This window comes from Lonchura striata, chromosome 5 (assembly GCF_050655825.1).
Source record: "Lonchura striata isolate lonStrDom1 chromosome 5, ASM5065582v1, whole genome shotgun sequence".
In the NCBI taxonomy this organism is placed as follows: Eukaryota; Metazoa; Chordata; class Aves; order Passeriformes; family Estrildidae; genus Lonchura; species Lonchura striata.
Window position 1 is genome coordinate 10,318,564 of NC_140707.1, and position 69,318 is coordinate 10,387,881.

Genomic DNA, 69,318 nt, shown 5'->3' on the forward strand with positions numbered 1-69,318 from the left:
AGGGTAGAGCCCTCATTCACTCACTAAGTAGATGGAGTCTTGAATATAGTGAAAATCAAAAATAAGGCAGTTGTTTTAACAGAGAGATGGAAAGCAGAAAGTACTACAGAGCAAGCCACCAAGACGGCACATTTCACGACTTGCACGAACTCCCAAACCAGGTGTTTTGTGCGCGCAGCACCGCGCCGCCCAACGCAGCAGCCGCTCTCGCGGGGCAGCTGTGAGAGCCCAAGGGATGGAAACCCTCCCCAGAGCACTGCACACTGCCAGCCCCAGCTCCCTGCACCCAGGCACCAGCCTGGAAGCCTCCGGGGCGAGGGCACAGCCTGGCCTTTGTGCAGAGGACACCGGAGCTCCTTTGGCAGGAAAAGCCGGGAGGCCGAAGCCCCTGCGTGTCAGGAGAGACGTGCAAGGGACTCCCCAATTCCCAGAGGCTCTGAATGCCTCCCCACTTGTGACCTGACTTCCAAGAGAAGTTTCCAGCTCTGCTCTTCACTGCCTTGGCAACCTCATTTCCTTACTATGATTCAGTTTTGTTTGCCAAAGGGAGGCTGATCATTTGTTCTCTCATTATACTGAGCTGCCTCAATATGATTAACTTCTATTTTTTTAAGCCTCATTTCTCCCTCCATAATGTTTTTGGTAAATTGTTATTTATCATCCTCTAAAGCCAAAATGAAAAATGTATTAAATTATTTAAATATTTTGTTTCCCAAAATAAAATTAGAATAGCTTTTTAAACACTGCAATGAAAAGGGGAAGAGGAAAACTTTCTATTTGATAGAAAATTCTGATTGTGACAGATGACTTTTCTTTTGGGAGGGGTAGGATCCTTATGGAGAGGAATTTATATTTTTTTTTTTGTTTTATTAATGTCTCCCTGAAAACTATCAACAAACTGACACTAAGGGTTTACTTGTTAAAAAAAAAAAGGTTTCAGACATCAGACCTTTCAGATGTCTGAAAAGGAAATTAATTTTAATGCAATGTAAATATCAATATTCTTTAAATCAGAATCATGCAGTTACATCCAGGACAAACAGATTTCTTGATCCAAATTTTGCCTACTTTTGTAGCAGTGCTAATTTTCACAACTCACCCCATACTCATAATGGCACATGAGTTAATCAGACTACATCTACCTAAATTCATTTTCACATTCTCAATGATATGTTATTAATTGAAAGACTAATTCTTCTGACAGCCATAAAAGACACACAATAACATTATTCATATTCCCCTGTGAAGTTATATGCATGTAAAATATTGAAGTAAGCACAGAAAACAATCACCTAAATAACAGGTATACTCTAAACCCACATGAGCTGTTTATAAGACATTAAGACATAAATCTCTTTAACAGATTTATATGTGACCTTAGGATTTTTCTCCAAGAAAAATTCAACATGCTATTATATTCAGGAGTGCACAGTCCTTTCAAAATTGTTTTGCTTTGCGAATCCCAAAACAGTAAAGTGACAAGAAAAGTAGGGTTACTATTAGAAAGATGGAGCAAATGCTGAAAAATTGAACAAAGCGAAGTTAATTTGATTCTTCTATATAAAGCAAGCATGCAAGCCTAAAGCCTATCAGATAACTTACACCAACATGCACTGCATTTTCCCTGTGAATATTTGCCTTACACAAGCTATACAGACTAACAAGGAGGTGTTATCCCCTTGGATTGCAATACAAAAGCGAAAAGTTATTTCTAAAAGTAAATGGATAGCACTCAACTTCCCCTGCACCTTTTCCCAAATCAATTGCAAGTTGAATTAATAATGCAGCTTCCAGGACAGTGAGAAAAGTTCTTTTACTTCACTATACCCATGATGTTATAGTTTTTATGTTTTGTTGTTTAGTTGGGCTTTGTGTTTGTGTCTGTTGTATTTTCAAGTATTTTTCTTTATTTTTACAATTTTCAAGTCAACAGAGGGTTTCAAGTTAACTGCAATGCCATTTATCTGTTACTAAAACCGTACCCAAGTTTAATAATAAATTTCAGCCAAATAAAGAAATGCTATCACTGCTCATCACTTATTGTATTAGAATCACACTATTCCCTGTGTCTGATTCAAAAGCCAACAAGAAAAATCCTAAGAGGAGCAACTGCAAAGGATTTGGGTCATTATGCAGTTAAATAAAGACAGGCAGAAATCTATGGGGAAAGGAAATCTATAACCCAGCAGCCTTTTCTTCTCCTTTGAGCAGATCACCTGGAGGGGGGGTAAGAGCTGCCTCTCCTCAGTCACCTGATGCTACACCCTGCTAGAGGAAGAGGGGGTCCCTTCATTAACATCACTGAGTGCATCTTTTATTTAGCTACTATTTTGGACAGCACTGCTAATCCCAGGTCAATCACCAGCTCAAACAAAAGAGCTAATGGAAGAATTTGCCAAGAAAAGGGAGCTCTGTCTGTCTTCAGGGCAAGGAGGTACCACCAGCATGAAAGGTTAGTAAAATATGAGTTCAAAAAAGCAAATGAAGCTCCAAGCTGATCTCTCATCACACTATCAAAGATGGAGAATTAATTTCTTTACTTAAAAAAAAAAGGACAACTTTTAATACCCAGGCACTGCAATTACAATATGAGAACTGACAAACACCATGGGCATGGTTTGACAAGATGACAATTACATATTGATTGATATTTAAAATATCAGCAAGAAATTCTTTATCTTCCAGTAACAAATCGACTTTTCAGAGATCAGAAATCATGGTAAAAAGGATTAATTCCTTCATGTGGGGTTCTGGAGTCCAGCCACTTAATTCTACCATAATCAAATGAAAACTAGCTAAAATTAAAAGCTTTAAAAGGCTGAAGAAGGTCCTTTGAGGATGTACTCAAGCAACAAGGCATCAAAGGCTGACTGGAACTCTGTCACTTGAAGATCTGCTAAGCAGCAATGGACAATTAATTACATGTTCAGAAGGGAATATATTACCTGAACTGCCTCAGTCACATAACAAGTGTGAGGAAAGAAGCCAGTAAAAGCAATATTACTTCTCCTAGATGTTGTTGACCCCAGTTTTTTTTAGACTCAGTTTCACTCCAGGTTAGACTTACCAATAAAAGGAGAAAGAAGACGTGGGAAAGAGAAGAAAAATCAATCCCATGTTCCAAAAGCTCCACACAGAGGCTGTAACTAGAAGTGAATAACCTGGAGCTCCTGCAATAGTCATTGACAGTTAATTTCTAGAAGAGATGTCAAGGGAAACTTCTACTGAGGTCCAGTGAGTGGGCATTACACCACCTGGGAGATAAAGCAACATTTGTAGAACTAAAGTGCACCTAATAAGGATGAGCTCATTCTAATAATGCAATCTGACAGGCTGACATTCCCTATTACTGACTTTCAAGGTCACTTAGTGAATTTTTACGTAACTGTGTTTTCTCTTCCATGGTCTATTCATATATTAATAAATAGTTAAATATATAATAGTTAAATAAACAATTAATTATTTAATATAATAGTATATTAATTAGTAGATTAATTAATAGACCATTATTCCATGGTCTATATGATATTGAGTGCTAAACCTCTACGACAGACTGATTTCTATTGGTGTACCTGAATTACACAAATGGTGCTAAGTGATCACAAACTGTAGAAGCTTCAGAAGGCACATGCTTCAAGAAACTACTGTGTAGGAAAGCAGCATAACTTAGGACTTTTATGAAGACAAGGTAGTATCAAAGTGCCTAAATAGAATATTAGATTTCCAAATTTTGTTGTGTCACAACCAGAAAAAGAATCCATGCAATACTGTTGATAGGCAAATATGATTCTTTGGTATTATTTTAATGCATCCTCCTATATGCAGATTATTTAAGCAGTTAATGCTTCCAGAAGGCCTTCAGTTAAACCTATAAACTATGAAAAAGCTGTCATCATGGTGCCAGGAAAATAATGCCCCACATTTTGGGCCTGAACATGACATCTGAATCTAACTCCAACACTAAAGCACCTCAAACACTTGGGAATCCAGCTGCTCTTCAGCTAAGCCTAAATTTCACTGAAGTATCTAAAAGAAGTTCAGAAATTTGAGGTATAATTAACTGCAGCTTATTGTTGCATGCCACTGATGCTGAAAGAAAAAAAGAAACATCTACACCTTGGTGAGTCAATGGAAGGAGGAAACATCCTTCATACATGTAGGGGATGTATATTATACATGTGTATAATAGGAGAGAATGTAGACAGAGGGTCTAAAGACCACCAGAGAAAAGTTTTTTTGCAATTCTGTTTAGTAAATTACTCCCCACAATGCTTGGTGTGAATTAACACTATTCAAAATATCTGAAGCTAGTGCATAAGAATTTCAGTCTGGATCATTTCAGATTCCTATTGATCTTGTACAGGATTTGAAGTCAGTGAAATTCATAATATTCCACATATACTTAAGAACTCAGAAAGCACCATCACAAAGCCACTACTGGTAAAAAAATCAGTAATTTTATGTAAAGACACTGATGCTTAAAATGGGTTTATTACAAACATTTCTTTATAGGACAAGGTTTCTTTGTTACAGTTCATGTTTACCAGGGCTCCTTCATCAGTTATTTAAGACTACTGCTGAAACAAGAAATACTGCAAAAGTAGCAGAACTGCCAATGGATTTTTAGGTTGCCAACCAGGTGGTTATTACAGACTGCAAATCAACTTAATCTCTGCTGCAGTGAGATGTGTCCAACTCTGCACTCAACCACACTCCACTCTCCCTACTTACTTCTTCTTAAGAAGGAAATTTTGTTTTTTCCCCATCAAGTCCAGACTGAGTGCTTAGTGGATGTTCTTATGATTCAGAAACATCCTTCTGCTTAGAAGGAATTGAGACATCCATGGCATTTTGTGTAAACCTCCAAAATATGAACATCTGGTAGTGTTCAGTCACACAAGGAACTGAAATTAATATTTTCTCCTGGAGGAAGACCCACCAGGAACCTCTTCAGCAAAACCTGCTTTTCTGAGCTCAGTTTCTTTTCTTTTGGACAATGATTTTGTGAAGACTGGAGGCTTGAAGGATTCCAAAGCTTTCCAATGGATTTCTGGCCAAACAGAAACCTGAAACTCAACAAAAGTATTCTTGCTTTAAAATACTAATATGGGAGGGAGGAGAGGGAGTGTGTGTAGAAACTAAAACCAAAAGAGGAATAGAATAAGCCTTTCTGCAACAAGGCAAATATCATCAATTTTTTATTATTTATAAGTGATACAGCATCAAATAAACAATCAGGTAAAAAGCATCAGTGTTCTACACAACTCAAAATTAATTTTACACTGAATAACCTGACTGTATGTCAAAACCTAATGTTTGTAAAAGGTACTATGTGATCCACACCACTTTACTCAAACTCACAATAAAACAATTTCACCATTCCATGAAATGTAAGTTTTCATTTAAAATATTTACTGGTGATGGTAATGATATTAAATTAAATCATTTATTTTGCAAGAACAAAGTCATTTGATACCTTCTAAATGTTAGATGAAAACAAAAAAGTGGATTCCACTAATTTGACCGGTGACTGGGACAGATGAGTAAAGTTAGCTTAAAAAAAAAAAGCCACTCTTAGTTCTCCAGATTTATTGCTTGGCACTCACCATCACCATCACCTATATACCATCTATCTCCCCACCTCCAGCTCAAAACATCTTCATTCCAGAGAAAAAAGCTATTGTTTCATGCAGCAAAGCTATAAAAATCTTAAATATATTTGATAATATCCTGGCATTACCAGGCAGTAACTCCTAAACCTGGACTACCACAAACAGACCAGGAAAAAGTAACAACTGACCTTCACAAATTCAGCCTCATTTTCTACAGTCTAAGCACTAAGCTTTTCTATTTGCCACAAACAATGAAGTGCACTTACTATTTACTCTAAGTTTTTCCTTTCCTTTCAAACCAGAGCATTTTCCTGATTTTAGCTGGTGAATGTATCCACTTGGATTCAACTGCTGACTCCTTCCTCGAGGTCCCACCTTCCTGACCACACCAGGACACTGAATTTCATTGCACAGGTCCTGCTGTGCTGCATAAGATAAACCAATGAAAAAATACCACAATGTACATCCCCAACAGGCAAAAAAAATCAATCAAAGAAATGCTGAGGTCCCTAAAAAAAAGTATAGGGATAGGCTGATATTTTCCCTTCACAGACATTACATCTCCATTCTTGACATTACATGTCTTTTAATGCATTTGCAATGTTTTTCTCCCTGGAACCATCCTTCTCTTAGATTTAGGATAGAAGAATTTAAGAGTAACTTGAAAGAATCCTAGTAATTTAGGAGTCAAACTTCACTTAAAGGATAAGAAGCCTTCACTTTATTCTTAAGCCCTTTTAAAATACAAAAAAAAAAAGTCCCCATGTTTTCTTCAGCTTCCTCAGAAAACAGTATTTTAAAATTAAAGCTTTTCTGGCAGGCTCACATAGCTTTATCTAAGCACAGGGTAAGATTTTCACTTTTAAAATAAACGGCTTACAGGCTGACTCCTGCTTTAACTAGAATTTTCAACTTCATAAACACTGTGAATATGTGACAAATGTGCTAGAATGTGCACGAGTCACTTACTGGGAGAACTTAATATATTAATTATAAATATCTATCAACTTAATTGAAGGAAAGTGTTTACTCCTTGTGTCTGACTACCACTTCTACACTTAGTGGAGTGTGTTTAAGAGATTCGTCCTTAAGAGCTGGGCATCCCAAATATGCCTGGGACTCTGGTCATTTCAGACCAAGAGGTTATAAGAGAGTATGAAAGTTGTAAGAAGCAGAAAGCCTTTAAAGTCACCCAGTTTGATAGGTTTCAAGTACCATTTGAGATCCAATCAGCTTCTGCAGATTGACTGCTGATAAATTACCACCTCTCTGAATAGCAAAGACTTCTGGCTTGTGAAGTTTATTTTTAACTGATAGTTAACTTTAACTTGCAGTTATATTTTAATTTATAGTTATTTAAAATTTAATTACCATCATGTCACTCAAAGCCTTGTACAGGCTTTCTTTTTTAAATGGTAGACATAAATCAGTAAAATAAATTAAATGCCACTGACTGCTACATAGTTATACAGCAAATTAATGAAATCACTCAGGAGTACACAGGTAATATAGGCATAAATAATACTGAATCCAACAAGTGGGGCAAATGTGCTATCAAACCTGTCATGCAGCCATGGGGTACACCATGAAAGACAGCTCTCTCTTCATTTTAAGTAGCAGCATTTACACCAGCCTTAGTCATTAATCCACACCTTAGCAACTCTGCTGCTTTCTCCTGTTTTTCAAGCAGGTCTTTGGATAGCATGCCAGGCTTGTTCTGTGTCATCTCTCTTTATGGCCTCTTCCAATAAATTAAAAATGACCTTTGTACCTCTTGGACAGATGCAGCTTCTGTGCTGGAGGCAAAAGCTCCATACTAAAGTAAGCAGATGTTAAAGTAATTGTGATCCTATAAGAAGTTTAAACAGAAAAAGAGAAAATAGCAATCCTTTCACCCCCAAGAGGAGGAAAATAAGACCTCAGTTCCCAGAGAAGAAAATAATTTTAGAAATAGATAATGAGAACTTTTACCTTTGAACAACTCACCTTTAAAACAGTACCCTATAAGTTAACATAACCCATACACACAACTATGAGAAAAACCTGTAGAAAATAAAAAACTTCACAATTACAGATTTCCCTGGGCAGCTGCTATTTGTAAGAAAACTACAAGAAAACTGGTTGGTTTTTTTTCTTGTGGAGAAGTCTCCATAATATTAACAAGAGACATTAATTTTAATTAACATTAAATTAAACATAAACACTCATTAATATTAACCCACCACAGCAGTCATGAAGATTACCACAACTTCAAGGTTGAGTTTTGGAAAGTCTACATTACTTCCTGAGGAATTCTGGAGGATTTTTGCTGGAGCTGTTTCACCTTTGTGGCTGCCATTCCCAGCCCAAAGTTGTATAAAATAACCTTTCTTTACAGGCATTCTATCACTTAACTCCCCAGTGCCACTATTTAAATGCCAAGGTAGTAAATGTTCCCTAATTGAGAAGTCTGAGTAACTCCAAAAGCCACAACACCGAGATTGTGATCTCCTAAAGAAAAAGCCTTTCCTCTAAATCTCTGCTGATCCAATTCACAAGCTATGGTAAAATATACTGAATTCCAAGAGTAATAAATTCCCAGAGGTGCTGGAATAAAATGAAATGCAGCCATTCTGTCCTCTCCCTGTGACCAGGGGGCTTCTTTTCTGAATCCGAGGAATATGAACCCTGGCATCCTAACACAGTCCTGAAATGGATAGTGCAGCTAATTCCTGACTATGTAAATAACCTGTCCATTTTCAGCTTGATGGGTTGATTTTTTTCCCCTCCTAAAAATGTTATTCAGTCCTACTGCTCACTGTTAAACAGCTTCGGAGTTTCACTAGCGAGGTGCTACATGTCAGGGGTGGATGGAGTGATCCTTTTATATCAATTAGCAATTACTGTAAAGTGCTTTGGGGTGAAATGCCACAAAGGATTAGAACTTCAAGGGAAGAATAAGCAGCAGGAGCACATGAACTCATAAATGGCATAGATCCTATTTTACGTAAATTGCCCTAGTAATAAAGAATGAGCAAAAGGTCAGATAAATACAGGAAATGACATATAAGCAGAGTGGTCTCTAAATAGAATATTTTCCCAAGCTTTCCCAAGTACTAGTGTGTCTTTAGGCCAATAGCTCCCTCATCTGAGCATCTGCAACATTCAGTACAACAATATTCTTCAGTTTTACCACCCTGTGAGTTAATTTCATTCCAGACTAACATAGTGTGAGCTCATAAAACCCATCAGAGGAGAATGAAAATCTCTCTTATATTTAGCAACAACACAAAACCAAAGCCAAATAAACCTCTCTTCTCTTCCCAAGACATGCACCTGTATTCTGTACACACATCTAATCCCTGGAATTCAGTCTTCCTGGAGCAATTTTATGTATGAGCAAGGAATCTGCACAGAATAAAGACAAAATCTAAACTGCATATGAAGGCTGGAACATATCAATACAGCAACATCATAAGAAATATTTGAGCAGCCTTGCAATTCAAGATGTTATAGTTGCTAAAGAAAATTCATGTCCTATTTCTGCATTTTCATATCATAACAATCTTTCATTAGCTGTAAGAGACATATTACAGTACTTTGTCCAAAACATGTAAAAGGAAAAGAAGAAAATTGAACATTGATAAAAAGTAATTAATTTGTTCTGCCACCAATACACCAGATCTACATTTCATTAAATAGCAGCAAAAAGATAAAGTGAGAAAATTTTATTGCCCATACCTGGAATTAGAAAGTCATGGAAATTAAGAATTATCTGATTAAAACTTCAGTAAGGAAAGCAAGAAAAAAACATACCTAGCAAAGACACAGCAAGTCACATTCTTATATTAGTAATGCATTCAATATTCCAGGTAAGAGTAATGTATCATATACAATTAGCAATATGACTTCTACAGCACCAACAGTTCATGTACCAGCTCTTCTAGTTTGTGTTTCTCCTAATAAAACTTGTCACTTAATACCAAAAAAGTATACACAGACACAAAAAATATACATGGACCTTAGTGGAACATTTTAAAGTAGTTCCCAAGCATGCAACAAAATTCTTCATTAGTAGCATGCAAAATACTTTTACTTGATTCTTTATGAATGCTTTCTAAGATACAATCACTACAGTTAACAAAATACCTCAAAATCTGTAAAATAAACTAATTTTCTTTGCATTACTATGTAAAAGCTGATCCAATGCCATTTAGCCTGATTTCCAGGCAGTGCATATATACAATTTCTACATCATTAACTCAAATTCCTATGTATCCAAATGTCTTTCAGTTCTGCTGGCTAAGCATTAGTTCCTTCATGGTGTTAAAAATGCTACCTTTTATATATCAGATATTTTACTTGTTCAGTTATGAAATGCACAGATACTGCAGCTGAAAGGAAAAAAGATAACCAGCATACAAAGTAAAGTATTAAAACTGCTACTCCTGAGGATTCAAATTTACTCTTTTTATGTGTGTAGGTTCAAATTGATACCTAAAAAATGCAATTATCTATTTTTGCCTATATTTATATTGTATAAATATTTATATTTAAATATATTTTTATATAATTTTATATATTACATTTTGTTCTTTTTAATGCCTCCTATATTTGTATATGGTATTTGGCTCAACATAACTATGAAATTGCAACAGTCTTTCAATGTCCTGTAGGCACATGAAACAGCTATGAAATAAGGCAGAAAGATAAAAAAAATCATAAATGAGAAAGAGCAACCTCTTGCTAAAGCAGAGAACTGTGAGTCAGCAGATAAAAATTTCCCAATTCTTTCAGACTGACTATATTAGCATGAATTAGAAACTAGTCCTCTTATGAGTTTTCTTAACTGTAAACCAGGTAATACTTGTCTCTGACCTCAGAGATGCTTCATTTGTTAATATTTGTAGGCATTCCTGTCTGTGTAGATGGGGCAGCCCCTGGATTTTATGATAAAAAAGCCCTGAAGTAGCTTTCTACAGACAATATTTCTCAATACAAATATTTCTCAACAAAATACTAGATTAGAAATCTCAAACACAGACCAATTTTTTTTTTTTTCTAGCTGGTTAAAGCTGACTTGAGGTGAAGCCTGTTGAATGCCAGAGCAATGTCATGAAAGCATTACTACTCCATGGAATGTTGAAAAGCATTTGTCCTGAATTGTGCAGGACATTCCTTGTCCCCAACAGTGCTGCCCTGCCCTGTCCTCTGCACCATCACGCAGCTCCTGCCTCCTGCAAACCAACCCAAATCTGCAGGCAGTGTGGTTTCCTGGGACAGAAGCCCACGGAAGCCCTTCTGGCAGATGGCCTGTGAGAGCTTCAGCCTCTGTGTCCTCTTTCTCTGTTTATTCTTGAAGTTTGAAATGTTTGCACATTTTATGGAATATCCAACAAAACAAGCAAGCCAAACCTCAGAATGAGTAATGTCTTAAGAAGCAAGATGCACCAATGAAAAGCAAATTGCATAAATACCATTTTTAATGTGGCCAGACTGCATTCTCTGCTCAGGTACAACTGAATTTTAAAAGATGGTGTTTTTTTTTTTTCAACACAAAGCTCACACAGAAGGGTTTTATCAGCTCATCAGCATCAGATGATTTCTCCCTCAACTTTTTCTATGGATCTATGCTAATGTCTTGTAAGTATTTAAATGTGTTAATCTTAGATTATATGTGAACCCGTAATTTATATTGTTAAGATATGAAGGTTTCAAATACACTTCTGAGTTTGGAAAAGCTTTTGTAGATGAAATTACTCTTGCTCAGTTCTTTAAGTTCTGCTTTTGATGAAAAGTGAAACTGCAGTAACACAAGAAAGCAAATGCCATCCAAAATATTAGAGCATTTTATGAGAAAAGACAAGAGAAACTGATTTATGATGTGGCTTCTGTTAATTCCTGCAATTCTTAATAGCCAATCCCACCTTTCAGTTGCATATTTTTCATTAAATATTTGGGAGCTCGTTAGCTGCAGCTGATACCAATAGAACACCAGTAAAAATCCTTTCCTAACTGGCTGATTAAAAGTAATATAAACAGTAAAACAAGCAAAGAGTTATACATAAAACAAACTAGGAAATTAAAGAAAAGTCAATATATCGCTATGCATGAAAATATAAAAACAAGCTAGCAATTTTATTTACAGGAATTTTGCTCCATTATATGAAGTGCAAAGACACTCTCAAGTTTTCATCACAGTTAAATAATCCACCTTCAGAACACCAAAAACCTGCACCACATACAATACAGTTGCTATGGCAATTCTTCATTTACAATGAACAAAATAAGTGAACAACCAACACAGCCTCTGTGTTAAGCAAACACACACCTGCAGGCTTGGTAATTGGGGCTAGTATATACTATATACATATATAAAAAACATATAGTGTGTGAATATATATAAAACATATTTTGTGTGTGTATATATGTAGAAACACATAGTGTGTGTGTTTATATGTAAAAAAACAATGTGTGTATAGAAATGTAAAAATCCAGTGTGTGTATATATGTAAAAAAATACATAGTGTGTGTATATAACATATAGGATATATATATATGTATATATGAAACATAACATATCAGTCCACCAAAACCAGAGATAGGAATTTCTGAAGTCTTCAGCTACAGATGCTCTTACCTCTGCTCCCAGACACTGTTAAAGGCTTGTAAATCATTCCTAATAGCTTACTCCAGCTGTGATACCACACAGCATTTTCCAGAATTAACTCAAGCACTAAGATTTGTCTTTCCAGATTAAAACTTTGTCCTCTTGTGTCCCTGCAGCCCAGTTTCTGCTCTATCCAAGGTAAGCTAAAGCCCAGCACATGGGGTTGCCAACTTGCCTTTGTTCGTGCTGGTCATCCATGCCCCAAAGCCCGGCAACGCTGCAGCTTCTGCATTTATATCAAACACTGCCCTGCAGCTCCTCAGAAATATCCCCATTCCTGGGGAGGGACACAAAATTCTGGGCATTTCACAGAGTCTTATGACAGGGAGTGGGTTATTGAGGTAGCAACTTCAGACAGTAGAATCCTGAACACATGTTTCCCACACAGAGATCATGGAAGGTTGGGTGAGGGACACATCCTTTGCCACTCAGATTTTTTGCAGGTGTTTTTCCCCCTCAGGGCCAGAGGCCCCTGAACACTAACAGCAGCCTTTTTCCCAGGGAAAGAAAGCAAGGCAAGGTGTGTATTCTATTTGCCACCTGTTGGAGGTGTGGCAGTTATCTTCTGTTAAACGGGCAGTTTTCTTTAACTCTTCAACAAACCATTCCTCCCTCTGGGGAGACATCTGCTCTTAATGGCCTATTGAATGTCCCTGCATGACTGATAAAATTCCATCATCCCACTGAGAGATGCTCTGCCCAGGAGGAGGAGCCAAGCACTCCTAACTGGATAGAATCAGAGATTTTGGGACACCAGGGCAGCCTTTTCCCCACTGGATTCTCAGAGGTGCAGCCTTCTTCTCCACTGGATTCCCACAGGAACACCAGGCCCATCTACACCACCACTGGAACTTCAGAAGAAAACTCCACCCTTGTCCAGGATCCCTGCTCCAGCAGAAGCACAGCTGGCACTGCAGGAGCACTGCAGCCACCATTTAATGGGACTGCTGCCACCACCCTGACCCACAGGGTGTCAGGTCATGTTCTGACTCTCTCAGGGGTTTATTTTTGTTGGTGTTTGTCCTATTACATTTGTATGTTTTAGTTTTCTAGTAAAGAACAGTTATTCCTATTCCCATATCTTTACCTGAGAGCCTTTTAATTTCAAAATTACAATCACTTGGAGGGTGGGGGTTTACATTTTCCATTTCAGGGGAGGCTTCTGCCTTCTTTAGCAGGCACCTGTCTTTTCAAACCAAGACATTGCTCCGAGCAGTTACTGGAAGATTTTGCTGTGCTTTCCCATTATGTTTTATTTAACCCAAATTACATAAGTACTATTTTGCACATGTTGAAACTTCTATATTTCAAGTTCCCAACATACTACAGGGATTGGGTAGGTGATTTTCAGACTCTAAAGGTGATATTGACCACAGAATATCAATTAATAGGAAATCTCAGACAAAAGGTTATCCAATACACACCCTCAAAAATCCTCAATTTCTTTTTTCTTTTCTAGTCTGGAAGAGACAAATTCACCAGCACTGCCATGCATGCAACAAAGTGACCCAGGCATGAAGATGAGCAAGCTGATGATCCTTCAGATTCCAGTTTTCAAGGGTGACATTAGTGAGACACTGCTTGGAGCACTGCTCACACAGTGCTTATCTTAGGATGAAGTTTACAGAACAGATTGAAGTGTTTTATTAATTTGCCTTGAGGGAAAAATTTCTTCCACAAAACATCCAAGCTTCCTCAGGGAACAGGAGGAATCACACCGTGCTGTCCAAGGCTTCCATGATTTAAGAGTCCGCATTATCTTGCAATATTTAAATAACCTGGTCATTAACAGCAAAGGAGCAGCGCAATTTCCAAGGCTGCAAGAGAAAAGGATGTGTGTAGATCCAGCACTGAAACAAAGCCCAGCTACAAGGTACATTTGTTTTCTAGGTTTGCAGAGAGCCTTTTTCTCCTGCCCAGACCATCCTCTCCAGGATGAATGCAACCAAACCAAAACACACGCTCACCAACGCAACTCAGCCAAACCTGCCAGGAAGATCAATGCATTCAGCTGCTTCTACAAAACATCAGTCGACACTTTTCTACTTTAAAAACTAAAGCATATTTCTATGCAGTAATTTTTAAAATGTGGTTATATCCAATATTTTTAAAAAGGCTTAAACATAATACCAAGCTTGTCACAATCTGCATAGGTCATACTATGATCCCTCTTTATTTGGTTGACCTTGGAATACAGAATTTCAAGGAGCTCTTGAAATTCAGCTCTTGAAATTCATTTTTAAGAGCGCCTTTTGTATCCTTTACTCACTCTGAAAGATAACCATGTAACAAGAAAAGAAATAGCTGAAGGAAAATAAGCAGTATTTTCTTTGTAGTGAATCTAAAAATTTAGAACTTTAAATTTTTGCAAACATGATTTTATAGAAACTATAGGGAATGAAGTTTTCCATCCCCACTAAAGGATGTGGCCTGAACCACGGCTGCAGTGCCCCCAAGGCTGTAACTGCTCTGCCAGGGGGATTCATCCATGGCCGTGGCTCTGAGGTGCTCCAGCATGACCCCATGCACAGGCACTGATGCTTCGAGGGTGACCTGCTTTTTATAAATAAAGTTAATGTCTAATCTTCTATCTGTTTTATCCATTCACAGTTTGGTCCCTGGTTAAATCCCTCTATGTATTTGCCCCTATCCCCAGAGTGTATCCCCCAGTTAACTCCCTGAGTCTCTGTACCCCTCTCCTGTTATGAATGCTTTGTTAAAATCCCCTTATGGAAGACATTCTACTTATCGGGTTTACTGTTTTTAGTAGTCTAGAGCATTTTCCGTCCCTTTTTCACTGCGTCGGGTAGTTCCAAAGCTGCTCCCAGGAAACCACTCCCAGAGGAGGCTTCCTGCTTCCCAGAGGGCCAAGCGGGCGCTGACTATTAATTACTGGACTCTGAAGTAAGACAAAATGGACTCAGACAACGAGCCAAGAGCAGGGACAACAGAACGATCTACACCTACCTGCAAGGAAACCTTCAGAAGACGGGAGAGGACTCTTAGAATCTCCGGAGTCGATCGCTGTAGGCTTAAAGGAGTAAGAATAAGGAAAACCCCCTAGACCAGCGAGCTATGAGCGAGTCTTGTGGTGTATCCCGTGAGGGCGAAGACTCCGATCCTGCCCTAACCGACAGGCTCGTCTGCCCCTCCTCTGGGACATCGACTCATCTGGGAGCAGCGGCGGCGGTGGGAACCCCGAGCCCCCACCCCCATAGGCTCTCCTCATAATAAAGGCCTATCAAGAAAGGAGCACAAGGTCTCCTGGCCCTTTTATTTACATCACTGCTGAGCATGGCCTAATCCACAGCCACGGAGGCTTCAGGTTTATCCCTGGGCCACAATCCTTTCTTGGGCATGGACATAGCCATGGCCACAGATGCTCTGAGAGATTCCTGCTCTGCCATGGGCTTCTTCCCAGCCACTGACGCCTGCGGGTGTCCTGCTCCTGTCTGGGCTCATCCACAGGTCACAACTCCCTCGACTGGAGCTCACACCGGAGTTCCAGCAGCACAGAAACAGCAGCCATGCCCTGGCCTGGTCTCATTGATGATGGGAAAGCAATGCAGGTTCTATTTCAGGATTTGAAGTGGAGTTTTGATCCTGTCACTCGCATAATACACCTGGGGCAGGAGTCCAGGTGTGAGAAAAACAGAGACAGGGTGTGTGGTGTGAAGAAGAGGCTGATGTACGGGTCTTCAATGGGATAGGATCCATTTTCTTCCCAGGGAGGTGCAAAGAGCTGGGTTTGGATTCAGGACGGGAATGTGGTAGATAGCACACGGATGGCTTGGATGTTGCTGAGCGGGGCTTGCCCTCCTCAAGGACTTTGCAGTGTCCCATTGGACAATCCATATCCCATGCTCAGCCAGCAAGGAGGTGAGACCATCAACATTCCCCTCCTCATCCCTGTGTGGCACTTAAAGAAGAATCTTCCACGCACTGTGCTCCAGAGAGCTGGCAAGTGCCCATAGGGAGCCCCCTGATCCCTGCTGGGGCACTGCGGAGGGCGGGGCCGAGGCAGGGCTGTGAGGGCACAAAGGGGCAGAGCGCTGGCGTGAGGCAGGGCTGTGATGTCCCAGGGCTGTGCTGGCCGCAGCACTGTGACATCGCTGCGACATCACCGCGCTGTCGCTGGATAAAAGGGGCCAGCGCCCGCAGCTGCCAGTGCAGCCGCGACGGGACGTGCTGGAGCCATGGGTGCCGGTGACGTGCTGATGGCTGCGCTTGTCCTGCTGCTGGCCGCCGTGGCTGTCTGGTGGGCCTTTGGCCACCGGCAGCCACGCAGCCGGCGGGCACGGACAGCCAAGAGGAGCAAGCGCCGCGGGGCCAGGCCCAGAGGCTCACGGAGGAAGCGAGGAGCCCCTGCGGCTCCCAGGCTCCCCAGGCCTCGGGCCGCTCCTGGCAAGCGGCCGCGTGCTCCCGCCAGCCCCCTGGGCAGCCCCTGCGGCTGCGGCCCCTGCCTGGCAGGGGCCCGGGAGCTGCGGGAACTGATGCTGCAGCTCTGCCATGGCAGCGGGACACGTGCGCCGCTCTACTCGGGGATGTGGCAGGCCTTGTGGGCAGAACTGCAGGAGCTGCTGAAGCGAGGCCACCTGCCCTGCTGTGCCTCGGACAGCTCCTCCAGAGGCCTCCATCCCTTCCAGAGGCTGCTCCCAGCAACATTCTCCATCCCTGGGAGAGCCTCAAGCCCTGCAAGGGTGGCTCAGCAGGGGGAAGCCACCAGCATCCATGCAGGAACCTCAGGCTGTCAGAGACCCTGCACCCTGCCAGGAGCCTCTGCTCTCTCTGACAGCCTCCATCCCTCGCAGAGGCTCAGTGAGACCTGTCAGCCTGCACAAGGTGCAGAGCCTGTGCCCAGGTCTCCCGGCTCCCTTGGACTCGTGCACTTCAGCAGCACGGGCGCAATCCTGACCCCTGACGTGGCAGGGGAGAGCCCGCAAGTCCAAATGGGAGCCCAGCCCGATGCAGGGGAGCCCGCTCAGGAGCAGCTGGCGGGGCAGCCAGTGTCCTGGAGCCAGCAGTGGTCATCCCAGAGCGGCCAGGACAGCCAGGACGCTGTGCCGGATCTGCCCGCCAGCGACAGCCCGGGCCTGGTGGTGGAGACGAGCCTCCAGACGCTACGGAGGCTCCTCCACCTGCAGGGAGCTGCCCCAAGACAGCCCTCGAGTGCCGCCAAGGGCTTTCTAGCAGCAGGTGAGATCTCCCGAGGAGCTGCCTGAGGCTCCCCCGGGCAATGCAGGGGCGCGGCCCGGCCAGGCCAGGGCCCCCGAGAGCAGCCTAGTCGCTGGCTCTTTGCAGCGCCTGCGATGCACGGCGTGAACAAGCCCTGTCTGCTTTGCAGCCGCTCCCGGGACTCCCCTGGGCCAAGGCTCGGGCTGCAGCCCCGGCCGTCGGCAGGAGCGGAGCCCAGCCCACGCCGCCGGGGACAGCGACGGTGCCGCCCCGGCCCGCTGCCCCGGGGCTGCCGCAGCCGCCTGTGCGCGCTGCCCCGGCCCGGCTCTGCCGCTCGCCAGCCCGGCGGCTGCAGGGCCGTGGCCGCTGCCCGGCGCGCAGCAGGAAGCAGGTGAGAGCGCGGCGGCCGCGGGGGCCCGGCCCGCTTCACTCGCGGGCACTTGCGGGGCGTTCTGGGCGCAAGGCTGATGGCTTCTCTCGGCCGCAGGGCAAAGGAGGCAGCGGCAGGAGCGGTACCTGCTGGGCCCGCAGCTGGGCAGCGGCGGCTTCGGCACCGTCTACTCGGGCATCCGCCTCTCGGACGGGAGCCCGGTGAGTGGCCGCCGCGGCCGGGCGGGGCAGGAGGGGCAGCGGCGGGGAGCGGCAGGGCTGGAGCTCAGCCCTCCTCTCTCCGTGGCTCGCAGGTGGCCATCAAACGCGTGGACCGGGAGAGCGTCCTGCAGTGGGACGAGCTGGTGAGCGAGCGGGGCCAGCGGGACAGAGCGGGGCGCGGCGGGCAGGGAGAATCCCGGGGCGGGCTCGGCGTGCGGAGCCGCAGCCCCGCGGGCCCGGGCACGGCCAACAGCGGTGCCGGGGCCGGGCAGGGGCCCCCCGAGCATCCCCCGGGCGGGAGGCAGCGCAGGCGGCAGGGAGGCTGCGCCAGGGGCACTGGGGCATCCCGGGCAGGGCGCAGCGCAGCCCCAGGGCTGCAGCAGCAGCAGCAGCAGCAGCAGCTGCAGGCCTGCCCGAGGCACTGATTGTCTCCCGCTGACAGCCCGACGGCACCCGCGTGCCCTTGGAGGTGGTGCTGATGGAGAAGGTGGGCTCTGGCTGCCACAACATCATCCAGCTCCTGGACTGGTTTGAGCTGCCCGACAGCTTCGTGCTGGTGCTGGAGCGCCCGGAGGCATCGCAGGATCTCCTGGAGTTCCTGCAGGAGCAGGGCTGCCTCTGCGAGGTGCAGGCGCGCTGGCTTTTCTGCCAGGTGCTGGAGGCCGTGCGGCACTGCACCGCCTGCGGCGTCCTGCACCGGGACATCAAGCCGGAGAACCTCCTCGTGGACCCGGACAGCGGCGACCTGAAGCTGATCGACTTCGGCTGCGGCGCCTTCCTCCAGGAGCGGGCCTTCACGGGCTTTGCCGGTGAGCCATGGCCTGGGCCCTGCTCCCGGTGCCTTCTTGGCCTCGCGGAATGGTTTCGTGCCTTTGGCCAGCCGGCCGGGGGATGCGGGGTGGCCTCGGGGGGAAGCTGTGGCCGTGGGTGCGGGCCCTGCCTCGGCCAGGAGGCTGGCGCCGGGCTCTGGAAGGCAGCAGCCTGCGCCCGGCCAGCGCCGCCCGTCTCCCCTAGGAACCCACGCGTACAGCCCGCCCGAGTGGATCTGGCTCGGCTGCTACCACGGCCACGCGGCCACCGTCTGGTCCCTGGGCGTGCTGCTGTACGTCATGGTGTGCGGGAGCCTCCCCTTCCAGGACGACCATGCCATCGTGCTGGGCAAGCTCTCCTTCGGGCAGCAGCTCTCTCCAGGTGGGTGTCTGGCCTCAAGACGCCGGGCTTTGGCAGCTGGCGGCGCTCAGCCCGGCGCGGCCCTCACCAGCTCGGCGGGACGTGGCTCTGCCCTCCAGGGCCGGCCGCAGGAGGGGCCCGTGCCGACGGGGGCAGCTGGCCAGGAGACTTCTGCCGCTGACCGGCGCTTTCTGGCTTCTCTCCCCAGAGCTCCAGCACCTGATCCGATGGTGTTTGGCCAAGCACCCTGCGGACAGGCCGGAGCTGGACGAGATCTCGCGCCACCCTTGGGTGCGGGGCCGGCGTTCTTGATGCCTTGCCGGAGCCTCTGCAGCACCCACTTACCGAGTCCCACGCAGGACTGAGGACCCGAGAAATAAAACAACAAACTCATTTTGGTGTGTCAAGGCTGGTCCTTGTCAGTAACTTCAGCTAAAGAGGAATATTGGTGGGGAAAAGGGAGACACAGGAGCCCTTGGGGGACCTGAAATCGCTAATGGTGGTGGAAGAGAGCCCACCACACTCCTCCTACATATCCCTATCCCTTACAGAGGGGAAGCCCTGGCTAAATTCCAGGAAAAACAGTGCTGTGGATGCAAGGATCAGAACCAGGATCTGTGTGGAGAGCGTAGCTCACAGGAGGCACATGAATGGAACCGAGTGAGGCTGGGGCAGGAGGGTCAGGCCGAGCAGAGAAGGGGGACTCTCCCTCTGTCCATGCCAAGGCCCAGGGCAGCCCTGTCCCGGGAAGTGCACAGGGAGTGGATCCTTGAGCTGCTGCACCTTCGCACTGCCCTCGCTCAGCCTGGAACCCCCTCATTGCCCGGGGCAGCTGGTGGCACTGGGGAGTGGAGAGGGAAAGAAGCAGAACACAAGGATCTGTCCTACACCCCCACATGGACTGTTGTCATGGTTTGACACTGGCACAATGCCAGTGCCCCCATGAAAATGTGATCCCTCCCTTGAATGCTGTGAAGTGGAATCTAGAATAGAGCAAAGCAGGCCCAAGCTTAATAACAGGAAAAAAACTTTATTAAACTACTACTACAAAAGAAAAGAGAAAACTAAAGAAGGGAAAAAAAAAACCACACAAAGATCAATATGAAAACCTTGCAAAACATTCCTCCCCCCACCACCCAACTCCAACAAACCACAGTGAGACACAATCTGGACCCCAATCAGGTTTCCACCCTCCAAACAATTGATACTCAGTCCATCGAGGGAACAGAGTCTCTCCTGTGCCACAGACCCCCCAAGAAACACAGCTCCACATCCTGTGTTTCCATGTCACACATGGCACCGCCCGGAGAAAAGTTTGCCATGGTGACCCTTCTCCTTTCCATGCACAGTGCTCTCACCACAATGCATGGATGGTCAGACTGCCTTTAGGATTTTTCCTTTCAAGGATGCCCTGCCAAGAGGGGAGAAAACAACAGTTCAGTTTTTCATTGTTTGGGACCACAGTCCCCCCCATTTTCCCTTGGGGTTGAGGGCTCAAGAACAGAGATCTTCTTCTCTTCTCTTTCCTTTCCAGGGCAGGGGGTGCCACCACAAACCCCCTAACCTTTTCTCTGTTCACTCCACTTTTGTCTTTTTCCCAGCTGAAGCAGGTCTCTTGACTCACTGGCATCCTCCCAAAACACAGTCCCTCTTGAAGGAGAAGATTTGGTTCAGGTTGTGGCTAACACGGAAAAGTCCAGCCAAAAGCCACTCCTTGTCCCCCTCCCATCCAGAATTCCTCCTTCCAACATCCCATCCCAGGGTCCAAGGTGTCCCTCTTCCTCTCTTTCAAACCGAGGAGGGGAAAGGAAGATTCACAAAGCTTTCATTTCTCAAGGAAGGGTTAAAAGTCCAAACTCCCAGGATGGCTCGATGCCCGGACATCCAGCAACTCCCACACAACTGGGCACCTTGCAGCTCCCCCGGCTCCTCCTTCCTTGTGGCTTTCTCTCTCCCTCTCGGGAGAGGAACTCTGGGGGGGGGAAATGGAGACATCCCAGATTTCTTCCACCCTTCCATCTGCAGGGGCCAGCCCGGTTCCAGTCCTTTCACCACCCTTGGGGCCTACCTTTCTCAGGCCATGGGGCTTCCCCTTCCCCACCCAGCTCGTTGCTGGGCAGGGGAGGTTTGCACTGCACGCTGACTGGAACCAAAGAGAGCGAGGTCCCCTGGGAATTCTGCTTTTAACTCCTCTGTGTTCTCAGAGGCGTGTCTACTTTCAATTGGTCAATAACTAAATTGACCTCTTCCTTCCGGAAAAAATTCTCTTTCCGTGTCAAACCATGACACCTGTGATGCCAGCTTCATGGGCTGCACCAAATGGCTGCCCTGTTGGGACCACCAGCAGAAACCTCCAGCAACATCCTAATTTACTGCTCCAGGAAAATGAAAATCCAAAAACTTAACTCCAAGGCAGGTCATTGAATATCTCCTTGGCATCTAGAGATCTATTATCTGAATCCAGTCATGAATGTCCTTCAGATCTCCTCCCTCGGGACCAGTTAAACATGACGTGGGATGTCGTGGTTTGACAGGAATATGAATCTTCTCAGAAGGAAGAAGTCAATTTGGATATTGACACTTGGAGCGACCAATTGAAAGTGGACACGCCTCTGAGAACACAGAGGGGTTAAAGGCAGAATTACCAGGAGAACTCTCGCTCTTTGGTTCCAGTCAGGGTTCAGTGCAGGACTCTCTCCTGCCCGGCCCATGGCTGGATGGAGGGGACCCATGCAGCCCAGCTTGAGGTAGGCCCAAGGGTGGAGGGACTGGAACCAGGCTGGCCCCCTGCAGATGGAAGGGTGGAGAAATCTGGGATGTCTGCCTTCTCCCCCAAAGTCGAGAGAGAGAGAGAGAGAAAGAGACAGCGGTGGTTTATCAGCAGTACGCCGCGGGGAAGGAGAAGAGCGGGGGGGGCCACAAGGCCACAAGGTGCCCAGCCGTGGGAGCTGGCAATCCGGGCAGTGAGCCATCCTGGGAGTCGGGACTTTTAACCCTTCCTTGAGAAATTAAAGCTTTGTGAAATTTTACTCCTCCTCAGTTTGAAAGAGAGGAAGAGAGACAGCCTGGGACCTGGAATGTTAGGAGAAGAAGACTGGGGGAGATGATGATGGAGTGGCTTTTGCCTGGACTTTTTCTTGTTAGCCACAGACTGAACCGAGTTTCTTCTCCAAGAGAGACTGTATTTTAGGAGGATGCCGGTGAGCCAAGAGACCTGCTTCAGCAGCTGAGAAAAGACAGGAGTGGAGTGAACAGAGAAAAGTCGGGGAGGTTTGTGGTGGTGCCCCCTGTCTTCAGAGAAGAAGAAGAGAAAAGATCTCTGTTCCTGAGACCCTCGGCCCCAGGGGAGGAAGAAAATGAGGGGGACTGTGGTCCCAAAAACTGAACTGTTGTTTTTTTCCCCTCTTGGCAGAGCATCCTTGAAAGGAAAAATCCTAAAAGCAGCCTTTCCATCCATGCATTGGTGGTGAGAGCACTATCCATGGAAAGGAGAGGGTCACACTGGCAGATTTTCTCCGGGCAGTGCCATGTGTGACATGGAAACACAAGAAGTGGCAGCTGTGTTTCCTGGCGGTCTGTGGTGCAAGGGAGACTCCTCCATCCCCTGATGGACTTAGTATTGACTATATTGAAGGGTGAATACTTGACTAAGGGTCCAAATGTATCTCGCTGTGGTTTGTTGGAGTTGGGTGGTGGGAGGAGGAATGTTTTGAAAGATTTTGATTTTTATTTTGTGTGTGCTTTTCTTTCTTTATTTTCTTTTATAGTAGTATCATAGTAGTAGCTTAATAAAGTTTTTTTCCTTCTTATTAAGCTTGGGCCTGCTTTGCTCTTTTCCTGATCACATTTAACAGCATTCAATTGAGAGGTTGTATTTTCATGGGGGTGCTGGAATTGTGCCAGTGTCAAAACATGACAAGGGGTTAAACCCTTCTCTGCTTCTTAATTCTAAATTTCCGATGCCAGGAAAAGCTCCTTAGGTTAATAAAGACTTAATTTGATGTGAAGCTTTAAGGATAAGATAGCCTCTTGCAGTCTTCAGTTACAATTAAAGCCGTGGCTTTATTTTTTTCTAATCATATTACAAGTAAAGCTGTGGCTGCACAATTTTGCAAACACTGGGGCCACCCCTTGCCGAGGGGTTTAACATTTTACAAAGATGGACCATCGGTCTTCAAGTACAGCCCTGTGGTGTTCTTGCACGAGAACACCTTTGGCATGCTCCTGTTCAACATCCACATAAAATTCAACTTCTTTTTCCCTGTCTGGAAGGGCTAGGGCAGGAGCCTCAGTTCATCTGCTTTTTAACACTTTAGAATTCTTTAGAATTCTTTCAGATTCTGCCAGGCTCTTACCTGACAGGGATAGCAGTGTTCTAGGGAGACACTCATGGCCCCAAAAGACCTGCCTTGAACAGGAGCTCAGTAACAGGCTGGAACCCCTTTCCTTCTCTCCTTTGAAACAGGGCATTGCTTTTTAGACACCACTTGTCCTGGTGGCTCCGAAGTGATTTGGAGAGGTTGCATATCTAATTTTCCACATTTCTGTGGGACTGCTCACACCTCTGGGTTTACTTCTCAGTAAGTAGGCCTTCTCGGACATCTGACACTAAGTTGCAATGGTGGTAGCTTCTTGTCCAAGATTTAAAAAAAAAAAACGTTTTCCAATTACCATCTGAGTAAGAATTGCCTTGGGGCAGTTTTCCTTATCTGCTGTTAATGGCCCCATCAATGCCTGGCCACATGACTCAGAGATAACACTGTCCAGGAAGAGGAGGTGATTAAGGACACACCTTGTAACTCATAATAACCCATTGTGAGATGCTCTGCCCAAGGGGAGGAGCTAGGCATTCCCACCTGGATAAAAGTGGAGATTTCTAGACAGAGGAGAGCCTTTTCGCAGGTTCTCCGAAAAGACACAGCAACTACATCTGCCATCCCAAGACGACTGCAGCTCTTCCAATTCAGACTGCTACCAGCACGCTGGCCAGGTTGTATTCTGACTTTGTCAGTAGCCTTTCCCTTTATATTATTACATATATTTTTGTCCTTTTCCCCTTTTCCCAATAAATTCTATTTCTGACTTAGAGTCTCTCACTAGTTTTACTTTCAAACCAGAACACTTCTTTATCAGCTTTCACAGTAATGATTGACATTCCCATTTTAGCCATCAAATCCCTGCCCAGTAAATTGCAATCACAAGCAGGAAGAAACAGAAATTCATGCATGTTAAACCTATCTCCACATTACCAATAGTAGTAGGGTGTTGCAGCATTTCTGAGAGAGAGGGCATGAATTATGTTCAGAATGAGATTTGAGCTACTCCAGTCTAGGCCTCAGATTTGAGCCTTGTGAGGCCCTCTAAGCCTGTGAAGAAGTTAGAAATTAAGAGTTTGTGGCGCAGATAGAAACTATATTAAGGTGTGATGGGAAGCACTGGGCTGTCTGGGTGTGAAGCAGTATAGGTTTATAGTGTGAGGTTTAGGCAAACTTAAGACAAAGATAAACAATGTTCACTTGCCAATGAGAGTGCCTTTGTAAACTGTAAACTCTATAGAAGTGTATATAAACTGCAATCTTCTCCCTAATAAGCAGAGAACGTTGGATTAACCATATTGGCTCGACGTGCGTTCTGTCCTGTCCAGCTTTCCTGTCTTATGAGGACCCTGGTTTCAGCAGAATCCTGTGGGAATTCAGCTCTCTGAGCATCCTCTCTGCTTTTAGCTGTTCCCAGTGTCCTTGTCCCACAGAGCCTGGCTCTGCCAAGTGCCACAGGCTTCTCTGGGTGCCAAAGGGTGTCCAACAGGAGAAGGACAGTGGTGTTACAGTGATTTTTCATGTGGAATTGCCTGGGACAACTTGGACCAGAACAATATCTATGATGCTGTGGCATTGGATAGGATTCATCCAGATATGTCCCAAAAGGAAGCCCCTAAATCCTCTGCCCAAGCTCCTGAATGACAAGGAGGTCCATGCTGGCTCTGTGTTCTCTGGCTGTATCTGACTTGACAGGAAGGGCTTGGAGTCTCCAGGAAACTCCAGCCCTGATAATCTGATCTTGATAGCAGCAAAGGCCATCATTGGCACAACTGGGAAGTGATGGAAGGACAGCGCCAGCATCTGGACGGGGCAGTGTGAGATAACGGAGGGAAATGTAGGAGAACAGATTATGGGAAACAGGGAATGGGGCTGCGGCCCAGCCTCATCCCTAATGGGGTGCAGCTGTAGAAGACAGGTGAACAGCACTGAAGGAAAAGAAGCACTGAATGCTGATGTTTATTGACCAACCACCAAAAGAGTAAGAGGGTACACAGATATTATGCATGTGAGGGAAAAGGGTATAGAAGTTTGTACTGGGGAATAATAAAATGCTGGCGCTTGAAACCTTTCATGGTGTCAGTCACGGGTCCGCAGCCAGGGACATTCCTGTATGATTGACTGTGCCACTACCAGCAGGTCACCCATCTCCTGGATGATGGGAAGGCAATGCAGGTTCTATTTCAGGATTTAGAATTTTGATCCTGTCCCTCACAGAATGGATCTGGAACAGGTGTCCAGGTGTAACACAAACAGAGACAGGGTGTGCTGGGCGAAGAATGGGCTGAGGTACCAGTTTTCAATGGGATAAGATCCATTTTCTTCCCAGGGAGGTGCAAAGAGCTGGGTTTGGATTCAGGACGGGAATGTGGTAGGTAGCACACGGATGGCCTGGATGTTGCTGAGCGGGGCTTGCCCTCCTCAAGGACTTTGCAGTGTCCCATTAGACAATCCATGTCCCATGCTCTGCCAGCAAGGAGGTGAGACCATCAACATTCCCCACTTCATCCCTGTGTGCCACTTAAAGAAGATTCTTCCACCCACTGTGCTCCAGAGAGCTGGCAGGTGCCCATAGGGAGCCCCCTGATCCCTGCTGGGGCCCTGCGGAGGGCGGGGCCGAGGCAGGGCTGTGAGGGCACAAAGGGGCAGAGCGCTGGCGTGAGGCAGGGCTGTGATGTCCCAGGGCTGTGCTGGCCGCAGCACTGTGACATCGCTGCGACATCACCACGCTGTCGCTGGATAAAAGGGGCCAGTGCCCACAGCTGCCAGTGCAGTCGCGACGGGACGTGCTGGAGCCATGGGTGCCGGTGACGTGCTGATGGCTGCGCTTGTCCTGCTGCTGGCCGCCGTGGCTGTCTGGTGGGCCTTTGGCCACCGGCAGCCACGGAGCCGGCGGGCACGGACAGCCAAGAGGAGCAAGCGCCGCGGGGCCCGGCCCAGAGGCTCACGGAGGAAGCGAGGAGCCCCTGCGGCTCCCAGGCTCCCCAGGCCTCGGGCCGCTCCTGGCAAGCGGCCGCGTGCTCCCGCCAGCCCCCTGGGCAGCCCCTGCGGCTGCGGCCCCTGCCTGGCAGAGGCCCGGGAGCTGCGGGAACTGATGCTGCAGCTCTGCCATGGCAGCGGGACACGTGCGCCGCTCTACTCGGGGATGTGGCAGGCCTTGTGGGCAGAACTGCAGGAGCTGCTGAAGCGAGGCCACCTGCCCTGCTGTGCCTCAGACAGCTCCTCCAGAGGCCTCCATCCCTTCCAGAGGCTGCTCCCAGCAACATTCTCCATCCCTGGGAGAGCCTCAAGCCCTGCAAGGGTGGCTCAGCAGGGGGAAGCCACCAGCATCCATGCAGGAACCTCAGGCTGTCAGAGACCCTGCACCCTGCCAGGAGCCTCTGCTCTCTCTGACAGCCTCCATCCCTCGCAGAGGCTCAGTGAGACCTGTCAGCCTGCACAAGGTGCAGAGCCTGTGCCCAGGTCTCCCGGCTCCCTTGGACTCGTGCACTTCAGCAGCACGGGCGCAATCCTGACCCCTGACGTGTCAGGGGAAAGCCCACAAGTCCAAATGGGAGCCCAGCCCGATGCAGGGGAGCCCGCTCAGGAGCAGCTGGCGGGGCAGCCAGTGTCCTGGAGCCAGCAGTGGTCATCCCAGAGCGGCCAGGACAGCCAGGACGCTGTGCCGGATCTGCCCGCCAGCGACAGCCCGGGCCTGGTGGTGGAGACGAGCCTCCAGACGCTACGGAGGCTCCTCCACCTGCAGGGAGCTGCCCCAAGACAGCCCTCGAGTGCCGCCAAGGGCTTTCTAGCAGCAGGTGAGATCTCCCGAGGAGCTGCCGGAGGCTCCCCCGGGCAATGCAGGGGCGCGGCCCGGCCAGGCCAGGGCCCCCGAGAGTAGCCTAGTCGCCGGCTCTTTGCAGCGCCTGCAAAGAACAAGCCCTGTCTGCTTTGCAGCCGCTCCCGGGACTCCCCTGGGCCAAGGCTCGGGCTGCAGCCCCGGCCGTCGGCAGGAGCGGAGCCCAGCCCACGCCGCCGGGGACAGCGACGGTGCTGCCCTGCCCCGCTGCCCCGGGGCTGCCGCAGCCGCCTGTGCGCGCTGCCCCGGCCCGGCTCTGCCGCTCGCCAGCCCGGCGGCTGCAGGGCCGTGGCCGCTGCCCGGCGCGCAGCAGGAAGCAGGTGAGAGCGCGGCGGCCGCGGGGGCCCGGCCCGCTTCACTCGCGGGCACTTGCGGGGCGTTCTGGGCGCAAGGCTGATGGCTTCTCTCGGCCGCAGGGCAAAGGAGGCAGCGGCAGGAGCGGTACCTGCTGGGCCCGCAGCTGGGCAGCGGCGGCTTCGGCACCGTCTACTCGGGCATCCGCCTCTCGGACGGGAGCCCGGTGAGTGGCCGCCGCGGCCGGGCGGGGCAGGAGGGGCAGCGGCGGGGAGCGGCAGGGCTGGAGCTCAGCCCTCCTCTCTCCGTGGCTCGCAGGTGGCCATCAAACGCGTGGCCCGGGAGAGCGTCCTGCAGTGGGACGAGCTGGTGAGCGAGCGGGGCCAGCGGGACAGAGCGGGGCGCGGCGGGCAGGGAGAATCCCGGGGCGGGCTCGGCGTGCGGAGCCGCAGCCCCGCGGGCCCGGGCACGGCCAACAGCGGTGCCGGGGCCGGGCAGGGGCCCCCCGAGCATCCCCCGGGCGGGAGGCAGCGCAGGCGGCAGGGAGGCTGCGCCAGGGGCACTGGGGCATCCCGGGCAGGGCGCAGCGCAGCCCCAGGGCTGCAGCAGCAGCAGCAGCAGCAGCAGCTGCAGGCCTGCCCGAGGCACCGATTGTCTCCCGCTGACAGCCCGACGGCACCCGCGTGCCCTTGGAGGTGGTGCTGATGGAGAAGGTGGGCTCTGGCTGCCACAACATCATCCAGCTCCTGGACTGGTTTGAGCTGCCCGACAGCTTCGTGCTGGTGCTGGAGCGCCCGGAGGCATCGCAGGATCTCCTGGAGTTCCTGCAGGAGCAGGGCTGCCTCTGCGAGGTGCAGGCACGCTGGCTTTTCTGCCAGGTGCTGGAGGCCGTGCGGCACTGCACCGCCTGCGGCGTCCTGCACCGGGACATCAAGCCGGAGAACCTGCTGGTGGACCCGGAGAGCGGCGACCTGAAGCTGATCGACTTCGGCTGCGGCGCCTTCCTCCAGGAGCGGGCCTTCACGGGCTTTGCCGGTGAGCCATGGCCTGGGCCCTGCTCCCGGTGCCTTCTTGGCCTCGCGGAATGGTTTCGTGCCTTTGGCCAGCCGGCCGGGGGATGCGGGGTGGCCTCGGGGGGAAGCTGTGGCCGTGTGTGCGGGCCCTGCCTCGGCCAGGAGGCTGGCGCCGGGCTCTGGAAGGCAGCAGCCTGCGCCCGGCCAGCGCCGCCCGTCTCCCCTAGGAACCCACGCGTACAGCCCGCCCGAGTGGATCTGGCTCGGCTGCTACCACGGCCACGCGGCCACCGTCTGGTCCCTGGGCGTGCTGCTGTACGTCATGGTGTGCGGGAGCCTCCCCTTCCAGGACGACCATGCCATCGTGCTGGGCAAGCTCTCCTTCGGGCAGCAGCTCTCTCCAGGTGGGTGTCTGGCCTCAAGACGCCGGGCTTTGGCAGCTGGCGGCGCTCAGCCCGGCGCGGCCCTCACCAGCTCCGCGGGACGTGGCTCTGCCCTCCAGGGCCGGCCGCAGGAGGGGCCCGTGCCGACGGGGGCAGCTGGCCAGGAGACTTCTGCCGCTGACCGGCGCTTTCTGGCTTCTCTCCCCAGAGCTCCAGCACCTGATCCGATGGTGTTTGGCCAAGCACCCTGCGGACAGGCCGGAGCTGGACGAGATCTCGCGCCACCCTTGGGTGCGGGGCCGGCGTTCTTGATGCCTTGCCGGAGCCTCTGCAGCACCCACTTACCGAGTCCCACGCAGGACTGAGGACCCGAGAAATAAAACAACAAACTCATTTTGGTGTGTCAAGGCTGGTCCTTGTCAGTAACTTCAGCTAAAGAGGAATATTGGTGGGGAAAAGGGAGACACAGGAGCCCTTGGGGGACCTGAAATCGCTAATGGTGGTGGAAGAGAGCCCACCACACTCCTCCTACATATCCCTATCCCTTACAGAGGGGAAGCCCTGGCTAAATTCCAGGAAAAACAGTGCTGTGGATGCAAGGATCAGAACCAGGATCTGTGTGGAGAGCGTAGCTCACAGGAGGCACATGAATGGAACCGAGTGAGGCTGGGGCAGGAGGGTCAGGCCGAGCAGAGAAGGGGGACTCTCCCTCTGTCCATGCCAAGGCCCAGGGCAGCCCTGTCCCGGGAAGTGCACAGGGAGTGGATCCTTGAGCTGCTGCACCTTCGCACTGCCCTCGCTCAGCCTGGAACCCCCTCATTGCCCGGGGCAGCTGGTGGCACTGGGGAGTGGAGAGGGAAAGAAGCAGAACACAAGGATCTGTCCTACACCCCCACATGGACTGTTGTCATGGTTTGACACTGGCACAATGCCAGTGCCCCCATGAAAATGTGATCCCTCCCTTGAATGCTGTGAAGTGGAATCTAGAATAGAGCAAAGCAGGCCCAAGCTTAATAACAGGAAAAAAACTTTATTAAACTACTACTACAAAAGAAAAGAGAAAACTAAAGAAGGGAAAAAAAAAACCACACAAAGATCAATATGAAAACCTTGCAAAACATTCCTCCCCCCACCACCCAACTCCAACAAACCACAGTGAGACACAATCTGGACCCCAATCAGGTTTCCACCCTCCAAACAATTGATACTCAGTCCATCGAGGGAACAGAGTCTCTCCTGTGCCACAGACCCCCCAAGAAACACAGCTCCACATCCTGTGTTTCCATGTCACACATGGCACCGCCCGGAGAAAAGTTTGCCATGGTGACCCTTCTCCTTTCCATGCACAGTGCTCTCACCACAATGCATGGATGGTCAGACTGCCTTTAGGATTTTTCCTTTCAAGGATGCCCTGCCAAGAGGGGAGAAAACAACAGTTCAGTTTTTCATTGTTTGGGACCACAGTCCCCCCCATTTTCCCTTGGGGTTGAGGGCTCAAGAACAGAGATCTTCTTCTCTTCTCTTTCCTTTCCAGGGCAGGGGGTGCCACCACAAACCCCCTAACCTTTTCTCTGTTCACTCCACTTTTGTCTTTTTCCCAGCTGAAGCAGGTCTCTTGACTCACTGGCATCCTCCCAAAACACAGTCCCTCTTGAAGGAGAAGATTTGGTTCAGGTTGTGGCTAACACGGAAAAGTCCAGCCAAAAGCCACTCCTTGTCCCCCTCCCATCCAGAATTCCTCCTTCCAACATCCCATCCCAGGGTCCAAGGTGTCCCTCTTCCTCTCTTTCAAACCGAGGAGGGGAAAGGAAGATTCACAAAGCTTTCATTTCTCAAGGAAGGGTTAAAAGTCCAAACTCCCAGGATGGCTCGATGCCCGGACATCCAGCAACTCCCACACAACTGGGCACCTTGCAGCTCCCCCGGCTCCTCCTTCCTTGTGGCTTTCTCTCTCCCTCTCGGGAGAGGAACTCTGGGGGGGGGAAATGGAGACATCCCAGATTTCTTCCACCCTTCCATCTGCAGGGGCCAGCCCGGTTCCAGTCCTTTCACCACCCTTGGGGCCTACCTTTCTCAGGCCATGGGGCTTCCCCTTCCCCACCCAGCTCGTTGCTGGGCAGGGGAGGTTTGCACTGCACGCTGACTGGAACCAAAGAGAGCGAGGTCCCCTGGGAATTCTGCTTTTAACTCCTCTGTGTTCTCAGAGGCGTGTCTACTTTCAATTGGTCAATAACTAAATTGACCTCTTCCTTCCGGAAAAAATTCTCTTTCCGTGTCAAACCATGACACCTGTGATGCCAGCTTCATGGGCTGCACCAAATGGCTGCCCTGTTGGGACCACCAGCAGAAACCTCCAGCAACATCCTAATTTACTGCTCCAGGAAAATGAAAATCCAAAAACTTAACTCCAAGGCAGGTCATTGAATATCTCCTTGGCATCTAGAGATCTATTATCTGAATCCAGTCATGAATGTCCTTCAGATCTCCTCCCTCGGGACCAGTTAAACATGACGTGGGATGTCGTGGTTTGACAGGAATATGAATCTTCTCAGAAGGAAGAAGTCAATTTGGATATTGACACTTGGAGCGACCAATTGAAAGTGGACACGCCTCTGAGAACACAGAGGGGTTAAAGGCAGAATTACCAGGAGAACTCTCGCTCTTTGGTTCCAGTCAGGGTTCAGTGCAGGACTCTCTCCTGCCCGGCCCATGGCTGGATGGAGGGGACCCATGCAGCCCAGCTTGAGGTAGGCCCAAGGGTGGAGGGACTGGAACCAGGCTGGCCCCCTGCAGATGGAAGGGTGGAGAAATCTGGGATGTCTGCCTTCTCCCCCAAAGTCGAGAGAGAGAGAGAGAGAAAGAGACAGCGGTGGTTTATCAGCAGTACGCCGCGGGGAAGGAGAAGAGCGGGGGGGGCCACAAGGCCACAAGGTGCCCAGCCGTGGGAGCTGGCAATCCGGGCAGTGAGCCATCCTGGGAGTCGGGACTTTTAACCCTTCCTTGAGAAATTAAAGCTTTGTGAAATTTTACTCCTCCTCAGTTTGAAAGAGAGGAAGAGAGACAGCCTGGGACCTGGAATGTTAGGAGAAGAAGACTGGGGGAGATGATGATGGAGTGGCTTTTGCCTGGACTTTTTCTTGTTAGCCACAGACTGAACCGAGTTTCTTCTCCAAGAGAGACTGTATTTTAGGAGGATGCCGGTGAGCCAAGAGACCTGCTTCAGCAGCTGAGAAAAGACAGGAGCGGAGTGAACAGAGAAAAGTCGGGGAGGTTTGTGGTGGTGCCCCCTGTCTTCAGAGAAGAAGAAGAGAAAAGATCTCTGTTCCTGAGACCCTCGGCCCCAGGGGAGGAAGAAAATGAGGGGGACTGTGGTCCCAAAAACTGAACTGTTGTTTTTTTCCCCTCTTGGCAGAGCATCCTTGAAAGGAAAAATCCTAAAAGCAGCCTTTCCATCCATGCATTGGTGGTGAGAGCACTATCCATGGAAAGGAGAGGGTCACACTGGCAGATTTTCTCCAGGCAGTGCCATGTGTGACATGGAAACACAAGAAGTGGCAGCTGTGTTTCCTGGCGGTCTGTGGTGCAAGGGAGACTCCTCCATCCCCTGATGGACTTAGTATTGACTATATTGAAGGGTGAATACTTGACTAAGGGTCCAAATGTATCTCGCTGTGGTTTGTTGGAGTTGGGTGGTGGGAGGAGGAATGTTTTGAAAGATTTTGATTTTTATTTTGTGTGTGCTTTTCTTTCTTTATTTTCTTTTATAGTAGTATCATAGTAGTAGCTTAATAAAGTTTTTTTCCTTCTTATTAAGCTTGGGCCTGCTTTGCTCTTTTCCTGATCACATTTAACAGCATTCAATTGAGAGGTTGTATTTTCATGGGGGTGCTGGAATTGTGCCAGTGTCAAAACATGACAAGGGGTTAAACCCTTCTCTGCTTCTTAATTCTAAATTTCCGATGCCAGGAAAAGCTCCTTAGGTTAATAAAGACTTAATTTGATGTGAAGCTTTAAGGATAAGATAGCCTCTTGCAGTCTTCAGTTACAATTAAAGCCGTGGCTTTATTTTTTTCTAATCATATTACAAGTAAAGCTGTGGCTGCACAATTTTGCAAACACTGGGGCCACCCCTTGCCGAGGGGTTTAACATTTTACAAAGATGGACCATCGGTCTTCAAGTACAGCCCTGTGGTGTTCTTGCACGAGAACACCTTTGGCATGCTCCTGTTCAACATCCACATAAAATTCAACTTCTTTTTCCCTGTCTGGAAGGGCTAGGGCAGGAGCCTCAGTTCATCTGCTTTTTAACACTTTAGAATTCTTTAGAATTCTTTCAGATTCTGCCAGGCTCTTACCTGACAGGGATAGCAGTGTTCTAGGGAGACACTCATGGCCCCAAAAGACCTGCCTTGAACAGGAGCTCAGTAACAGGCTGGAACCCCTTTCCTTCTCTCCTTTGAAACAGGGCATTGCTTTTTAGACACCACTTGTCCTGGTGGCTCCGAAGTGATTTGGAGAGGTTGCATATCTAATTTTCCACATTTCTGTGGGACTGCTCACACCTCTGGGTTTACTTCTCAGTAAGTAGGCCTTCTCGGACATCTGACACTAAGTTGCAATGGTGGTAGCTTCTTGTCCAAGATTTAAAAAAAAAAAACGTTTTCCAATTACCATCTGAGTAAGAATTGCCTTGGGGCAGTTTTCCTTATCTGCTGTTAATGGCCCCATCAATGCCTGGCCACATGACTCAGAGATAACACTGTCCAGGAAGAGGAGGTGATTAAGGACACACCTTGTAACTCATAATAACCCATTGTGAGATGCTCTGCCCAAGGGGAGGAGCTAGGCATTCCCACCTGGATAAAAGTGGAGATTTCTAGACAGAGGAGAGCCTTTTCGCAGGTTCTCCGAAAAGACACAGCAACTACATCTGCCATCCCAAGACGACTGCAGCTCTTCCAATTCAGACTGCTACCAGCACGCTGGCCAGGTTGTATTCTGACTTTGTCAGTAGCCTTTCCCTTTATATTATTACATATATTTTTGTCCTTTTCCCCTTTTCCCAATAAATTCTATTTCTGACTTAGAGTCTCTCACTAGTTTTACTTTCAAACCAGAACACTTCTTTATCAGCTTTCACAGTAATGATTGACATTCCCATTTTAGCCATCAAATCCCTGCCCAGTAAATTGCAATCACAAGCAGGAAGAAACAGAAATTCATGCATGTTAAACCTATCTCCACATTACCAATAGTAGTAGGGTGTTGCAGCATTTCTGAGAGAGAGGGCATGAATTATGTTCAGAATGAGATTTGAGCTACTCCAGTCTAGGCCTCAGATTTGAGCCTTGTGAGGCCCTCTAAGCCTGTGAAGAAGTTAGAAATTAAGAGTTTGTGGCGCAGATAGAAACTATATTAAGGTGTGATGGGAAGCACTGGGCTGTCTGGGTGTGAAGCAGTATAGGTTTATAGTGTGAGGTTTAGGCAAACTTAAGACAAAGATAAACAATGTTCACTTGCCAATGAGAGTGCCTTTGTAAACTGTAAACTCTATAGAAGTGTATATAAACTGCAATCTTCTCCCTAATAAGCAGAGAACGTTGGATTAACCATATTGGCTCGACGTGCGTTCTGTCCTGTCCAGCTTTCCTGTCTTATGAGGACCCTGGTTTCAGCAGAATCCTGTGGGAATTCAGCTCTCTGAGCATCCTCTCTGCTTTTAGCTGTTCCCAGTGTCCTTGTCCCACAGAGCCTGGCTCTGCCAAGTGCCACAGGCTTCTCTGGGTGCCAAAGGGTGTCCAACAGGAGAAGGACAGTGGTGTTACAGTGATTTTTCATGTGGAATTGCCTGGGACAACTTGGACCAGAACAATATCTATGATGCTGTGGCATTGGATAGGATTCATCCAGATATGTCCCAAAAGGAAGCCCCTAAATCCTCTGCCCAAGCTCCTGAATGACAAGGAGGTCCATGCTGGCTCTGTGTTCTCTGGCTGTATCTGACTTGACAGGAAGGGCTTGGAGTCTCCAGGAAACTCCAGCCCTGATAATCTGATCTTGATAGCAGCAAAGGCCATCATTGGCACAACTGGGAAGTGATGGAAGGACAGCGCCAGCATCTGGACGGGGCAGTGTGAGATAACGGAGGGAAATGTAGGAGAACAGATTATGGGAAACAGGGAATGGGGCTGCGGCCCAGCCTCATCCCTAATGGGGTGCAGCTGTAGAAGACAGGTGAACAGCACTGAAGGAAAAGAAGCACTGAATGCTGATGTTTATTGACCAACCACCAAAAGAGTAAGAGGGTACACAGATATTATGCATGTGAGGGAAAAGGGTATAGAAGTTTGTACTGGGGAATAATAAAATGCTGGCGCTTGAAACCTTTCATGGTGTCAGTCACGGGTCCGCAGCCAGGGACATTCCTGTATGATTGACTGTGCCACTACCAGCAGGTCACCCATCTCCTGGATGATGGGAAGGCAATGCAGGTTCTATTTCAGGATTTAGAATTTTGATCCTGTCCCTCACAGAATGGATCTGGAACAGGTGTCCAGGTGTAACACAAACAGAGACAGGGTGTGCTGGGCGAAGAATGGGCTGAGGTACCAGTTTTCAATGGGATAAGATCCATTTTCTTCCCAGGGAGGTGCAAAGAGCTGGGTTTGGATTCAGGACGGGAATGTGGTAGGTAGCACACGGATGGCCTGGATGTTGCTGAGCGGGGCTTGCCCTCCTCAAGGACTTTGCAGTGTCCCATTGGACAATCCATGTCCCATGCTCTGCCAGCAAGGAGGTGAGACCATCAACATTCCCCTCCTCATCCCTGTGTGCCACTTAAAGAAGATTCTTCCACCCACTGTGCTCCAGAGAGCTGGCAGGTGCCCATAGGGAGCCCCCTGATCCCTGCTGGGGCCCTGCGGAGGGCGGGGCCGAGGCAGGGCTGTGAGGGCACAAAGGGGCAGAGCGCTGGCGTGAGGCAGGGCTGTGATGTCCCAGGGCTGTGCTGGCCGCAGCACTGTGACATCGCTGCGACATCACCGCGCTGTCGCTGGATAAAAGGGGCCAGTGCCCGCAGCTGCCAGTGCAGCCGCGACGGGACGTGCTGGAGCCATGGGTGCCGGTGACGTGCTGATGGCTGCGCTTGTCCTGCTGCTGGCCGCCGTGGCTGTCTGGTGGGCCTTTGGCCACCGGCAGCCACGGAGCCGGCGGGCACGGACAGCCAAGAGGAGCAAGCGCCGCGGGGCCAGGCCCAGAGGCTCACGGAGGAAGCGAGGAGCCCCTGCGGCTCCCAGGCTCCCCAGGCCTCGGGCCGCTCCTGGCAAGCGGCCGCGTGCTCCCGCCAGCCCCCTGGGCAGCCCCTGCGGCTGCGGCCCCTGCCTGGCAGAGGCCCGGGAGCTGCGGGAACTGATGCTGCACCTCGGGGATGGCAGCGGGACACGTGCGCCGCTCTACTCGGGGATGTGGCAGGCCTTGTGGGCAGAACTGCAGGAGCTGCTGAAGCGAGGCCACCTGCCCTGCTGTGCCTCGGACAGCTCCTCCAGAGGCCTCCATCCCTTCCAGAGGCTGCTCCCAGCAACATTCTCCATCCCTGGGAGAGCCTCAAGCCCTGCAAGGGTGGCTCAGCAGGGGGAAGCCACCAGCATCCATGCAGGAACCTCAGGCTGTCAGAGACCCTGCACCCTGCCAGGAGCCTCTGCTCTCTCTGACAGCCTCCATCCCTCGCAGAGGCGCAGTGAGACCTGTCAGCCTGCACAAGGTGCAGAGCCTGTGCCCAGGTCTCCCGGCTCCCTTGGACTCGTGCACTTCAGCAGCACGGGCGCAATCCTGACCCCTGACGTGGCAGGGGAGAGCCCGCAAGTCCAAATGGGAGCCCAGCCCGATGCAGGGGAGCCCGCTCAGGAGCAGCTGGCGGGGCAGCCAGTGTCCTGGAGCCAGCAGTGGTCATCCCAGAGCGGCCAGGACAGCCAGGACGCTGTGCCGGATCTGCCCGCCAGCGACAGCCCGGGCCTGGTGGTGGAGACGAGCCTCCAGACGCTACGGAGGCTCCTCCACCTGCAGGGAGCTGCCCCAAGACAGCCCTCGAGTGCCGCCAAGGGCTTTCTAGCAGCAGGTGAGATCTCCCGAGGAGCTGCCTGAGGCTCCCCCGGGCAATGCAGGGGCGCGGCCCGGCCAGGCCAGGGCCCCCGAGAGCAGCCTAGTCGCCGGCTCTTTGCAGCGCTGCGATGCACGGCGTGAACAAGCCCTGTCTGCCTTGCAGCCGCTCCCGGTACTCCCCCGGGCCAAGGCTCGGGCTGCAGCCCCTGCCGTCGGCCGGAGCGGAGCCCAGCCCACGCCGCCGGGGACAGCGACGGTGCCGCCCCGGCCCGCTGCCCCGGGGCTGCCGCAGCCGCCTGTGCGCGCTGCCCCGGCCCGGCTCCGCCGCTCGCCAGCCCGGCGGCTGCAGGGCCGTGGCCGCTGCCCGGCGCGCAGCACGAAGCAGGTGAGAGCGCGGCGGCCGCGGGGGCCCGGCCCGCTTCACTCGCGGGCACTTGCGGGGCGTTCTGGGCGCCAGGCTGACGGCTTCTCTCGGCCGCAGGGCAAAAGAGGCAGCGGCAGGAGCGGTACCTGCTGGGCCCGCAGCTGGGCAGCGGCGGCTTCGGAACCGTCTTCTCGGGCATCCGCCTCTCGGACGGGAGCCCGGTGAGTGGCCGCCGCGGCCGGGCGGGGCAGGAGGGGCAGCGGCGGGGAGCGGCAGGGCTGGAGCTCAGCCCTCCTCTCTCCGTGGCTCGCAGGTGGCCATCAAACGCGTGGACCGGGAGAGCGTCCTGCAGTGGGACGAGCTGGTGAGCGAGCGGGGCCAGCGGGACAGAGCGGGGCGCGGCGGGCAGGGAGAATCCCGGGGCGGGCTCGGCGTGCGGAGCCGCAGCCCCGCGGGCCCGGGCACGGCCAACAGCGGTGCCGGGGCCGGGCAGGGCCCCCCGAGCATCCCCCGGGCGGGAGGCAGCGCAGGCGGCAGGGAGGCTGCGCCAGGGGCACTGGGGCATCCCGGGCAGGGCGCAGCGCAGCCCCAGGGCTGCAGCAGCAGCAGCAGCAGCAGCAGCAGCAGGCCTGCCCGAGGCACCGATTGTCTCCCGCTGACAGCCCGACGGCACCCGCGTGCCCTTGGAGGTGGTGCTGATGGAGAAGGTGGGCTCTGGCTGCCACAACATCATCCAGCTCCTGGACTGGTTTGAGCTGCCCGACAGCTTCGTGCTGGTGCTGGAGCGCCCGGAGGCATCGCAGGATCTCCTGGAGTTCCTGCAGGAGCAGGGCTGCCTCTGCGAGGTGCAGGCGCGCTGGCTTTTCTGCCAGGTGCTGGAGGCCGTGCGGCACTGCACCGCCTGCGGCGTCCTGCACCGGGACATCAAGCCGGAGAACCTCCTCGTGGACCCGGACAGCGGCGACCTGAAGCTGATCGACTTCGGCTGCGGCGCCTTCCTCCAGGAGCGGGCCTTCACGGGCTTTGCCGGTGAGCCATGGCCTGGGCCCAGCTCCCGGTGCCTTCTTGGCCTCGCGGAATGGTTTCGTGCCTTTGGCCAGCTGGCTGGGGGATGCGGGGTGGCCTCGGGGGGAAGCTGTGGCCGTGGGTGCGGGCCCTGCCTCGGCCAGGAGGCTGGCGCCGGGCTCTGGAAGGCAGCAGCCTGCGCCCGGCCAGCGCCGCCCGTCTCCCCTAGGAACCCACGCGTACAGCCCGCCCGAGTGGATCTGGCTCGGCTGCTACCACGGCCACGCGGCCACCGTCTGGTCCCTGGGCGTGCTGCTGTACGTCATGGTGTGCGGGAGCCTCCCCTTCCAGGACGACCATGCCATCGTGCTGGGCAAGCTCTCCTTCGGGCAGCAGCTCTCTCCAGGTGGGTGTCTGGCCTCAAGACGCCGGGCTTTGGCAGCTGGCGGCGCTCAGCCCGGCGCGGCCCTCACCAGCTCGGCGGGACGTGGCTCTGCCCTCCAGGGCCGGCCGCAGGAGGGGCCCGTGCCGACGGGGGCAGCTGGCCAGGAGACTTCTGCCGCTGACCGGCGCTTTCTGGCTTCTCTCCCCAGAGCTCCAGCACCTGATCCGATGGTGTTTGGCCAAGCACCCTGCGGACAGGCCGGAGCTGGACGAGATCTCGCGCCACCCTTGGGTGCGGGGCCGGCGTTCTTGATGCCTTGCCGGAGCCTCTGCAGCACCCACTTACCGAGTCCCACGCAGGACTGAGGACCCGAGAAATAAAACAACAAACTCATTTTGGTGTGTCAAGGCTGGTCCTTGTCAGTAACTTCAGCTAAAGAGGAATATTGGTGGGGAAAAGGGAGACACAGGAGCCCTTGGGGGACCTGAAATCGCTAATGGTGGTGGAAGAGAGCCCACTACACTCCTCCTACATATCCCTATCCCTTACAGAGGGGAAGCCCTGGCTAAATTCCAGGAAAAACAGTGCTGTGGATGCAAGGATCAGAACCAGGATCTGTGTGGAGAGCGTAGCTCACAGGAGGCACATGAATGGAACCGAGTGAGGCTGGGGCAGGAGGGTCAGGCCGAGCAGAGAAGGGGGACTCTCCCTCTGTCCATGCCAAGGCCCAGGGCAGCCCTGTCCCGGGAAGTGCACAGGGAGTGGATCCTTGAGCTGCTGCACCTTCGCACTGCCCTCGCTCAGCCTGGAACCCCCTCATTGCCCGGGGCAGCTGGTGGCACTGGGGAGTGGAGAGGGAAAGAAGCAGAACACAAGGATCTGTCCTACACCCCCACATGGACTGTTGTCATGGTTTGACACTGGCACAATGCCAGTGCCCCCATGAAAATGTGATCCCTCCCTTGAATGCTGTGAAGTGGAATCTAGAATAGAGCAAAGCAGGCCCAAGCTTAATAACAGGAAAAAAACTTTATTAAACTACTACTACAAAAGAAAAGAGAAAACTAAAGAAGGGAAAAAAAAAACCACACAAAGATCAATATGAAAACCTTGCAAAACATTCCTCCCCCCACCACCCAACTCCAACAAACCACAGTGAGACACAATCTGGACCCCAATCAGGTTTCCACCCTCCAAACAATTGATACTCAGTCCATCGAGGGAACAGAGTCTCTCCTGTGCCACAGACCCCCCAAGAAACACAGCTCCACATCCTGTGTTTCCATGTCACACATGGCACCGCCCGGAGAAAAGTTTGCCATGGTGACCCTTCTCCTTTCCATGCACAGTGCTCTCACCACAATGCATGGATGGTCAGACTGCCTTTAGGATTTTTCCTTTCAAGGATGCCCTGCCAAGAGGGGAGAAAACAACAGTTCAGTTTTTCATTGTTTGGGACCACAGTCCCCCCCATTTTCCCTTGGGGTTGAGGGCTCAAGAACAGAGATCTTCTTCTCTTCTCTTTCCTTTCCAGGGCAGGGGGTGCCACCACAAACCCCCTAACCTTTTCTCTGTTCACTCCACTTTTGTCTTTTTCCCAGCTGAAGCAGGTCTCTTGACTCACTGGCATCCTCCCAAAACACAGTCCCTCTTTGTCATGGTTTGACACTGGCACAAGGCCAGTGCCCCCATGAAAATGTGATCCCTACCTGGAATGCTGTGAAGTGGAATCTAGAATAGAGCAAAGCAGGCCCAAGCTTGATAACAGGAAAAAAAACTTTATTAAACTACCACTACAAAAGAAAAGAGAAAACTAAAGAAGGGAAAAAAAAACCACACAAAGATCCAAATGAAAACCTTGCAAAACATTCCTCCCCCCCACCACCCAACTCCAACAAACCACAGTGAGACACAATCTGGACCCCAATCAGGTTTCCACCCTCCAAGCAATCGATACTCAGTCCATCGAGGGAACAGAGTCTCTCCTGTGCCACAGACCCCCCAAGAAACACAGCTCCACATCCTGTGTTTCCATGTCACACATGGCACCGCCCGGAGAAAAAGTTTGCCATGGTGACCCTTCTCCTTTCCATGCACAGTGCTCTCACCACCAATGCATGGATGGTCAGACTGCCTTTAGGATTTTTCCTTTCAAGGATGCCCTGCCAAGAGGGGAGAAAACAACAGTTCAGTTTTTCATTGTTTGGGACCACAGTCCCCCCCCATTTTCCCCTGGGGCCGAGGGCTCAAGAACAGAGATCTTCTTCTCTTCTCTTTTCCTTTCCAGGGCAAGGGGGCGCCACCACAAACCCCCCAACCTTTTCTCTGTTCACTCCAATTTTGTCTTTTTCCCAGCTGAAGCAGGTCTCTTGACTCACTGGCATCCTCCCAAAACACAGTCCCTCTTGAAGGAGAAGATTTGGTTCAGGTTGTGGCTAACACGGAAAAGTCCAGCCAAAAGCCACTCCTTGTCCCCCTCCCATCCAGAATTCCTCCTTCCAACATCCCATCCTAGGGTCCAAGGTGTCCCTCTTCCTCTCTTTCAAACCGAGGAGGGGAAAGGAAGATTCACAAAGCTTTCATTTCTCAAGGAAGGGTTAAAAGTCCGAACTCCCAGGATGGCTCGATGCCCGGACATCCAGCAACTCCCACACAACTGGGCACCTTGCAGCTCCCCCCGCTCCTCCTTCCTTGCGGCTTTCTCTCTCCCTCTCGGGAGAGGAACTCTGGGGGGGGAAATGGAGACATCCCAGATTTCTTCCACCCTTCCATCTGCAGGGGCCAGCCCGGTTCCAGTCCCTCCACCCTTCGGAGTTACCTCCATCAGGCCATGGGGGCTTCCCCTCCCCCACCCAGCTCGTGGCTGGGGGGGGAAGGTCTGCACTGCACGCTGACCGGAACCAAAGAGAGCGAGTTCCCCTGGGAATTCTGCTTTCAACCCCTCTGTGTTCTCAGAGGCGTGTCTACTTTCAATTGGTCAATATCTAAATTGACCTCTTCCTTCCGGGAAAAATTATCTTTCCGTGTCAAACCACGACACTCTTGAAGGAGAAGATTTGGTTCAGGTTGTGGCTAACACGGAAAAGTCCAGCCAAAAGCCACTCCTTGTCCCCCTCCCATCCAGAATTCCTCCTTCCAACATCCCATCCCAGGGTCCAAGGTGTCCCTCTTCCTCTCTTTCAAACCGAGGAGGGGAAAGGAAGATTCACAAAGCTTTCATTTCTCAAGGAAGGGTTAAAAGTCCAAACTCCCAGGATGGCTCGATGCCCGGACATCCAGCAACTCCCACACAACTGGGCACCTTGCAGCTCCCCCGGCTCCTCCTTCCTTGTGGCTTTCTCTCTCCCTCTCGGGAGAGGAACTCTGGGGGGGGGAAATGGAGACATCCCAGATTTCTTCCACCCTTCCATCTGCAGGGGCCAGCCCGGTTCCAGTCCTTCCACCACCCTTGGGGCCTACCTTTCTCAGGCCATGGGGCTTCCCCTTCCCCACCCAGCTCGTTGCTGGGCAGGGGAGGTTTGCACTGCACGCTGACTGGAACCAAAGAGAGCGAGGTCCCCTGGGAATTCTGCTTTTAACTCCTCTGTGTTCTCAGAGGCGTGTCTACTTTCAATTGGTCAATAACTAAATTGACCTCTTCCTTCCGGAAAAAATTCTCTTTCCGTGTCAAACCATGACACCTGTGATGCCAGCTTCATGGGCTGCACCAAATGGCTGCCCTGTTGGGACCACCAGCAGAAACCTCCAGCAACATCCTAATTTACTGCTCCAGGAAAATGAAAATCCAAAAACTTAACTCCAAGGCAGGTCATTGAATATCTCCTTGGCATCTAGAGATCTATTATCTGAATCCAGTCATGAATGTCCTTCAGATCTCCTCCCTCGGGACCAGTTAAACATGACGTGGGATGTCGTGGTTTGACAGGAATATGAATCTTCTCAGAAGGAAGAAGTCAATTTGGATATTGACACTTGGAGCGACCAATTGAAAGTGGACACGCCTCTGAGAACACAGAGGGGTTAAAGGCAGAATTACCAGGAGAACTCTCGCTCTTTGGTTCCAGTCAGGGTTCAGTGCAGGACTCTCTCCTGCCCGGCCCATGGCTGGATGGAGGGGACCCATGCAGCCCAGCTTGAGGTAGGCCCAAGGGTGGAGGGACTGGAACCAGGCTGGCCCCCTGCAGATGGAAGGGTGGAGAAATCTGGGATGTCTGCCTTCTCCCCCAAAGTCGAGAGAGAGAGAGAGAGAAAGAGACAGCGGTGGTTTATCAGCAGTACGCCGCGGGGAAGGAGAAGAGCGGGGGGGGCCACAAGGCCACAAGGTGCCCAGCCGTGGGAGCTGGCAATCCGGGCAGTGAGCCATCCTGGGAGTCGGGACTTTTAACCCTTCCTTGAGAAATTAAAGCTTTGTGAAATTTTACTCCTCCTCAGTTTGAAAGAGAGGAAGAGAGACAGCCTGGGACCTGGAATGTTAGGAGAAGAAGACTGGGGGAGATGATGATGGAGTGGCTTTTGCCTGGACTTTTTCTTGTTAGCCACAGACTGAACCGAGTTTCTTCTCCAAGAGAGACTGTATTTTAGGAGGATGCCGGTGAGCCAAGAGACCTGCTTCAGCAGCTGAGAAAAGACAGGAGTGGAGTGAACAGAGAAAAGTCGGGGAGGTTTGTGGTGGTGCCCCCTGTCTTCAGAGAAGAAGAAGAGAAAAGATCTCTGTTCCTGAGACCCTCGGACCCAGGGGAGGAAGAAAATGAGGGGGACTGTGGTCCCAAAAACTGAACTGTTGTTTTTTTCCCCTCTTGGCAGAGCATCCTTGAAAGGAAAAATCCTAAAAGCAGCCTTTCCATCCATGCATTGGTGGTGAGAGCACTATCCATGGAAAGGAGAGGGTCACACTGGCAGATTTTCTCCAGGCAGTGCCATGTGTGACATGGAAACACAAGAAGTGGCAGCTGTGTTTCCTGGCGGTCTGTGGTGCAAGGGAGACTCCTCCATCCCCTGATGGACTTAGTATTGACTATATTGAAGGGTGAATACTTGACTAAGGGTCCAAATGTATCTCGCTGTGGTTTGTTGGAGTTGGGTGGTGGGAGGAGGAATGTTTTGAAAGATTTTGATTTTTATTTTGTGTGTGCTTTTCTTTCTTTATTTTCTTTTATAGTAGTATCATAGTAGTAGCTTAATAAAGTTTTTTTCCTTCTTATTAAGCTTGGGCCTGCTTTGCTCTTTTCCTGATCACATTTAACAGCATTCAATTGAGAGGTTGTATTTTCATGGGGGTGCTGGAATTGTGCCAGTGTCAAAACATGACAAGGGGTTAAACCCTTCTCTGCTTCTTAATTCTAAATTTCCGATGCCAGGAAAAGCTCCTTAGGTTAATAAAGACTTAATTTGATGTGAAGCTTTAAGGATAAGATAGCCTCTTGCAGTCTTCAGTTACAATTAAAGCCGTGGCTTTATTTTTTTCTAATCATATTACAAGTAAAGCTGTGGCTGCACAATTTTGCAAACACTGGGGCCACCCCTTGCCGAGGGGTTTAACATTTTACAAAGATGGACCATCGGTCTTCAAGTACAGCCCTGTGGTGTTCTTGCACGAGAACACATTTGGCATGCTCCTGTTCAACATCCACATAAAATTCAACTTCTTTTTCCCTGTCTGGAAGGGCTAGGGCAGGAGCCTCAGTTCATCTGCTTTTTAACACTTTAGAATTCTTTAGAATTCTTTCAGATTCTGCCAGGCTCTTACCTGACAGGGATAGCAGTGTTCTAGGGAGACACTCATGGCCCCAAAAGACCTGCCTTGAACAGGAGCTCAGTAACAGGCTGGAACCCCTTTCCTTCTCTCCTTTGAAACAGGGCATTGCTTTTTAGACACCACTTGTCCTGGTGGCTCCGAAGTGATTTGGAGAGGTTGCATATCTAATTTTCCACATTTCTGTGGGACTGCTCACACCTCTGGGTTTACTTCTCAGTAAGTAGGCCTTCTCGGACATCTGACACTAAGTTGCAATGGTGGTAGCTTCTTGTCCAAGATTTAAAAAAAAAAAACGTTTTCCAATTACCATCTGAGTAAGAATTGCCTTGGGGCAGTTTTCCTTATCTGCTGTTAATGGCCCCATCAATGCCTGGCCACATGACTCAGAGATAACACTGTCCAGGAAGAGGAGGTGATTAAGGACACACCTTGTAACTCATAATAACCCATTGTGAGATGCTCTGCCCAAGGGGAGGAGCTAGGCATTCCCACCTGGATAAAAGTGGAGATTTCTAGACAGAGGAGAGCCTTTTCGCAGGTTCTCCGAAAAGACACAGCAACTACATCTGCCATCCCAAGACGACTGCAGCTCTTCCAATTCAGACTGCTACCAGCACGCTGGCCAGGTTGTATTCTGACTTTGTCAGTAGCCTTTCCCTTTATATTATTACATATATTTTTGTCCTTTTCCCCTTTTCCCAATAAATTCTATTTCTGACTTAGAGTCTCTCACTAGTTTTACTTTCAAACCAGAACACTTCTTTATCAGCTTTCACAGTAATGATTGACATTCCCATTTTAGCCATCAAATCCCTGCCCAGTAAATTGCAATCACAAGCAGGAAGAAACAGAAATTCATGCATGTTAAACCTATCTCCACATTACCAATAGTAGTAGGGTGTTGCAGCATTTCTGAGAGAGAGGGCATGAATTATGTTCAGAATGAGATTTGAGCTACTCCAGTCTAGGCCTCAGATTTGAGCCTTGTGAGGCCCTCTAAGCCTGTGAAGAAGTTAGAAATTAAGAGTTTGTGGCGCAGATAGAAACTATATTAAGGTGTGATGGGAAGCACTGGGCTGTCTGGGTGTGAAGCAGTATAGGTTTATAGTGTGAGGTTTAGGCAAACTTAAGACAAAGATAAACAATGTTCACTTGCCAATGAGAGTGCCTTTGTAAACTGTAAACTCTATAGAAGTGTATATAAACTGCAATCTTCTCCCTAATAAGCAGAGAACGTTGGATTAACCATATTGGCTCGACGTGCGTTCTGTCCTGTCCAGCTTTCCTGTCTTATGAGGACCCTGGTTTCAGCAGAATCCTGTGGGAATTCAGCTCTCTGAGCATCCTCTCTGCTTTTAGCTGTTCCCAGTGTCCTTGTCCCACAGAGCCTGGCTCTGCCAAGTGCCACAGGCTTCTCTGGGTGCCAAAGGGTGTCCAACAGGAGAAGGACAGTGGTGTTACAGTGATTTTTCATGTGGAATTGCCTGGGACAACTTGGACCAGAACAATATCTATGATGCTGTGGCATTGGATAGGATTCATCCAGATATGTCCCAAAAGGAAGCCCCTAAATCCTCTGCCCAAGCTCCTGAATGACAAGGAGGTCCATGCTGGCTCTGTGTTCTCTGGCTGTATCTGACTTGACAGGAAGGGCTTGGAGTCTCCAGGAAACTCCAGCCCTGATAATCTGATCTTGATAGCAGCAAAGGCCATCATTGGCACAACTGGGAAGTGATGGAAGGACAGCGCCAGCATCTGGACAGGGCAGTGTGAGATAACGGAGGGAAATGTAGGAGAACAGATTATGGGAAACAGGGAATGGGGCTGCGGCCCAGCCTCATCCCTAATGGGGTGCAGCTGTAGAAGACAGGTGAACAGCACTGAAGGAAAAGAAGCACTGAATGCTGATGTTTATTGACCAACCACCAAAAGAGTAAGAGGGTACACAGATATTATGCATGTGAGGGAAAAGGGTATAGAAGTTTGTACTGGGGAATAATAAAATGCTGGCGCTTGAAACCTTTCATGGTGTCAGTCACGGGTCCGCAGCCAGGGACATTCCTGTATGATTGACTGTGCCACTACCAGCAGGTCACCCATCTCCTGGATGATGGGAAGGCAATGCAGGTTCTATTTCAGGATTTAGAATTTTGATCCTGTCCCTCACAGAATGGATCTGGAACAGGTGTCCAGGTGTAACACAAACAGAGACAGGGTGTGCTGGGCGAAGAATGGGCTGAGGTACCAGTTTTCAATGGGATAAGATCCATTTTCTTCCCAGGGAGGTGCAAAGAGCTGGGTTTGGATTCAGGACGGGAATGTGGTAGGTAGCACACGGATGGCCTGGATGTTGCTGAGCGGGGCTTGCCCTCCTCAAGGACTTTGCAGTGTCCCATTGGACAATCCATGTCCCATGCTCTGCCAGCAAGGAGGTGAGACCATCAACATTCCCCACTTCATCCCTGTGTGCCACTTAAAGAAGATTCTTCCACCCACTGTGCTCCAGAGAGCTGGCAGGTGCCCATAGGGAGCCCCCTGATCCCTGCTGGGGCCCTGCGGAGGGCGGGGCCGAGGCAGGGCTGTGAGGGCACAAAGGGGCAGAGCGCTGGCGTGAGGCAGGGCTGTGATGTCCCAGGGCTGTGCTGGCCGCAGCACTGTGACATCGCTGCGACATCACCGCGCTGTCGCTGGATAAAAGGGGCCAGTGCCCGCAGCTGCCAGTGCAGCCGCGACGGGACGTGCTGGAGCCATGGGTGCCGGTGACGTGCTGATGGCTGCGCTTGTCCTGCTGCTGGCCGCCGTGGCTGTCTGGTGGGCCTTTGGCCACCGGCAGCCACGGAGCCGGCGGGCACGGACAGCCAAGAGGAGCAAGCGCCGGAGGGCCAGGCCCAGAGGCTCACGGAGGAAGCGAGGAGCCCCTGCGGCTCCCAGGCTCCCCAGGCCTCGGGCCGCTCCTGGCAAGCGGCCGCGTGCTCCCGCCAGCCCCCTGGGCAGCCCCTGTGGCTGCGGCCCCTGCCTGGCAGGGGCCCGGGAGCTGCGGGAACTGATGCTGCAGCTCTGGGATGGCAGCGGGACACGTGCGCCGCTCTACTCGGGGATGTGGCAGGCCTTGTGGGCAGAACTGCAGGAGCTGCTGAAGCGAGGCCACCTGTCCTGCTGTGCCTCGGACAGCTCCTCCAGAGGCCTCCATCCCTTCCAGAGGCTGCTCCCAGCAACATTCTCCATCCCTGGGAGAGCCTCAAGCCCTGCAAGGGTGGCTCAGCAGGGGGAAGCCACCAGCATCCATGCAGGAACCTCAGGCTGTCAGAGACCCTGCACCCTGCCAGGAGCCTCTGCTCTCTCTGACAGCCTCCATCCCTCGCAGAGGCGCAGTGAGACCTGTCAGCCTGCACAAGGTGCAGAGCCTGTGCCCAGGTCTCCCGGCTCCCTTGGACTCGTGCACTTCAGCAGCACGGGCGCAATCCTGACCCCTGACGTGGCAGGGGAGAGCCCGCAAGTCCAAATGGGAGCCCAGCCCGATGCAGGGGAGCCCGCTCAGGAGCAGCTGGCGGGGCAGCCAGTGTCCTGGAGCCAGCAGTGGTCATCCCAGAGCGGCCAGGACAGCCAGGACGCTGTGCCGGATCTGCCCGCCAGCGACAGCCCGGGCCTGGTGGTGGAGACGAGCCTCCAGACGCTACGGAGGCTCCTCCACCTGCAGGGAGCTGCCCCAAGACAGCCCTCGAGTGCCGCCAAGGGCTTTCTAGCAGCAGGTGAGATCTCCCGAGGAGCTGCCTGAGGCTCCCCCGGGCAATGCAGGGGCGCGGCCCGGCCAGGCCAGGGCCCCCGAGAGCAGCCTAGTCGCCGGCTCTTTGCAGCGCCTGCGATGCACGGCGTGAACAAGCCCTGTCTGCTTTGCAGCCGCTCCCGGGACTCCCCTGGGCCAAGGCTCGGGCTGCAGCCCCGGCCGTCGGCAGGAGCGGAGCCCAGCGCACGACGCCGGGGACAGCGACGGTGCCGCCCCGGCCCGCTGCCCCGGGGCTGCCGCAGCCGCCTGTGCGCGCTGCCCCGGCCCGGCTCTGCCGCTCGCCAGCCCGGCGGCTGCAGGGCCGTGGCCGCTGCCCGGCGCGCAGCAGGAAGCAGGTGAGAGCGCGGCGGCCGCGGGGGCCCGGCCCGCTTCACTCGCGGGCACTTGCGGGGCGTTCTGGGCGCCAGGCTGACGGCTTCTCTCGGCCGCAGGGCAGAGGAGGCAGCGGCAGGAGCGGTACCTGCTGGGCCCGCAGCTGGGCAGCGGCGGCTTCGGCACCGTCTTCTCGGGCATCCGCCTCTCGGACGGGAGCCCGGTGAGTGGCCGCCGCGGCCGGGCGGGGCAGGAGGGGCAGCGGCGGGGAGCGGCAGGGCTGGAGCTCAGCCCTCCTCTCTCCGTGGCTCGCAGGTGGCCATCAAACGCGTGGACCGGGAGAGCGTCCTGCAGTGGGACGAGCTGGTGAGCGAGCGGGGCCAGCGGGACAGAGCGGGGCGCGGCGGGCAGGGAGAATCCCGGGGCGGGCTCGGCGTGCGGAGCCGCAGCCCCGCGGGCCCGGGCACGGCCAACAGCGGTGCCGGGGCCGGGCAGGGCCCCCCGAGCATCCCCCGGGCGGGAGGCAGCGCAGGCGGCAGGGAGGCTGCGCCAGGGGCACCGGGGCATCCCGGGCAGGGCGCAGCGCAGCCCCAGGGCTGCAGCAGCAGCAGCAGCAGCAGCAGCTGCAGGCCTGCCCGAGGCACCGATTGTCTCCCGCTGACAGCCCGACGGCACCCGCGTGCCCTTGGAGGTGGTGCTGATGGAGAAGGTGGGCTCTGGCTGCCACAACATCATCCAGCTCCTGGACTGGTTTGAGCTGCCCGACAGCTTCGTGCTGGTGCTGGAGCGCCCGGAGGCATCGCAGGATCTCCTGGAGTTCCTGCAGGAGCAGGGCTGCCTCTGCGAGGAGCAGGCGCGCTGGCTTTTCTGCCAGGTGCTGGAGGCCGTGCGGCACTGCACCGCCTGCGGCGTCCTGCACCGGGACATCAAGCCGGAGAACCTGCTGGTGGACCCGGACAGCGGCGACCTGAAGCTGATCGACTTCGGCTGCGGCGCCTTCCTCCAGGAGCGGGCCTTCACGGGCTTTGCCGGTGAGCCATGGCCTGGGCCCTGCTCCCGGTGCCTTCTTGGCCTCGCGGAATGGTTTCGTGCCTTTGGCCAGCTGGCCGGGGGATGCGGGGTGGCCTCGGGGAGAAGCTGTGGCCGTGGGTGCGGGCCCTGCCTCGGCCAGGAGGCTGGCGCCGGGCTCTGGAAGGCAGCAGCCTGCGCCCGGCCAGCGCCGCCCGTCTCCCCTAGGAACCCACGCGTACAGCCCGCCCGAGTGGATCTGGCTCGGCTGCTACCACGGCCACGCAGCCACCGTCTGGTCCCTGGGCGTGCTGCTGTACGTTATGGTGTGCGGGAGCCTCCCCTTCCAGGACGACCATGCCATCGTGCTGGGCAAGCTCTCCTTCGGGCAGCAGCTCTCTCCAGGTGGGTGTCTGGCCTCAAGACGCCGGGCTTTGGCAGCTGGCGGCGCTCAGCCCGGCGCGGCCCTCACCAGCTCGGCGGGACGTGGCTCTGCCCTCCAGGGCCGGCCACAGGACGGGCCCGTGCCGACGGGGGCAGCTGGCCAGGAGACTCTGCCGCTGACCGGCGCTTTCTGGCTTCTCTCCCCAGAGCTCCAGCACCTGATCCGATGGTGTTTGGCCAAGCACCCTGCGGACAGGCCGGAGCTGGACGAGATCTCGCACCACCCTTGGGTGCGGGGCCGGCGTTCTTGATGCCTTGCCGGAGCCTCTGCAGCACCCACTTACCGAGTCCCACGCAGGGCTGAGGACCCGAGAAATAAAACAACAAACTCATTTTGGTGTGTCAAGGCTGGTCCTTGTCAGCAACTTCAGCTAAAGAGGGATATTGGTGGGGAAAAGGGAGACACAGGAGCCCTTGGGGGACCTGAAATCGCTAATGGTGGTGGAAGAGAGCCCACCACACTCCTCCTACATATCCCTATCCCTCACACAGGGGAAGCCCTGGCTAAATTCCAGGAAAAACAGTGCTGTGGATGCAAGGATCAGAACCAGGATCTGTGTGGAGAGCGGAGCTCACGGGAGGCACATGAATGGAACCGAGTGAGGCTGGGGCAGGAGGGTCAGGCCGAGCAGAGAAGGGGGACTCTCCCTCTGTCCATGCCAAGGCCCAGGGCAGCCCTGTCCCGGGAAGTGCACAGGGAGTGGATCCTTGAGCTGCTGCACCTTCGCACTGCTCTCGCTCAGCCCAGAACCCCCTCATTGCCCGGGGCAGCTGGTGGCACTGGGGAGTGGAGAGGGAAAGAAGCAGAACACAAGGATCTGTCCTACACCCCCACATGGACTGTGATGCCAGCTTCATGGGCTGCACCAAATGGCTGCCCTGTTGGGACCACCAGCAGAAACCTCCAGCAACATCCTAATTTACCGCTCCAGGAAAATGAAAATCCCAAAGATTAACTCCAAGGTGGATCTTTGAATATCTCCTTGGCATCTAGAGATCTATTATCTGAATCCAGTCATGAATTTCCTTCAGGTCTCCTCCCCCGGGACCAGTTAAACACAAGATGGGGTTAAAGCCTCCTCTGCCTCTTAATTCTAAATCTCCCATTCCAGGAGAATTAACAAAGACTTCATTTGACGCGAAGTTTTAAGGATAAGAGATTCTTTTGCAGTCTTCAGTTAAAATTAAAGATGTGACTTTATTTTTTTTTGTTTGTTTGTAATTATATTACAATTAATGCTGTGACCGCACAATTGTGCAAACAATGGGGCCACCCCTCGCCAAGGGGCTTAACATTTTACAAAGATGGACCATCGGTCTTCAAGTACAGCCCTGTGGTGTTCTTGCACTAGAACTCCTTTGGCATGCTCCTGTTCAACATGCACACATTAAAATTCCAATTCCTCTTCCCTGTGTGGGCTAGGGCAGGAGGCTCAGTTCATCTGCTTTTTAACACTTTAAAATTCTTTCAGATTCTGACAGGCTCTTACCTGGCAGGCATGGCAGTGTTCCAGGGAGACACCCGTGGCTCCAAAAGACCTGCCTTGAACAGGAGCTCAGTAACAGTCTGGAACCCCTTTCCTTCTCTCCTTTGAAACAGGGCATTGCTTTCTAGACACCACTTGTCCTGGTGGCTTCAAAGTGATTTGGAGAGGTTCCATATCTAATTTTCCACATTTCTGTGGGACTGCCCACACCTCTGGGTTTACTTCAGCCTTGGCCTTCTCAGACATCTGACACAAAGCTACAAGGGCGGCAGCTTCCTTACCAGCTTTCACAGTCATAATTGACATTCCCATTTTAGCCATCAAATCCCTTCCCAGTAAATTGTAATCACAAGTAGGAAGAAACAGAAATTCACAAAGCCAAGGACCTCACCAGACAGGAAAGCTGGACTGGACAAATATAGATGGAACCAATAAGATTAATCAAACGTTCTCCATTTATTAGTTAGAAGATGGCAGTTTATATACACTTCAATGTAGTTTACGGTTTACAAAGGCACTCTCATTGGTAAGGTAACATTGTTTGTCTTCGTCTTAAGGTGGACTAAACTTCACACTATAAATCTATACTGCTTCACACCAGAAAGCCCAGTGTTTCACATCACACCTTAATACAATTTCTAACTGCGCCACAAGCTCTTAATTTCCGACTGTGTCAACGGGTTGAAGGCCTCACAAGGTCCATACCTGAGGCCTAGACTGGAGTAGCTCAAATCTCATTCCAGCCATAAATCATACCCTCTTTCTCTCAGAATGCTACAACAATTCCCTCTTTCTTTTTGAGCTACCCAGGCTGATGCGAAGGCACAGTGCACTATCTTCTGCATACACTGTAATAAACACAGTATAATAGCTAAAATAATTATAGAGATAAGAAAAAACACAATACCAAAACAAATTAAATCTTTGATCCAACCAGCAAAACCTAGAGAATTGAGCCAGTTATTTATCAAATGGAGTGTCTACTACTACAAGTTTCTTCATGTTGTCCTTCAATTGCGTTAACTGTTTGCAAATTGATTGGGAATGGTCAGACAAATTTATGCAACACATGCCTTCAAATTCCTCATACCCATGTCCTTGTGCTAGAAGAGGTAAATCAATGGCAGCTCTGTTTTGCAGATCCACGTGATGGGTACTATCTACATCTGCAGCAAGCTGAGTTATCAGTTTAGATGTGATATTAATTTGCTTTCCTGTCCAACAGGCTAGGGTTCTCAATTATGTGAGAGCTTGCGCTGAACCAAGTCCTGGGGAGAAAATTGAGTCTAGTACTACAGAGGTGCACCCCCATAATGACACTTGAACTTTACAATCGGGGTCTAGTTGGAGAACACTGCATTTGGCTCATTGAGTCTTCTGAGGCAATCCAAGAACTTGATGAATGGTGGGAGCAAAAAGCATTAATTTATCAATGTAACATGAACCTCCCCTACCATTTTGAGGTACTGCAGACCAGGCTCGGTCCCCACAAATGAGGAAGGTTCCTGGGGGCAGTTTTCCCACACCACCTCTTGACGGTGTCACAGATTGAGTCCAGTTGTTACAGTATTCTGAGTAATTATAATACAATGGTGATCTGGGAGACAACCAAGTGCTGTCATCTGTTAACTGTCTTTTTTCTTGAGTTGGTTTTATAGCATAAGGTCCAAATATCAAGCAATAATTTCCTGGGACAGAACCCAAAAGATCAAATTCTTGAAGACTGACATCAATAAATTTAAGATTTTGCACAAAGGCAACAGCTTGCGCTCCCAGTGTGCTTTTTGGATTTATTTGAGCTCAGGTCCAAGTTTTAAAGTCTGCCATGGAACCAAATGGAACTCCAATTAAACAATACGAAAAGGATTAGATGGTGTAGCTAACGACAGGCAGAATGAATCTTACCTAGTTTGTTTGGCCCAAGTGATCCACATGTTTTCTCTCTTGTCAATGTCAAGGATTCCAGATACTTCAATTACTAAAACACTACTTAATAGAAACATTGTGACCCACCACATATTTCTCATGTTCTTGAATGCCTTGTTTAACATAAAAGGAACAAACTTATTCTAAACATAAACTATAACTTATACTAAACTAACTTCTAATTTCACACTTATGATAATCTAACTTATTTCTCTGTACTCTACAAAGTTAATTCTCATCAGAACTGGATTTATCACGGGATGTTCTAGGCAAATTGTCGTCATCGACATTATTATCACTGCAGGTTGGTATCTCTGCCTTTGGACTCACATGGGTGAATCTGCTCAGCACCCAAACTGGACCAGTACCTGTTGAAACACACATATAACCTCTGCAATTAAACAACACCAGACTTGGCCCTTGCCATTCGCCCGTCTACATGTCCTTGTGATAAACTTAAAGTCCTGGAATTGCTTGTGGTCTTCCTTCTTTCACTGCTTGGTGGTGTAATACAGCCGCAGGTTCTTCTCTGCCTTCTGCTAAACACAAATAGCTTAGAGTTAACAATACTTCTGACAATCAATTAGACATATTGGTTTCATCACTTTGCTTTTGTTTTGCTAGGTATTCTTTCAGGGTATGGTTGGCCCTCTCTACAATGGCTTGACCTGTAAATGAGTGAGGGATCCCCCCACCTCTGCATAAATGTAGCAATTTGTGGACTAACATAAGATGGAGGATTATCAGTTTTGATTTCTACAGGTGCACCCATTACTGCAAAGCAGGCAAATAAATGCCTTTTCACATGCAGAGCCTTTCCCCCTGTTTGTGCTGTGGCCCAAATAAATCTACAATAAGTGTCTACAGCGACATGGACATATTTCAGCCTACCAAACTCGGGAACATGAGTTACATCCATCTGCCACAACTCTAAAGCTTTCAGACCCCTTGGATTTGTACCAAGTCCGAGGCCAGGCCCATAATGACTACATTGAAGGCAGGCTGGAACAATCTCCTGTGCATTATTCATGGGGATTTGAAATTGTTGGTGCATGGCTCTCAAATTTTGGTGGAATGTCTCATGACTGTTGCAAGCTCTCTCAAAGCTATTCTGTGGGGGAACATGAACAGCCACAGAAGTGACTGAAGTCAACCCACTACACTAAAATATTAGGAATTTCAAGGAAACTAATTCTTATTCAATGAAACTGACTGCACTTCAACCATGTCAACAATGCCTGAGAAAGAACCACACTTGTGTATCTTCAGAAGCATGAGGAGAGCAGAGAAATATCAGAAAAGTGTTTCTATCCCCCACACATCACCCTAGCAACAGCTTTTAATTACAACATTTATGAATTATTTATCTTAAACTACTTGGTTACATATAGAAATACATAGCACACATAAATGTACTACAGAGCTGTATTTTGTAAACAGAAGTTTGGCCTCAAAAGCTATTTATTCCTCTAAATATCTTCCCTCAGGAAGCTACTCCACTCACACGTTTTTCTTTTTGTGCAGGAAGGGGAAGGGGAAGGGAGCTTGAATGTCTGGCTGTCAGACATTCAAGCTGTCAGCCTGCCAAGACACTTTCCTACCCACTCGGGGTTTGGGGGAGGTCTGCTACCTGCTGCATGGATTTTTCATGTTTGCAGCCCATGCTTTCTACCACACAATTGAAAATTATTTGTATTATTGGTTTTATTATTTTTCATTATTATTGTATTCGTTTTGTATTTATTGTAATTAATTTTATGTTATTAATTTTCTGCATTGTTTTATTTTTAATTTTTATTATTTTATTATAATTTTTGTTTAATTATTGTTAACCATTTGTATTTTTTCTCATTATTATCGAAGCAGGAATTAATTTTTTATAATTATTAGCCCTCCTTTCCAATATATTACTTCAGATTTTAAAGCCAAGAATATTTGGAAACAGCTGCCTTTAATTTTGAAAGATTAAGACAAAAACAACCCAAACTTGTTTATTTCTGTTCGATGGGATTTTTTTGTTTGCTTGGGGTTTTTTGAGGGGTGCTTTTTTGGGTGATTTTCCTTGGTTTGTTGGGGTGATTTTGCTTGTTTGTTTGGGTTTTTAATTAAAATTCTTGGATCTATACATATAAATTTTGGCCACCTTAGAGACAAACAGGGTAAAGGAAAACAAAGAGAATGTGTTGTCAGATTTATATCTAATTATTATAGAGCATTAAATTTTCCTTTGTCCTTTTTCTGGTAAGTCACAGTAAAAAAAAGTTTTGTTTTTTTAATTTATACTGCAAATATTAGAAGTAATCCAAAACACTATCTGAGAAAAATTATATTGAACTCTGAGAAGACAAAGTAACAACTCAGAAGTCTGGGAAATCGGAGACTAGGCTGAATCAGAGACACAAGGAGTGGAAGTCTCTCATAAAATGGGAAAAATTGATGGGAAGCCTGGGGTGGAAAGATGCAAGCAGCACCATTCTCTTCAAATTCTCTCTCATGTACATAAGGGCGAGCTGAATTCTCCCACAGCAATTCTCTTGTAGGTTGCAGAGATGTGTGGAGGACCTTGCTCATTACCTGCCATGGCTGCTGAAATGTTGCTACATTTTATGCAGATAGATTTTCATGATGGGTAAAGCGATGCCATCACACACTGCATATTAATTGCTCCCAGGAGACAGCCCTCTCCTTGTTTATAAACTGAATTATCCTCAGTGCTATCAAAATGCTACTTGCTCCAAGATCTTCCACTTAACAAATCAATCACTCCCAAAAAAACTGAGACCATCAAGTTCTGACCGTGTGTCTGTTATCACAAATCACAGGTAAAAGTTTTCTTTACAGAATCACAGAAAAATTTAGGTTGAAAGGGTCACCAAAAGATACTCGGTCCAGTCCTCTGGCTTGTCCAGTATAATTTTGAGTCCTTCCAAGGACAGAAACCTTATACATTGTCCCTCCTTATATTCTACTGTGAAGTCATCTATCTTTTCAGGCATTTTATTCTGAGAAAATAATTTCTAAAATTTGTTAGGATCCTTCAGAATTTAATAAACCTCTATGCAGTAAGAATAAAAGATAATTTTGCACTATTTCACTAGTTTAACTAAGAATGATGGAGGGTTTTTTAAAATCTACATATATATGTATACCTATACACATATTTACAGAGGGGAAATGTTAACTTGTGAATAGAATATACATATCAATACCTATTAGCGCTATTATGCCACCCTGTTTTCAAATTAGTAAAACTAATTGTATTAAGTGATGTCTCAAATAGCATAATGATACCTTGTAAAAAAATCATTGATCCAAGATCCAAGTGAAAGAGAACAATAAATACCTAACATTTACTCTTCATTTCATTTTCACAAGTTATTTTTTTTTTCATTACAGTGAAGAAGTTAAGTCTGAATCACAAATATTTAGAATTTTACATATTAAAAATTCAATCATAAAGCTCCACCAAGTGGAAATCCTTTAAACTACACCAAGCAAATTCACAAACAAAAATTCTTTTTGTAATTACAACCAATACTCACAAATCCAATCATATTCAATGAATAACAAATAGGCTATCCATACCTATAACTCATCATTTTTACCAGTGTGCACTAACCACATTATTGATTAGGGTTGGAGAGAAGAATAACTTAAACATCATTAAGATATTTCACTTTCCCTCTGGTTGGGTCTGCTCCTCTGAAAAATTCATTTTGTTACATTCAGTGCAGACTAAAATGATCTCTTAACACTGATTTAGCTTTTCAAAGAAGTCACCTTTCTGATTTGCTGAAATTGCTTTGGGAAACTTTAATTTCCCCATCCTAGTAAGCACCTTATTTATTTACACAAATTAACAGGCATTGCCATTTCAGGCAGCATAAGATTCTCAAACCAATATAGTTTGTTAAATGCTTTGCTCTTTCTCACTATTGAAATATTCATCATCTGTATAATTTTAACATAACAGCCCGAGAAAAACTGTTAAAAGCATAGTTGTGCTGCCCAGCAGGTAGTGCCATTTTTAATGAAACCATAACTGTCATAAATAAATAATCAGTTCATGAATTATTCAGAGTGCACCTCAACATCCGTAAGAAAATTTGTTTTGGTTTGGGACTGCAAAACATGCCACGACCACTCTCATCCACTAAAAGAGTTAGCAGAGATATATTTCAAGCTAAAGTTTGGTCTCAGAACATTTGAACTTGACTAAAGCACAGAAAAAGTAATTTTTTGATTTATGTACAGAATTCAGAGGGATCCAAACCCACTAGGTATATTTGGTAACACAATGTCTCTCACACAGCACAGCAGAAATGTGAACTGGTACCTTGCTTTTGAAGCAACCCCTTTCCTTCTGAAAGCCCCATCCCAATGTATGGGTGAGGACATTTAATATTAACATTTAATACATGCCAGGAGCCTGTTCTCCTGTCAGAATCTGATGTATTGATGATTCTGAGATTGTAGAAAGTCTCTGTCTCTCAGCCCCCTGCCAAAGCAGAAGCCATAATTGGTCTGTGCTGGTTTCCAGGTTGTTTATTCTGTTTATCTCTCACATGTTCTGCTGCCCTGCCCAGCTCTGTCCTGCAGGGCAGCGTGTGGGGCTCTGCCCTCAGTGGGATGTTACAAACATTAAATACCAGAAACTCCCTGGGCTGGATTTACAAGAACGTGCCAATATCTGTCACCTACGTTGGACAGTGTGTCCCCAGCCTGAACCAACAGAAAAATGCCAACACCACAGTGAAACATGGAGGGCATGAAGAAGGAGAAAAAGGACAAGGCACACCCAATTTCCTCCATCGTGTCCCCTTTGAGCCCCTCATCTAGAATCCTAAAATTTTACTTTTGCACCCATGCCACACTTAATTATTACTGATATCAAACACTCAGAGCTTGTAATTGATCCTGTAAGATTGAAAACTCTTTTCATGGACAGAGATCACAGCCAGTGTCTCTGGGGGCTCTGTCCAGGGGGTTCCTGACCCCTGCCAGAGTCCCAGACCTGCCAGGGCAGCCAGAGGGAAGCTCTGGATTCCCACATTCTCCCAAGGCAGTGTGGTCACTGCCTTCATTCAGAGACCACCACACAAATTTATCAGCACAGTAACTCCATCCTGTTTCATAGAGTAGAGAATCCAAGAGCCACAGCCACTTTGGGAAGGCCAAACGCCATCACACATCCGTGTATTAACATTTAGTTAGACCACATGAGCCTTTTGAAAGGAATTACAGCCACCACATTTACTAATATAGATAAAGCTTTGCTTGGCTCCGTCCTTTGGGTCTGGTTTGGTTTTGTATTTCCTTGCTCTGGTTTTTATTTTCCAACCCTTAGTTTCCCACAACCATAGATGTAGTGGAAAGAAATTAGATACAACTCCCTTATCATGAAGGAGAAGTGTTTTCTACACTGCCACTCTCCAGGCAACATGTGAAACTTAAAATGGTGAATAATAAATGATCCAATTAACTACAGGTGATGCTTTAGGATGCAGCTTTTATATTTTTCAGATCCTGCACTGTTTTGCTGTATAACTCTAAAACTCTATGGTCTGTCATCTGCTGTTCTCCCGTTTTATTCAGACATGACAATTTCTCTCTAGGCTTGAAATGCAAGGCCACCTCATTGTCTCAGGCCCCTAGAGATGTAAACAACAGAGAATTAGCAGGGACAAACTTGGAGTAAATTACTTCATTACATAAAATTGTAATTGGAGGATTAACCTCCGGTTATTACTGGACCAAACTTGCAACTGTATGAAGAACTCGTGACTGTCTTCTATCTCAGAGGCTTCTGACTGCCCAAGGTGTGCCAATTGAAGACCTTCAATAAATACCCACTTTTATTCTCTTAATCTTGTCTAGCCTCTGTTCCAGGTAGCCAGTCCAAGGCATCACAGGTTAGTCAGAACAACATCACTGCAAAGCTAAATCACAACCAGGTAGTCTATGCACAGAGGACTACAGCACAGCAGAAGAATTAAAAATAACCAACAAAGCTAAGTGGAAAGCAGAGCTTGGCAAACTTCTTAAAATACTGAAAAGGTAAGGAGGCTGACAATAATCATGGTCTGGAACACATGTGACTGCATATTTTCTTTAAAACATGGCATTTCCATGGTGACACTACACAGAAATTAATGAGTTCACCACAAAGGCCGAAAACCAGTGATGAGAGATCACAAAAAATATGTTAATATGTTAAATATGTTAAAATACATTAAATATGTGGAGTTATTTATGAGGCATATTTTAGTAGTCTGAGAGACCTTGGGCCAGTGCTGCTGTTTTTATCAATGACTGGAAGAAACTGAGTAGATATAATACCACTGGTAGCACTGGTATCACTGTAACAAGTGAGAGACTTGGGCCATATCAGTTACAAAAGCCACTTAAATGCTAATATTATCAAACATAAGTTAATGCCCAAGATGCAGCTCACTTTTAAGCTGGCAACTTCATCCACAGCCTAAGAAACCCACATTATTTGGAGGTAATGATTAGTAAAATCCAGAAAGTTAATTCCTAGAGCAAAGCTTGTTTTATACGAACACCAAATATCCTGAGGAGATGCAGTGATGAGAGTGAATCAGTGCAAAGAACTGAAACTACCCCATGTAGCTCCTGCTGCTTTAACAGATATTTAAGTAATAAAAGGCCAGAAGAAGATCCCAATAAGTCATCCACTGTGGGAAAGGTAAGTCCTGCCCACAAGCCTGGAAAGGCTCTAATCAATGTGTTGTCTCAGCTGGCACAGAGAGAGAATTCATAAGAGACCAGCAGATATTTACACAAGGAAAATCTTCTAATAAGCAACTGATCTTTAATCCAGAAACAAAAGGTCTAACTAGGTTGCAATCTCCAAAAGCCAAAGCTAGGAAAACTCTGACTAAAAGAGAAGAATAATAGCAGCCGTGATTAATTGTTGGCCCCATATACTCAAGATTCTTCAGCATCAGAAATATTTCTTTCAGAAACAGACTTTTTTTCCAAATAGAGCTGCTATAGCTCAAGCAGGAATTACAAACTCCACAATGATTTATTAATCAAAAATGCCTGCTCCAAGTAACACAGGTCAAGCCACTTGAACAGAAGGGTCCCACTGGTGTTTAAAAATCCAAACATCTATGACAGCACCCTAGTCAAGAACTGAATTTCTCACTCTTCAAACACACCTTTTTACTGTAAGCATTAGCAATGCAGAACCTCTGATACATTTTTCTAGGCTGATAATTGAAATTTCAGTTAAAATACGGTTTATTTATGCTCATTGATGAGCTTAAAGTAAATGGCAAAACACAAATTCATCAGGCTGAGTGAACAGAATAATGGCTCTGCTTCTGTAATGTTTCTGTACAGGTTCCTGTTATTCTTTTCACTCATTTGAATCTATCTGAATCATTTCTGCATACCTGAAAGGAATATTTTTTCAAGCATTATATCCTGTTCTGTGGGAACATCTTCTCTTTGTTTCATGGGAAAAGAGTGCTATGATCAAAAATTAGCACTATGATCAAACAATAGCCCTCCAAGAAACTGCAGTTGTTACATTCAAAACAAAAATACTTTGTGGAGTGCAAGGTTTGAAAACAACCATTTGTGACTGCCCTGGCATTTGTTTTCAGCCTAATAAAAGTAATTTCTGACCATTAACCATTCATGCAGTTGACTTATGCCAGTGGATGAAAAAACAATTTTTTACAGGGAGGTTCACTAGTCAAACACGTGTCACCAGTGCTCCTCCAGCTGTGTCAAAGTGAAACATTCCTGCAGGCCAAGTTGTTTGAAAGGCAGCATCACGTCTGTAGAATCCCTGAACTGCATTAATGTGCATAAGCCTTGCACAATATATAAATAAATATTACTATAAATACAAAAATATATCTATTACTATACATAAATAAAAATAAATATATTATTACAAATAAAAATATTACTATAAATATATAGTAAATAAATTACTATTCTTTCCAGCACTTAAAGCACCTAAACAAAGAATTCCCAACTTATCCCTTCCTCAGCTGTGCTTCTGTCTTGAATTGTCAATCCTACCAGCAATGAAGGTGACCTGTTGGACTTCCTGCCCACATGGTTTCGGACTGCCATTATTTTCTCTTTAACTCCATCTAGTGAAGAAAAACACAAGTCAAATACCCTTTTTTTTCCATATTATAATTTAGAATAATTGCAACAGAAAGTTATGAAATTACATGCATGATATCCTCTCAAGCCATCACTTGCATTATGTTTATGCAGCTGTTTTAGGACCATCTGAAGCATTTCATGTAAGTGAGGTTGTGGGTTGAGCTCCAATTTGACAGCAGCTGGTTTGTTGTTTTGTATAAATTCACACGTGATTTTTCCAATCATACAGCAGGAAGGGCAATGCCCAGTTTGTTATTTCTGTGCTCGCAGTGCAAAAGGCATTGTCAATAATCTTGCCAACCCCCTGTGTTTTTTTTATTGGCAGTCAGCAAATGGCTAAGCCTGACCAAACCTCGAGCACTGGGACACGCTGAGCACTTACTAGATATTTTGGAATTAAAATAAAGTCATTTTTTTCAAATCCCCAAACAGCATAAACAAACAAAAACACTGCAAAAATCTTATAGAAATGAAGAGGAAAAGAGAATAAAAATTAGTCCATGACAAGGAAGATGGTGCCTCACAAACTTAGCACCTTTTTGCAGTTATTCCACTTCTGCAGAATGGAACTTCAGAAAAAAAAAAAAACTCCTACCCTAAATAGAATTTGGATTTTTTAGGAAAAAAGGCTCATTGCCATCAAGAAACGTAGGACATCTAAAAATCACACTCAACATGCAGCCCCAATTGCCAAGGAATGAAGAGCTGCTGTAAAGCAAGCCCCTGAACTCGTGGGAGAGAAGAGACTGTCGGAGTGCCCCGGTGGCACTGAGCTGTGTTTAGGCTGCCCAGCTGACTGCAGGGCTGCTGCTGTGTGCTGCCTTCCTCCCAGACAGCTCCTCCTGTCCTCTGACCCATCCCTGCCCCTCATTCCTGGGCTCTGTGCACAGCCACCCCCTGTCCCTTCACAAGAGGGCAAAGCCCCTTCCATTCTCTTCCACAGCCTTGAGGAAGCAACAGCTTCTTAACGCTTTTCATTACATTCTTCATTAGACAAGGAAGCAATTCCACGGTTTTAAAATCAAATAATGCTTTTCATATATCTTTCACTTCCTCTCCCACTATCTCCCATACAGGCTTTCAAGTTCATTATTATAAATCTGTCACTAAACCAAAAAACCCACAGCATGTGAAGGCAAGATTCCCCAGCTCACCCCACGCAGTAAGGCAAATATCTCAAGAAAAACTGAACAGAAGTTTGCTTTTTTTAGGTTAATGCAACATGGTAAATAAATTCCTTTATGCCAGCTACCAGCAAGGGTTGCGATTTTAGCTTATGGTCGGATCTCAGAAGAAAAAAAAACAAGCAATAACAACAAATTTAAATATTCTTCAGGTAAGCAACTTAGTAAATAACTTTACTCCAAGCATGAGACTGTCCCTTCAATTCTAGGTTTTTTGTAAGTTTTGTTTATTCCACTTCGGATGTTTGGTCTTAGCCAAGTTATTCCTGATTTAATCTGATGAAAATGTAAACTGAGCTCAGGAATTAAAATGGATAAGCAATTCTCTGTGTTCCACTCAGTTAATTTTATAGGTATTGCTGTTCAAAAACATTTCATATAAGAAAACCCAAACAAACCATTGCTGGTTGTCCATGTACCAAAGGAGTTTAGAAGCTGAGTGCTCTGTACATGCAAGGTGTGAATAGAGCTGTCCACCATACAAGTAAACCACAAATAATGCTCCAGACATTTGGCCAAATGCAGTTTTTCATGTTTTCTTCATCTGTAAAGTCCAAGTCAGCTCATAGAACACAGATTTCCTTCATCAAAAAACAAAAGGCTGCATCATCAGAATCCTCTTGGACAGCAGGCAATGGGATGTATACTCCAGGAGTAATATTGGTGTTAAAAATCAAGAAAAATACAATGAACCTGCTGTATATCTAGACAAGCCACAATACAATCTCGTGTACTTTACATTTCAGTTTAGCACAATATTAAAAGCATTTGGTTTCCCAGCAATTTTTTCAAGTATATTATCCAAATAAAGTGGTCCATCTGATTTTTCAGACATACTGTATCAAAGAAAAACATATATTTTAAACCTTTCTATCTCTCATGGTTTAACTCCAGCCATCAGTCAAGCTCCCTGGTTCACTTCCCCATCAGTGGGCTCGGGGAGAGAATGGAAAAAATAAAAGGTAGAAAACTCATGGGGTGAAATAAGGACAGTTTTATAGGGAAAGCAAAAGCCACACACACAGAAAGAAAGGGAAAAATGGAATTAATTCCCTGCTTCCCAAGGGCAGGCAGGAGTTCAGCCTTCTCCAGGAGAGCAGGGTCCCATCACAGATAACGGTGGCTTGGGAAGATGAACACCATCACCCCACATGTCCCCCTCTTCCTCATTCCCTTTACACACTGAGCATGATGCCACATGGCCTGGAATGTCCCTTTGGTCAGCTGGGGTCACCTGTCCTGGCTGTGTCCCCTCCCTCCCTCCCAGGCACCCCCAGCTCCCTCACAGTGGAGCTCACAAAAAGCAGAGAAGCCTTGGCTCTGTGCAGCAACAACAACAAAAACATCTCTGTGTGACCAGCCCTGTGCTCAGCACAAATCCAAACACAGCCCCACACCAGCCACTGCACAGAAAATGAACTCTACCCCAGCTGAAACCCTCTCCCCAGAATTTCCCTCATCAGTTCCTACTTTAGAAAATCTGATGGAAGAACTTGAGTGCCACTTGCAGAATGTACAACATCCATAGCAAGTTAGGGGAATGATTATAGGTTCAAGGAATTACAGCCACAAAAATAGCAGTGTTTATATTGCTGGTTTTTAAAGAAAAATGCCTGCTATTTCACATTCAAAAGTCGACATGGTCATTAAAAAAAAAAAGCAAAAAGCACAAACCCCCCAAAAATATAAAACAAAAGGTTGATCAGTCTCTTTCTGAAGAAACAGAAACAGTATAGATGCCATAATGGATTTAATGTATCTCTAGTAAAATCTGCTTTTGTCTGAGGACTTCCAAAATTCAATCCAAATTCTCAGTCTGAAATTCTTTGATTTACACATAAGATTGACTGATGCTCTTGGCTGAGTCAAAAGATAGATGTGTAAATCAAAGAATTTAAATTACTCCTAGAGTACACTTCCCACTGTCTTCTAACCAAAAGGGTTCTGATGATGCAGCCTTTTGGTTTTTTTTGGTTTTTTGTGAAGAAAATCTGTGTTCTATGAGCTGACTTGAACTTTACAGATGAAGAAAAGGTGAAAAATTTGAATGGCCAAAATGATTCACTGCAATGGCAACCTAAAGTTACACTTACACCAGGTTATACCAGTATAGAGCTTCATTTCAGCTTTCATTTTTTCTTGAATGTCACTCAACAGCATCCTGATTCCAAGCTGACCTTTGTCTTTACACTAATAGCTTTTCTTATCAGCAGCAAAATCACTGCAACTTCCACACAGCTGATCTGTCACTGGCATAATCCTCTGTTTAGGATAATTCTTTACCCTCATATTTGGTGCTAATATTCATAAATTGAGAACTAACAGTGAAATAGTGACCTTTTAACCTAGGAAAATGCCACAGAATGCTCCCTCAGTGACATAGTGTTGTGCCCCGAGTAATTGATGCCAATCCATGAGAAAAATCTGGTATGTTCCCTGCACTGGCTGTCACCTCCACACTCACTATTTGTCCCAATAGGATGGCAGAAGCAGGATTTTTTACTGCCAGATTTTTTTGTTTGTTTGATAGAAGCAACTCCACTTCTAATGGCAAATCATTTATTTCTTGTGACAAGAATAAGAAACTTTTTTCTTTTCCTCAAAAGGCCACACATGTGGGTGCTGCATAATATTATCCTACATTTCATTTCCAGATAAATTTGAACCTTGCCACTAAAGCCAAAAAATATTTATTCCCAGCTTCTATATAGAAGGTGTACGACTGAAAATTGGCAAATCTTCCTTGTCTGTTAGTAGCAAATGCATCGTAAATCACAGTGCATAGAAAGATTCAGCATTTCACCTTGCATAAGCATATAATTCACAGAATACTGCAGATGAAGGAGCAGAGATCTCTTCTCTCCACTACCAATAAATTAAGCTCCAGCTTTGTTTTATCCATCTGCCAGCACAGTGGTGAACTGAGGTGTTGCAGGCGCCATTGTGATGGACTAAGGAAATGCTAAGGTCTGGTGCTTTGCCTCATCAATCTGGAACCCAAATGCAGCTTTCCCTGGAGGTTGCCTCCAAACACATTCCTGAGGAGCACTGACTGGTGACCAGAGCTGGAAAAAACCAAGTTCTGCAGCACAGGAACAGTGTTAACAGCTCCTCACCTCTTGGAGGATATCTTTTCACTGGTGCTGAGTAAGGGGCTGACCCCTCCTCGCAGCAGATAAAACAGTCTGAAAGCAATGCTTGGGGCTTGTCTTTTTTAATTAACAACATAATATAATCACACGGTGCATTTTCACATTTTCCTCCCATATTGTTCAGCATCTTATCAAAGTCCAGGCTAGACACAGGGTAATACAGCCAGTGACACTGCTTGCCCACTTTTTTAAACATATGTCTTGGAAGGATATTCCTTCCACAGCATTTAAGGCACCATATGGAGCTAGCTAGCAGACATGGATTTTGTTCTCAGCCTATTCAGTGACCCTAGAGAATGCCTTCCTGCTTCACTTTCTTTTTCCACAGCCTAGAAATGACAGCACTTGGCTTTTTTTTTTTTTTTTTTGGTAAAATTCTAAGATTTCTAGTAAGAAAAGATATTAAAGAGGACAGTATAAATGTCACTATACGGAATTCTTTTTACCAACAAAAAGATTTAGCTGAGTTCTATCTACAACAGAGGCTAATAATAACAAACATTATTTACAAAGGATAAATTAAACTGTATAAACTGTCACTGAATTATCTAATTGGTATTTTCTCTCTCCCAAATGCACTCCAGATTAAGTATGTATTCACAACGTCTCTTAAGTCTTTAAACTATTTATAATTCTCCTAAACACTGAAATAATGTATTTACATCAGGATTAATCATCACTATAATTTAATTAGCATTTGACAAGAATTGATTTGGCAGAACTTTTTCCCTTAAAAATAGGAAATGGCCATAAACCAGGGGAATGGCCATAAACTAAATACACTGTTTTTTCTCTCCATCTGCTTCTGGTAAGATGCATTCTTCAACTGCTAATTCAGTCAAGATCTCAGCTTCATTTATCCAGTTAATTAGAGTCAGATGCTGACAACATCAAGGTGATAAATCAATTCTGGGTATGCAGGCAAGAAGAAAGCTGCTGCTAACACCAATATACGTTTTGACTTCTTACAGACCTATATATGTAAAGAGGATAAATCAGTAGCACACAAGGAGCAGAATTACAATTATATCCCATAAAAGATGTGCTAAAAGTTGGGAACTAAAGTAGTAACTATGTAAAAACTTGGACTCCACACCAGATCTGCAATCTCACACTACTGCCAAGATGCAGAAGAAGCTGCAGTGGTGAGTCCCATTTTTAGGGCAGTGGCTCCAGCTACTGTGCTTGATATCAGAAGTTGCTTGCCATCTCCTTCATTTAAGCTTCAAAACAAAACAGTGGTGCTGACCCAGTGTTTTGTGGGGAGCCTGACCATCCAGCCACTCACCAGGAGCTCCCAGAGCACACCAGATAGAGCCTTCCTCTGGGATCCAGTCACCCCAAAATTCCCCAGACTAGTGCAGAGAGGGGAGCTTGTGGCACACGGAAATATGCAATTCCAGCATCTGCAGATATCAAAACATCAGAAGGTGTATGCAGTCTGGACTGTAACCAGACTAAAGTAGCACATTTGCTGGGGTTTATGGTTTTGTTCCCGAGAACCCACAGGCATTTACACATTTTCAGAGAGCAGAAAAGAGATGCAAAGAGTCTCATCAAATCTCTTCTTTGTGGTTTCTTTAAGGGATCTCACAGATCCCTCTGTGGATCTGAGGGATCACATCTGTGTCACTGACAAAAAAATCCAACCATAATCAATGCTGACTTCAAAATTACAGAGAGGCTCTGTGCCACTAGAGAAGCTTCTGCATTCAATATTCATGCTCAGATGAACCAAGAGCTCTGGGCAGACTGAGAACATGTTAAGAAAACCTCAAAACTAAAAGACAAAACATTGCAGCATATTATTTTCTCCCTACAAAACAAAGCAAACAAACCAACCCTTAGCTCTAGAGCAGTGAACAGGTTGTCTCAGAGCACGGAGTAAAAGGACCCCTGGGGCTTCTACTGGAGCCATATAAGGATGTTGAGTATCAGTTCTACAATGATCTATATGCACAAAGCATACACATTGTTAGAGGATATATAGACTGCAGGGTCACTAAGTTCAGCCCCAAACTACCAAAGTGTTTTCCCATGTCTTTGGTAATATTCCATAAGGAAGCCCATATTTCTTTTTCCTCTGCTTTAGAAAGATTTCTGCTCAAATTAACTAACTACAACCCTTAGACAATCAAAAGCTCTTTTTCAGGTAGCAAAGGATTCATTTCAATGCCTAAAGCTGACAAAACTCCTCTGCCCATGAAAACCTGCACTGTACAATGGCATTCCTCAGCTCCCATTCCCAATGTAGCCTTTCTCAAGGTCTTGCAACGTTGCTACATTTCAAGTTGCAGAGTATGGCCTCAATATTATCTGACCACAGCGCCAGTGATTTTCATTTTACAGACTAACAACCCCCCATCAGAAGCGCAGGAGCCGAGTTCTGGTTCTCAGAATCAATATTTTTGTCTTTCAAGCATCCAGTGGAGCTGAAGTTTTAGTTACTCACCCAACTACAGAGCAATTCCAAGTGCTATAATACACAGGATCAGGAAGTTCACAGCAAAAGGTCATGAGATTATTTTAACTGTATGTGGGTAACTTAAATAAAGTTGGATACCTGAAGAAAAATAAGTTTATCCAAAACTAATGTGCCTTGAAAAAGCTGAAGAGGCAAAAAGCAGACTTTGACAGGAAATTACAGTTTATGTTCTGAATGCCCCAATTCCACACTGATACCATGTGGCACCCCTCTCCCTTCTTTCTCTGGATTCCTATTGACAGCAATTCACTACCTTTACTTATAGAACTTTAAACAATCTCAGACAGAAACATCTTGGCAGTAACAATGAAAATACACCATTCATTCTGGTGGGTACCACAGACATCTTTTGTTCAGGTGCAGGACTTGACCAGCTCAAGTAAGAGAATTAAATCAGCAGCCAAGGTGAGGAATACAAGAGTGTGACAGGCAGGCATGGCTATCCTGGGATGTGCCCACACTGGATCCAAGCAGTAAGACTAATTCAAACCAACATGCCCAAAGGAAAAATATCTTTTGTTATTGGCAATCCTTCTCCTCCACAAAAAATACTGAGCTTTTGAAAGAGTGGAAGTAAACATATTTTTTGGGAACCACTCCTTCTCTCCTGGAAAATTGTCCCTGAAAATTGCAGGTGGGTGCCCTGCCACACTGCTAATGGGGTGTTCTGAACTCCCAGGTGAGACACAGCTTGTGGACAGGTCACACAAAAATAACTGTAAGTCTATCCTG

General features: G+C 48.3%; 5 protein-coding genes across 5 annotated transcripts; 4 read left to right on the plus strand and 1 right to left on the minus strand.

Annotated features, from left to right (window-relative positions):
- The first annotated feature begins 17,120 nt into the window (after positions 1-17,120).
- On the plus strand, positions 17,121-24,279 carry LOC144246538 (serine/threonine-protein kinase pim-1-like). The gene is made up of 5 exons (XM_085579622.1): positions 17,121-17,827; positions 17,924-18,170; positions 18,470-18,836; positions 19,042-19,218; positions 19,406-24,279. The coding sequence occupies exons 1-5, from the start codon at positions 17,571-17,573 to the stop codon at positions 19,507-19,509; spliced, it is 1,152 nt and encodes a 383-aa protein (XP_085435748.1). The 5' UTR covers positions 17,121-17,570; the 3' UTR covers positions 19,510-24,279.
- A 3,152-nt stretch (positions 24,280-27,431) lies between these two features.
- Positions 27,432-34,123, plus strand: LOC146767232 (serine/threonine-protein kinase pim-1-like). The gene is made up of 5 exons (XM_085579623.1): positions 27,432-27,671; positions 27,768-28,014; positions 28,314-28,680; positions 28,886-29,062; positions 29,250-34,123. Exons 3-5 carry the CDS (start codon positions 28,350-28,352, stop codon positions 29,351-29,353), a joined length of 612 nt encoding a protein of 203 aa, XP_085435749.1. The 5' UTR covers positions 27,432-27,671; positions 27,768-28,014; positions 28,314-28,349; the 3' UTR covers positions 29,354-34,123.
- A 3,663-nt stretch (positions 34,124-37,786) lies between these two features.
- LOC144246539 (serine/threonine-protein kinase pim-1-like) lies at positions 37,787-45,365 on the plus strand. The gene is made up of 4 exons (XM_077784452.2): positions 37,787-37,866; positions 38,165-38,531; positions 38,737-38,913; positions 39,101-45,365. Exons 2-4 carry the CDS (start codon positions 38,201-38,203, stop codon positions 39,202-39,204), a joined length of 612 nt encoding a protein of 203 aa, XP_077640578.2. The 5' UTR covers positions 37,787-37,866; positions 38,165-38,200; the 3' UTR covers positions 39,205-45,365.
- A 3,428-nt stretch (positions 45,366-48,793) lies between these two features.
- LOC144246537 (serine/threonine-protein kinase pim-1-like) lies at positions 48,794-50,486 on the plus strand. Its single transcript, XM_085579626.1, has 4 exons — positions 48,794-49,109; positions 49,408-49,774; positions 49,980-50,156; positions 50,343-50,486. Exons 2-4 carry the CDS (start codon positions 49,444-49,446, stop codon positions 50,444-50,446), a joined length of 612 nt encoding a protein of 203 aa, XP_085435752.1. The 5' UTR covers positions 48,794-49,109; positions 49,408-49,443; the 3' UTR covers positions 50,447-50,486.
- A 1,930-nt stretch (positions 50,487-52,416) lies between these two features.
- LOC146767233 (endogenous retrovirus group PABLB member 1 Env polyprotein-like) lies at positions 52,417-53,509 on the minus strand. Its single transcript, XM_085579624.1, is given in 2 exon segments — positions 52,417-52,644; positions 52,646-53,509. Coding segments are annotated over 2 exon segments (1,092 nt in total).
- Between the last annotated feature and the right edge of the window lie 15,809 nt (positions 53,510-69,318).

What these genes read in the sequence shown, in the direction of transcription:
- LOC144246539 (XM_077784452.2), top strand. Translation starts at nt 38,201, where the DNA reads ATGGAGAAGGTGGGCTCTGGCTGCCACAACATCATCCAGCTCCTGGAC. An exon ending in GGCCTTCACGGGCTTTGCCG is followed by an intron (nt 38,532 to 38,736) that starts GTGAGCCATGGC and finishes CGTCTCCCCTAG; the next exon opens with GAACCCACGCGTACAGCCCG. An exon ending in CGGGCAGCAGCTCTCTCCAG is followed by an intron (nt 38,914 to 39,100) that starts GTGGGTGTCTGG and finishes TTCTCTCCCCAG; the next exon opens with AGCTCCAGCACCTGATCCGA.
- LOC144246538 (XM_085579622.1), top strand. Translation starts at nt 17,571, where the DNA reads ATGCACGGCGTGAACAAGCCCTGTCTGCTTTGCAGCCGCTCCCGGGAC. An exon ending in TCCTGCAGTGGGACGAGCTG is followed by an intron (nt 18,171 to 18,469) that starts GTGAGCGAGCGG and finishes TCCCGCTGACAG; the next exon opens with CCCGACGGCACCCGCGTGCC. An exon ending in GGCCTTCACGGGCTTTGCCG is followed by an intron (nt 18,837 to 19,041) that starts GTGAGCCATGGC and finishes CGTCTCCCCTAG; the next exon opens with GAACCCACGCGTACAGCCCG.
- LOC146767232 (XM_085579623.1), top strand. Translation starts at nt 28,350, where the DNA reads ATGGAGAAGGTGGGCTCTGGCTGCCACAACATCATCCAGCTCCTGGAC. An exon ending in GGCCTTCACGGGCTTTGCCG is followed by an intron (nt 28,681 to 28,885) that starts GTGAGCCATGGC and finishes CGTCTCCCCTAG; the next exon opens with GAACCCACGCGTACAGCCCG. An exon ending in CGGGCAGCAGCTCTCTCCAG is followed by an intron (nt 29,063 to 29,249) that starts GTGGGTGTCTGG and finishes TTCTCTCCCCAG; the next exon opens with AGCTCCAGCACCTGATCCGA.
- LOC144246537 (XM_085579626.1), top strand. Translation starts at nt 49,444, where the DNA reads ATGGAGAAGGTGGGCTCTGGCTGCCACAACATCATCCAGCTCCTGGAC. An exon ending in GGCCTTCACGGGCTTTGCCG is followed by an intron (nt 49,775 to 49,979) that starts GTGAGCCATGGC and finishes CGTCTCCCCTAG; the next exon opens with GAACCCACGCGTACAGCCCG. An exon ending in CGGGCAGCAGCTCTCTCCAG is followed by an intron (nt 50,157 to 50,342) that starts GTGGGTGTCTGG and finishes TTCTCTCCCCAG; the next exon opens with AGCTCCAGCACCTGATCCGA.